Source organism: Aethalodelphis obliquidens, unplaced genomic scaffold, assembly GCF_003676395.1.
Source record: "Aethalodelphis obliquidens isolate GAN/ISIS:26980383/991018 unplaced genomic scaffold, ASM367639v1 scaffold35, whole genome shotgun sequence".
In the NCBI taxonomy this organism is placed as follows: domain Eukaryota; kingdom Metazoa; phylum Chordata; class Mammalia; order Artiodactyla; family Delphinidae; genus Aethalodelphis; species Aethalodelphis obliquidens.
The window spans coordinates 10,205,668-10,275,977 of NW_020837979.1; the positions used below are offsets into that span (position 1 = coordinate 10,205,668).

At 48.5% G+C, this 70,310-nt stretch overlaps 1 protein-coding gene, 1 non-coding gene and 1 pseudogene across 10 annotated transcripts; all 3 read left to right on the plus strand.

The window, feature by feature from the left end:
* The first annotated feature begins 2,590 nt into the window (after window positions 1-2,590).
* LOC113632098 (60S ribosomal protein L17 pseudogene) lies at window positions 2,591-3,225 on the plus strand (annotated as a pseudogene).
* Window positions 3,226-12,016: 8,791 nt separating this feature from the next.
* On the plus strand, window positions 12,017-58,222 carry BCL2L11 (BCL2 like 11). Of its 9 annotated transcripts, none has more exons than XM_027129025.1 (5): window positions 12,017-12,259; window positions 12,799-13,083; window positions 14,927-15,321; window positions 40,720-40,829; window positions 53,683-58,222. In XM_027129025.1, exons 3-5 carry the CDS (start codon window positions 14,940-14,942, stop codon window positions 53,779-53,781), a joined length of 591 nt encoding a protein of 196 aa, XP_026984826.1. In that variant the 5' UTR covers window positions 12,017-12,259; window positions 12,799-13,083; window positions 14,927-14,939; the 3' UTR covers window positions 53,782-58,222. The 9 variants fall into 9 exon arrangements, with proteins under 9 accessions (XP_026984826.1, XP_026984825.1, XP_026984828.1 ...); XM_027129021.1 differs by lacking the exons at window positions 12,017-12,259; window positions 12,799-13,083 and adding an exon at window positions 13,434-13,998 and having other exon boundaries at window positions 14,927-15,063; window positions 15,232-15,321; XM_027129024.1 differs by lacking the exon at window positions 12,799-13,083 and having other exon boundaries at window positions 12,018-12,259.
* LOC113632217 (small nucleolar RNA SNORA31) lies at window positions 53,212-53,342 on the plus strand. Its single transcript, XR_003437736.1, has one exon. It is a non-coding gene; the product is annotated as a small nucleolar RNA SNORA31 (small nucleolar RNA).
* Window positions 58,223-70,310: the final 12,088 nt, after the last annotated feature.

Genomic DNA, 70,310 nt, shown 5'->3' on the forward strand with positions numbered 1-70,310 from the left:
TCTGTCCACAGGTAGAGAATCTGTTGTTTCTTGAAGACCCTTGTATCTGAGCCTCATTGGCTTGTTTTCTGGAGAGTTGAAGGCTTGTCCTTCTTGGGAAAAGCATCAGACTGGCCCTTTCACGTCATGGTGACTGGCTCTGAAGCCAGTGTCCTCCCCACCTTCCTTCAGAGGCAACATCTGAGAGCCCTCTTGCACCACCCATTACTGTCCTAAGTCCTCTTGGGGAACCTGCGGCTGGTCAGATCCATGCTTTCCACGTTGGACACGTGTGGAGTATTGATTCTGACTTAGGGAGAATAGCACAGGTCATACGTTTGCTACAGTGGTGGAGGCATTTCCTCAGGGCAACACCCTGTACCCTCCAGAGACTGGGAACAGCGAGGCACCGGGGGAAAGATGGAGGCAGAATGGAAGCTGTGGAAGCAGAAAGCTCTGGATGAAAACCCTAGTTGTTCCAGTTATGAGGTATGTGACTTGGAGCAAAATCCTAAACTCTTTAAGCCTTGGTTTCCTCATCTGTAAAATGGGCTGGTAGCTGACAGACTTGTTATGAGGACTGAAGGAGGCAGTTAATATAAAGACCTCGTCTGTAAGCTGGCACACAGTAGATATCCAGTAAATGGCCATCTCAGGGAGCAGAGCACAGAACACCGGGGTCCCATAGCTGCACGACGTTGTTATAAAGATGCTGGAGATGCAGGCATGCTGCCACATCAAGGCAGCCGAGTGGCTCCCTCTGTACCTTTACGTGTTCAGCCACCTGGGAAGGGGTGTGGAAAGCGTGGACACCACGCGGAAGAGGTGACCCCTTGGCAAAGGCTGGGGGGTACCAATCTACGACATGTCCACTGGGGACTAGGATTGAACAACACAAGCATGGGATAGCAGCAGAGGCTAAAGGCAGGTAGAGGTGGCCAGAGGCACCTGGCAGAATCTCACTTATATGTCACAGCAGCAGTGAAGGCCATAAATGATAGGCACAAGCACATGGAAACCTCACTTCACCAATCACTTCAACTTATTCCCTCATCTCATCTTTTAGATTAAAAAATATTTGTCGATTAATTGTTTTAAGCTTCCCCTTCTTTGAAAGTTTCTGGCTCATTTTCTAGTTAATCCAAAATAAGTCAGTTGAAGAAGAAGGGGCAGAAAATTACGTGCATAGCCCCCCAATATCTAGCAATGCCTTAGAAAGTAAAGACGGGCTGCATAGAGATTCCTTTTGAAAAGTATGTGTAACTGCTATCTTATAGCAAGTGTATCTGGGGTTTGGTTTGGTAAGGTTACAGGTTTCCACTTCTGTGCTTTAACCAGCTATAGTCATTGGTACCAAGAAGGACACTCTTGCAAATCACCTTTAGGACACACACATGATGTCATTTCACACATGAGGAAACAGGTCAGGGAAGGCTATTTGCCCACGGTCACAGGACAAGGGAGTGGTGGAGCCTCATTCCACACCTTGGCTGCCTGGTGTGCTTTCGTGAGAGAATTCTCTGCAGACCCATCACCCCTGATTTCCCAGGCATCTGGGGGGTCAGATGCCCATGTAAACCTTTTCCTCTATCATCCACGCACATGCAATGCTAACCATGTAAAATCTAGCTCTGCTATTGGAGATACCTGATCTGAGTAGCATCTATGTGGTAACGGGACATATAAGGACAGGTATTATTCTTTTATTTCTAACCAGCCCAGACCTCCTGAAAGATATGCTCCAAAATATCACTCTTTAAAATCAATGTTTTTCCAAAAAAATAAAATTTTAAAGTAAAATCAATGTTTCCAATGGGTTTACTACCCTTTTGTAAGGCAGGTTGTCCTTTCCTCGAGGTCAGCGTAGGCATGGGAGGCCATTCTGTAAGTGATGGGTGGAACTTCCCCTGGTCCTGGCTGCACTCTTCCAGGCAGCCAAAGCCAGAAGGGGTCTCAGAGTGCAAGGGGCAGCTACTCGGCCATTGTTCTCCCTTGGCAAGTCGAGCAAAAGCCTGAACAGTGCCATGTCACCTGCCAAGAGCAGCTGTGTTCCTCTCCTGTGCCCTGACATTCTGTTACTGACCCAAGAGTGAGTTTTGGAAGAGATTTTATTACTAACACCCAGAAAGATATATCCTTTTGCTGCCTGACACAGTCAAAGCACTGTCAGAGGAGGCCAATTACAGCCAGAGATTTAAATAAGAACTGGAGTCTCAAAACATAATACCCCAAATGTCCAAGTTTCAGTTGAAAAACAGTCATCAGACCAAGAACAAGGAAGATCTCAAACTGAATGAAAAAGGACAATCAATATATGCCAAGAGGTGACAAAGATGTTGGAATTACTTGACGATTTTAAAGCAGCTGTCATAAAAATGCTTCGACCAGCAATGATGAATACACTTGAAACAAATAAAAAATAGAAAGTCTCAGCAAAGAAATTGAAACTGTAAAGAAGAGTGAATGGAAATTTTTGAACTGAAAAAAATTATATATATATAATAGTCATACATAGATATACAGATAAGAATTAAGCATTCAGGGAAAATAAAAGTGACAGAAAAGCAAATGGAGGGCTTTTCGGGTAAGCGGCCTGAGGTGACCTCAAAAAATGGTTCGCTATTCACTTGACCTAGAAAACCCCACAAAATCATGCAAGTCAAGAGGTTCAAATCTTCGTGTTCACTTTAAGAACACTCGTGAAACTGCCCAGACCATTAAGGGTAGGCATATCTGAAAAGCCACCAAGTATCTGAAGGACGTCACTTTAAAGAAGCAGTGTGTGCCGTTCCGTCGCTACAATGGTGGAGCTGGTAGGTGTGCCCAGGCCAGACAGTGGGGCTGCACGCAGGGTCGGTGGCCCAGAAACAGTGCTGAATTTTTACTGCACATGCTCAAAAATGCAGAGAGTAATGCTGAACTTAAGGGCTTAGATGTAGATTTTCTGGTCACATCCAGGTGAACAAAGCCCCCAAGATGCGGCACAGGAATTACAGAGCTCATGGCCAGATCAACCCATACATGTGCCGTCCCTGCTGCATTGTGATGATCTTTACTGAAAAAGAACAGATTGTTCCTAAACCAGAAGAGGAGGTTGCCCAGGAGAAAAAGATATCCTAGAAGAAACTGAAGAAACAAAAACTTATGGCCCAGGAATAAATGCCGCAAAAAATAAATGCAAATAAAAGTAAAAAAAGAAAGCAAATGGAGGGAATCAGTATCTAGCTAGTACCTACTATGTGACGAGGCCAGTAATGCTAAATGCTTTTATTATTATTTAATATAAATATATTATTACATATTTATTACTTAATCCTTACAAAACCCTAAGGGAGAGATAATATTCTCTTTCTACAGATGCAGAAACTGAGGCTTGGCGAAATGAAATGACCTGTCCAGGTTCTTTCGACTAACACAGCAACTATTTTAGGATGGCTTTACAAAGGCAGTAAATCTGTAACCAAGTACAGAAGAGACCTGGTTCAGTTGCAGTGTGGCAAGTGAGGGAGAATGGAAATGTGGTCCAGATCCCGATAGTGAAGAGTGTCGTGTGAAAGGCAAGATAAGTTTCCTTGGCCCCAAGTAGAAAGCGCAGATTGTGCTTGGATGGTGGATGAGGAAACTGGTTATGGGAACCCAAAACATCGAGTGCTGCTAAAGGACTCAAGTTCACAATCGGTCATTTTACCTTAACCTGAGAAGCAGGTGGACGTGATTCCAGGCTTTCGGGAAGCAGAATGATCAGATCAAAAAAATACTCGAGGAAGGTAACCTTGCACAGCAAGAATCTAGAGAACGTAATGAAGGTCTGAATAAAGGGGCTATGGAAAAGAGCGGAGAGGGTTCTCGAACCAGATTCCAGGATAAAAATAAATAGAGCAGAGAAACTCTGGATGACTTTTCCATGGCTGATGAAGACAGACCACAAAGATGAATTGACCTTTCTCTTGATGAGAAATGTTTGAGGTGTGCCCGAGGGATGTGCGCTGATACCTGATACCCATTTCATTTAACATTTTCAACAACTATTTGGAGAAGGTGGTTCACTGAAATGAAGAAATACATTCTGACATTGTTTCGCACACATGTGCATGCACCCATTGTTATGAAAGGTTTCAGACATCTTAAAGGGGTCGAATCATAAGATAAGGTGTCTCTGTACCTGTTCCCCAGCTCGTCACTTTTACGCTGCCCATCCTCTCCCAAGTGGAGTCCACCAACTCAGCTGTTGAAAAGCATACGTGTTGATGGATACCTTCGTCTTTAAGGAGGATGCTCTTTACAGCTGTTTTAAATGAGAAAATTTAGGCATCACAGAATAAAGAGAAATCCAGCCAGACAGAATGGCAAGTCATGCATCCACGTATCCATGCCTGATTTCACATCCTGTCAACTCAGCCCCCCGAGTTTATGTGTAAATGGATAGATTCACATTGAAACTTCCCTGGATATGAGTTTTTGGGAAGCTTTTAGAGGCCTTGGTAATGGTATTTGGGGGATAAAGAGTTGATAACTTTCTGCTTTGCTGCCTTTTGCATCTTACACTGTGGCCTTCACATAAGTACCTCATTCCATCCTGTCACCCGCACTCTAGTGTAGACAGACTCCAGGCCTTGGAGATGAACGCCTGCTGGCCATCCTTGTTTAAGGCATCTCTGCGAGTCAGGAAACACTGCAGTCCTGGTGAAGTGAGGTGATAAAGAGGCACCCGTCCATCACACAGGGTGCCTCTGGCTGGGCCTGACCAGACCCCATCTGTTTCCCATTACTAATGGCACAGGAGAACTTAAGCATTTACAAGACTTGGGATCCCTAGTTGCAAATATTTTCTGTCTTTTTTCCCCCATCCCTGACACTTTGCTTGTACTGAGGATTTACGGTGGAGGCTAGAGCCCCTCACAGAGATGCTGAAGGAGTGGAGGATGGTTATAAGGCGAGTCCTGGTGATTTGCCTTCTAAACTGCACTGGGGAAGTGGGCTGGGTGGTGGCCTGCAGTGAGAGCTCCAGCCCGCTATTCATATTCTCTCCCAGATACCCACTAACTGGACACTCATCTGGCTTTATAAGCTATTCTTTCAGGACTGACATTCTCTCTTTTCCATTAAGCCTATTGGTCAGCTACACCTGTCAACTGCTTTCATGGTACAATTACAGCACTGTCCTCAGATAACTAAGGTAAGAAGGTAGAAGTGCGGCTGAAGGTAACCCCCGTGGATGGCAATTTGAATTACAATTATTTTTGTTTCAGTTACCTATTGCTGTGTAACATACAACCCCAAAACTTAGTGTTATGAAATAACGCTTGTTTATTTCTTGCAATTCTGTGAGTAGGCAACCTGGGTTCTAGTATAGTTCTTCAGCTAGTCTTAGGTAGGGTCACTGCAGTCATCTGAGTTTAACAGGCCTGAGGGCCTCACTCATGTATCTAGCAGTGGGTCTGGCTCTTGGCCAAGGCACCTCGGTCCATCTCCACATAGCCTCTCATCCTCCAACAGACTGGGCTTCTGCACAGCAAGGGGTCTCAGGGTCCCAGGGGAGCAACAGCAGGAGTTGCAAGGCTTCCTGAGGCCTAAGCTCTGAAACTCACACAGTGTCCCTTTCTGCACATGCTATTGGTCAAGGCACAAGGCAGCCCAGATTCAAGGGGTGGAGAAAAAGACTCTTATCACGGTGCCCAGGCAAGAAAGGGGCTAATTAAGGGACATTTCAACTTGGGGTAAGGGACTTTACACAAACAGAGAACAGCATAAGGTCGTCTGGTGCTGGGAACAGAGATGTGGGGATATGGGAAGAGGCAGGAAAACCTTCTGCACAGAGTCTTAGGAATAGCTGGGGTGTTGTAAGCACACCGGGTACCTTGCGCATCTGTTGTATAATTAACACCAACATCTGGAAAAATAGAGTTTGTTTAGAGGGCTGTAAAGCTTAGTCACTGCCCATCCTAGGCCATCCTGCGCTCCCAGCTGGAAGAAGGAAAATGCAGGGAGAGTCAACAAGAGGAAGAAGAAACTAATCTACTGCAACCAGGTGGGGATGGAAAGCAAAACCGATGTTATAAATCCCTCCCCCCAAATCCACATATCCACATACTGTCCCTCCGTCTTGGGCTGTTTTCTCTTTCTTTAAAGTAGACGTTCTCCAATCCTGCTCACGGATGCCTCCAATGGATCTTATGTTCCTATTTTTAGACCAATACTTCCCTTGCTTGGGGGCTGTCCTTTTAAAAATTTTCTGCAAGAATTTGTAACTTGTTCATATTCCCTTATTTTTAAAGGGCGCTTCTCCATTGATGTTTTTTCAAAAACTGGTGAGTATTCTTTGTAAAGAGGTGGGTGGGCTCGGGGTGCTTTTTCCAGCACAGTTGGCTCACATGCTGGCAGGATGGGGTGAGGGAAGGTGGCTACAGTACGTACCATTTTTATGTTTACAGTATGGAAGTATATGTTTGGTAATAAAACTAAATTTGTATAGTACTTGGCTAAGTCCTAAAGGGCTCTCTGGTAATAAGAAAATGCTGGAATTGAGTACTAACCAATGCTACAGTAGCTACCTAAGTTTACTTGGTATGAAGATCGTATTTGTAAAAAATCCCTAAAACTGCTTGATAGCTCCACGAGGTAGGAGGCCTGTCTCTGCAGTGCGCGCCTCTAACTCCAGTGCCCAGCAAACCCCTAGCACAGGGTGGACGACAGTACATACTTTGTAAGTAGAAGAATGATCATTATTATTATCGTCCCCACAGGCAGAGGTGGGAGGCAACCTGGGATCAGAGTCAAACGCGTTATAATAGGAATGATGCCTGATCCTTCCATCTGGACACTAATCCTTCTGGGTTCATGTTGCAGTCTGTGACACACGGAGAAAGCCAGAAGGAGGGCTCTTTCACACAGGCCCAGAAATTCAGGTTTAGAAAGAATCTTAGCAATCAACAGTCTTCTCAGTCAATCCAGTATTCCCCTTTATGAATGTCTTTGGAGGGTTTGGTCCCTGAACACTTACATGCAAGGAAACACTCTTTTTCACCAGCCATTGGATTCCTTTTTCATAAAAAACCTACTTTATTCTCACTCCTAAAGGTGTAAAAATATCGAATAGAAACCTGCCTCCTGTAATTTCTACCTCTGGACCCTTATTCCGTGTTCGGCATCAGACGGACCAAACCCATATTCCCTTCCACACAGGGCTCATTCGAAAAATTGAATTTCCCCTGTTGCGGAATAGATGACAAAACTGGTTGAGTTTCATAATGCTGACGAAAGGAAAAATTGTCTTGAATAATGATATTACAATACGTGGAAAGTGTAGGGATTTGTACACCATCTCATGGTTTTGAACTGTGTGGGTAGAGACACTGAGAGTTGACAGATTAGTCAGGGATTTGTCAGGAGTATTAATTACAAACTTTGAAATCTTGGTCAGTGAAAGTTCATCATAGTACCTCTTGCAAATATGATCAAAGTCTTTTCAGTACTGATTTGATGATGCTTAACCACAGCGTGTAAAGAATGAAGGTTTTCATTAGAAATTACTGACGTAATAGAGCACGCTGTAAGGGAAGATGGATTGATGGACTATTAAAATTCATGCTCTTCCCCCACCCTACCCCACCCCTCTTTTGGGGGCCCTACTCTCATTGTCTCTGAACACCTGACATGGCGTTTTGAACTGCTGCAAAGATGTGTAGTCTTAACAGCATTAGTGCAGCTCAGCGATGGCCACCGCCATGAGGGCAAAGGTGGGGCTGGTGTTAAGCGATGTACTTAAAACCATAAACATAAACCATAAAAACCTGGGGGCTAACTGTAATTTGGTGAGCGGAAGAAATTTACGGCTGGCTGAAAACTTGAAAAATGGAGAAGTAAAGTGCATAGCTGCTAAGTGGAAAGGAAAGCAGTTCTTCTGTCTCGCCCTTGTCAAGGTTTAGGAAAACAATCTATTATTTTTGAGAGCTTTTTTTTTTCCTTTCTCCTGGCACCTAAACCATGGAAAATGAAATAAAAACACACTCAATGCAGCTCCTGCAAAATCACTGGCCTTCATTTCCCTCTCCCTTCTGCAAGGAAGACTTATCCGTGCCTTCCAAAGGTTGTCAGAACATGGAGGGTGTCAGTGGGGTTCTTTTGTGCTAATTTCCCACAGGTAGATTTCCCACAGCAGCCAGGTGGAAGGCACACAAGGGTGCCAGTGCCTGGCCTTGGTCCCCCAGGCCCGCTGTGCTGGTGTTTCAGGAACCATGGCCTGCTGCCAGCCATGGGTGGGAGGTGCTAGTCCCGAGAGAACTGGGGCAGGTCTCCTCTGGTTCACCTGTTCTGATGCTCTTCCCGTTCAGTTGCCTCTGTACGCCAGAGGGTGGCACCCCAGGCACTCCAGAGGTGGAATGGAGGAAAAGGGAAAGAACTGGAGGAGAGGTGGGGGGAAGGGGATCGGAGGGCAGCGAAGGGGTGGAGAGAGAAGGGCTGGAAAGGGGCAAGTTGATAAATTGTCTGATTTTGGTCTCCGGCTGCCAGCTAACCTGGAGCCCACCCCTACCCCTTCACGGAATAAGCGGGCTTCTGCCAGACTAAGTGTCAGAGTTAGGAATTTCTAAGATGAAAAAGGCTTGTGACGGTGACCAACAGCCTCTACCCTCCTGGGTCCCAGGAAATCGGAAGGAAAACTAGTGTCAGCGGCTGCTGGGTGTGCCGGGGCTTCGGGGGTGGGCGTCAAGCCGCTGGCATCAAACCGCTACGAGTGAGCACATCTGACCCGTCCCTTTGTGTCGTGTTTTGCAGTTGCTCTATTTGTGCAACTCACGGAAGGATGATGCCCTGAGGGTGATCTCCGCCTTTAACATTCCACGCACCAATCGCTGGAATCGCCAACCCGATGGCCTCCTGGGCCTTCTACCCAGCACCGCAGCATCCCCTGGCCCGGGAAGGAGCGCGGTCTCCGCGGCCCAAGCTGGGAGCCAACTTATAGCGGGGGTGGCGGGAAGGGTGGTGGCCCGCCGGCAGCTGTCAGAACGCTTCTCAGACGCCTGGAGCTGGGGCCCGAGGCCGGCTGGCACGTGCTGGGCCGCGGCCCTCAGGGATTTTGGTCGTGCAGTGGGGGTCCCGCTGAGCCTGGCGAGGCGCACTAAGGCTGTTGGGAAAGGGAGCCAGGTGGCAGCCCCGAGAGTGTGGCGTTTTATCCTCTCCTTGTAACCACGACTGGCCGGGCCATGCCCTCTGCCGCCTAAGTCACCAGATCCCCCTAGACAGAGTGGGCTCCCCTTACAGGGCGCTCCAGAACTGGTTGCCACCAAAGGCCTCCCGCTGTCAGTGGTGACTCAGATTCCCAGTGATTTGGGAAGACTGTTGTGTTGGGTGGAAAGAAATAAAACTATGAAAATCAAACACCCGCCGGCAAAGGCTCAGTCCAGCAAGTGATGGTTTTCCAGCCCCTTGGGGCTGGAAATACACGAGAGGGGAGAGGGAAGTGTGAGCCTGGAGTTTTGCTCTGGGCAAAGCACGAACCGGGGCTCGTCCCTCCAGGGCAGGCAGCTCCCGGAAGACAAAGCGCAGAAAACGTTTTGACCGAATGAATGTGTAATCTATTCTTGAGACGAGCAAAGAGACAGATAAAGTTGAATAAAGATATTAAGCGTTAGGAAGCCTCCCGCTGCTTGCAGAGGACGGAGAGGTGGAGCAGGGCAATACACTGCAGTTAAGCTGGTTTCGGAACTTGGAGAGACGACGCCGGCGACGCCTGTGGTTCCAGCGAGGGCCGTAGATGTCGCCCGACTTCATTCTTGCTTTCAGTCCAAGCCATCCTCCGTTCTCCGTCTCCACATCTCGTGGAGGAGGCAGGAGGGGACATCGCTCTGCTTGTGTCTGCAGAGGCGACATCCAGGACCAGAGCGGAGACCTAACGCCCACCCGCCCTTCTCTAGACTCGAACTCTGCGGGAGAGGGCGGAAAGGGCTCGTGGTCACCCGATGCCAGGCGCTTGGCCGAAGCTCCCCAGCACAGTCTGGGTTGCACGAACTGCCGCCTCCGCCTCCGAGCCGACCTCCTGCTTGTGCCCCAAATAAGAGTATTTAGACGGTTGCTTTCCCCGACTCCTTTTTTTTTTTTTTTTTTTTTTTTAGTGTTTACAGGGTCACTAGAGCAGACGACGCGGGGGCGGCGGAGCTGCACAGAAGCAGAAGACAACCATCAGGGTTTTTTCTGTGTGGTTCTTTTCCGGTCCCTGTCTGCGTCGTCCAACTCCACGGAGAGCGCGGAGCACTCGGGCGCGCGGCGGGTTTGGGGCTCCCCTCCCGCACAGCAGGTTGGTCCGTTTTCCCCGGGCGCCGCGATAGGCGGTTAAGGCGCAGAGTTTGCCTGTGGCCGCCACCTGTAACACTTACGGGAGCTCCAGATGCGGGTATTGTAGACCTCTCGCCTCTGCGTCTACTTCGCCACATCCACACCCGCGTCCTTTCCCTCCTGCAGCGAAATCCCCGGGGTGGAGCGCGTTCTCAAGCCCCTCCAGAAACCCTTGGCCTCCTCCACCTCGCTAAGGACTCTCGGGAGGATGCGCGGAGAAGACTTTGACCTGGGGCTGTGTTGCCACGCTGACGTTCCGTATCTGCTTACAAAACATAAAAATTGACCAAGGTGGCCAGACGGCGGGACAACTCCTCACTGTCTTGCTTCTCTGCACCGAGGCACCCTTCTGGGGTGCGGGTTAGGGAGGCCCCTAAATTGAGCCTGTGGTCCATCTAGCCTGGTCTCTCCCGCGGCGGGATGTTCCATCTCCCAAGCGATTTGCCCCCCACTACTCCGCTGCGGGCCTCTCAAAACCAGGGGAGCCCAGAGAAGGGCAGAAGTGGGAATGCAGGATGCGCTTTTAAATGTCAGATAGGGGTGCGGACCTAGAGGAGGACCAGGGTGTTCACGGAGTTTGGTCTTCCGGGGAAGGAGCGGGAGTGGGGCCTTCGGACACCAAGGAAAAGGGGAAGGGGACTCGCAGGGAGGAAGGGTGGGAGGTACTCTCCCTACTGCTCTGCACGGCGCCGTCCGAAGCCCTCGGCGCTGTCTTCTCCGGCCGTAACACGCCTAGGGACGGCTCCTGGACGGTTCTCTGAGAGCCCAACAAATCTCGAGTATCCCAACCAAGTGGCGGCACCATCCTCTCCCACCTGGAGGCCACGACTCTTCTCAGTCCTTTTTTCTTAAAATGATTTTTTTTTTAGTTCTTTTTTCATTTCCCTATTTCACCTGCTCAGCGCTCACTCGCTTCCCGCCTCGCACCAGGGCTGCGGAAAAAACGCCTCGGGGGATCGCTCCTGGCCCTTTTCTCAACTCTCCACCAAAGGCTATGCCTCTTACCGGGGAGGTTCGGCGCGGGAGAAAAACTAGGTGGCCCTGCGGGGTGGCTTAGAGAGGGCGCCTAAAAAGTGCCGCGTGAGGCGAGGGCGAGGAAGATGAGCAACCTGCGGATGGGGGTCCCACGCGGACCCCCGGAATCTGGAAGGGAGGAGAGCTCAGAGACCCCCTGCTCACCCTTGGACCCGCGCGTTCCCGAGGACCCACCCAGTCCTGGCGCCTGCCCCAGGGCGGCCGAGAGAACTCCCGAGGCAGAGCCTGGGCTCAGGGGCGCCTCCTGAGGCTTTCCGCTGGCGGCAGCGGCCGGGCCTGGCTCCGAGTGTGCCCGGAGCACCCCCTCTGTTCCACGCGCACGCCGTGGCCACCACTGGATTGCCGGGGGGGTGCGGGGGGGGGTTGGCGGCGGGGAAGAGAGGAGAGGGCACACTTTGGGGTGGGGGATGGGTGCGCACAGAGCAGTCCGCAGCCCAAGTCACTCCAGTAAACACGCCCGGCAGGGGCAGGGACGGCGGCGCGCGCAGCTGGGAACCCAGCAGGGACACCCCCGCCTTTACCTGTCCGTGCCTGCAAGCGCCGGCGGCCGCGGCGCCGCGGGGGCGGGGCTTGCCAGCCCGCGCGCCGGGCGGGACTTAGCGGGGGCGGGGCCCGCGGTGATTGGGCGCGAGCGCGGGGCCTCCAGCATGAGCTGGGGAGCAAAGCCGCGCAGGTTTCATTTCGCTCCGCGCAGCCTCCAGGTTTCGAGCTTGCAGGAGCGCTGCGTCCCTCGTCGCCGCCGCCGTCACCAGATTCTCTCAGCCTCCCTGAGCGCCCTGCCCTCTGAGGCCAGCATCGCTTCAGACTGTTGGATTCGCCTCGCTCCCGCCGCCGCCGCCGCCACCGCCTCGGTGCCCTTCCCCTGGCTCTAGTCCCCCCAATGTCTGACTCTGATTCTCGGACCGAGAAACGCAAGGTAAATACTTCCGAATCCCGGGAATCAGGCCGGGTACTAGTGGAAGATTGGCGCGGGAGCCAGCACGGCGCCACCTCCAGCCCGCTTCCCGCGCACGTGCAGGCAGAGGCGCGCGTCCCCGTCCGGCTTGCGGCGCGGCAGGAGGCGGTCACCAGTGAGGGTCGAGTTCCCTCCCCAGGCAGGTACTCTTTGGGGAGGGGTCGTCCTCCCCGAGGCTGCGAGCAGTTAGTCGAAGTACGGCTTGGGCGGGGATGCGGCACGCGGGGGTGGTGAAGCGTCTCCGGGCCGGTTGGGAGAGGCAGCGCGTGCTCTCCGCACTGGCCCGGGAGCTGGGGGCCGCCGCGCAGGACTGGGCTGCGCGCCCAGCCGTGAAGTCTCGCCGCCGCCCGCCCGCCCCGGCGGCGCACGAGTAGCTGCCGCGAGGTACGAGCCGGACTCGCGTCTCGGCTTTTCTCGGGCGCGGGCCCGCTGTGAAGGATTTATGGAACAGTAATGGTGATTAAACTGACGGGACTCGGTTTTTCCTCTTACTCGTTCAGGCCGACGTTTTGGGCAACTGCTGCGTTCGTCCTTTCTCTCGGACGTGTCTGGGGGTCCTGTCCGGTGTGCGGGTGCCCTGCGGACGATGCCAGACGCACGGTCCACAGACAGCAAGAGACAGAGGGCCTCCTCCGACCGCTGGGGCCACGCGATGGACCAGCCGCTGGCTGTAGAACCTGCCCGGACCGTGGGGCCAGACCGTCTTAGCGATTCGGGCGTGCCCGAGCGCAGTGCTGGCTGGCAGGGCCGTGCCCTCGGGGGCCTGTTACTCGGGGTTGGCGCAGGTGGTGGAAGGCCCGCCGGACACCGGGGATGGGGCTATGGATGTGTTCCTTGTCTGCGGTGGTCACGGGTGCGCGCGGAAATGCGCGTCGGTGGCCAGGGGTAGCCGCTCAGATTTGGTGCGTGTCCCGTGGCGCACGGGGAGAAAGAGGGAGGAAGTTGGAGGAGAATGGGGGCTACAGCTGGGGAGGGGGTGACCTTTAGGGTCCGCATCTTAGCGGGCCTGGGCGGGGGTCGGCTGCTGGGACTGGAGTCTGGGGCCGGCCGTGAGGGTCCTGTTTTGTCTCCAGGTGACTGGCTACTGGGGGCGGCGGGAGCTGCGGAGGCGCGCGCGGCGCCCGGACTGGCGGAGGGGCGGGGCGGGGTAGCCTGGGCAGCCTCCGGCCCCGAGGCCGCGGAAACCTTCGCCGCGGCTCTTGCCGCAGCGACGGCCGGAGCCGCGTTCGGAGGCGAGTTTGTCAACAATCGCCTGGCCTTTGGCGGCCTGTCGGGCAGGCGCCGCCCCCGCCGCCGCAGGCGATTGGCTGTGGCGCGGAGCGACCGCACGAGGGCCAATTGGGAGCGCGGGCACCCGGCGCCAGCGGCGCGGGGAGGTCGGCGGTGCCGGCGGCGGCGGGCGCAGTGCGCGAGGGGAGGAGCGGGAGGAGGCGGAGGATGTTCCCGGCGGCTGCGGCCGGGGTAGCGCGTACCGGAGACGCGGCGTGCGGAGCCCTCAGCTGCCCGGCGGAGCGCGGCAGCGGACGGGCGGCGAGTTGCAGGCTCTCCGCTGCCCCGGGCGCTCCGACCGCGAGTCCCGGGCTTTGTCTCCCGGGCCGCCTTCGTGTTGACGGTCAGGGGGCTCCGGGTCGGCGAAGGGCGCGGGCTGGGCGCCGCCGGGCCCCGGCCCGGACGCGACGCTCGGAAGGGAAGGGGCGGACGTGAGTTTCGGCTTGATTGACTTCGGAGGGGAGAGTCTATGGGGTACAGGAGCCGCGCGCCCCGATGCCGCCCAGCGTGCGGAGTTACTTGTAGACTTTGCAGGGGTCGCCAGGGGACGGCTTTGGGGACCCCCTCCTATTTGGAGGTGTGCACCCAACAGTGCGGGTGTACCTCGGAGAAGTTCCGGCGAGTTCGGTGTGGCGCGCTGCCCCCCCCCCCCGCCCCCGCAGCCGGAGGAGGGGCGCGCGAGCCGGGAGCGGGAGGGACCTCGGGCGGGCGGAGAGCCGGAGCCCGGCTGGGCCGAGCCGCGCTGAGTTACAAACTCTATTGTGACGCACTTACTACGACTGACGGCCCTTGCCAAACCTTCCCCAGACTTGCTGTCCTCAGCACTTTCGGCAGAACAATGGGGCCGGAGCGGGGAACGCGGCCAGCCGCCTGCAATCGCTGCATCTGCGCCCGCTCCTGGGCTCCAGCGGTGTATCTGATCCCGGGAAATGAGAGCCCGCTGGGAGTTTCTGACTTAACTCTAGTCGGGCCTGAGTAAAGAGCACATGTGAATAGATCTCAAACAAGCAGCCTCTCCTAAAACGTGTGTGTGTGTGTGTGTGTGTGTGTGGTGTTAGAGCACTAGTTCCACTAGTAATTGACATTGTTGCTGTGTTTTGTTTGGTGGTAGGGAGTTTAGTCCCTCCAACCCACCTCACCCCCCCAAACAAAGATAATGCTACCTTTGTTATGCAGGTTATTTTTACTATTATTTGGAAAAGCGTATGGAAAACTATTGCTATATAAGCAATGACAGTATTAAAGTGTTGGGCATTAATTCTAAGGATTTTTCATGAATAGGTGAAAGTCTGCCCATTTAGGTATTCATTGTAATTATCGTTTTGCTTAAGATAACCCTAGTTTTAATTTTCCTTGCAGAAAAAAAGACCAAATGGCAAAGCAACCTTCCGATGTAAGTTCTGAGTGTGACAGAGAAGGTGGACAATTGCAGCCTGCCGAAAGGCCTCCTCAGCTCAGGCCTGGGGCCCCCATCTCTCTACAGACAGAGCGGCAAGGTAATCCCGAAGGAGAAGGGGACCGCTGCCCCCAAGGCAGCCCACAGGGCCCACTGGCCCCACCGGCCAGTCCCGGCCCTTTCGCTACCAGATCCCCGCTTTTCATCTTCGTGAGAAGATCTTCCCTGCTGTCTCGATCCTCCAGTGGGTATTTCTCTTTTGACACAGACAGGAGCCCGGCACCCATGAGTTGTGACAAATCAACACAAACCCCAAGTCCTCCTTGCCAGGCCTTCAACCATTATCTCAGTGCGATGGGTAAGCAATGCCCGGGGGAGCGGCAGTGCACGTGTGGTTGCTTGAGTCTCTGTCCAGAGACTGTGTGTAGCATTTAAAGCCCCCTTTGAGAATCCTTTTACAGATATAGTCCATGTTTTGTTGGGAATGACGCATACGTCAAATAAAACATCCAGCCAACATTTAAAAAACACGTTACCAAGTTCTGTGGCAGCGATGAGTTGAGGTCCAAGCATCAGCCTATTGGCAGTATATCTCGAACCCCTGGTGCCTTCATTAAAGTATCCAACTGTGGCATGTTGTCCTAACCCCTAAGATTTCCTCATTAATGACATTCTACTTGAAAGGGACTCAATCAGTTAACGGCAGATAGAGTAATAATCTAACCAAGAGTGTGGAAGAAGGGATGAGAGAAGTGAATCGTTTTCAAAAATGACATTTTAAGGAGATGAAATAGTTCATATCAGCATTGCCACCATAGAACCATGAAAATATTTTGTTTTCTCCTCAGATTCCTGTTTGGGTTTATTTTGTTCGCTTGGAGGGTTTGGACATAGTACTAATGAGATTAGATTGTGGGTCTTTATTTCAGGGATTAAAGACAGTTTCAGAATCTGAAGGAGGAGTGGCAAACAGAAGTGCCCAGAAAAATCTGGCAATCCCCTCGGTGAGGGAACTGACCTGGTGGGGATTATGGCGGCTTGGAGAGCGTTTGCCCTTGGCCATTTTGCTCCCAGTTGGGGCTGTGAGGGCGTGTGGTCTCAAGGTGGTAGGTTTTCCTATAGGGCCAGATAGTCCGAGAATGCAGATTTCGATGCCACATCTCCTGATGCTTTGGCAACTTGTTTAGAACTTTGAAAGCACTGTGTAAGCCAAGTAAAAACATCTGCGGGCTTGATTTGACCTGTGAGCCTCCAAGGTATGGCTTTGAGTATGCAGAGTGCTTACCACCCTGATCAAGGGGGGAGTGTGTCGGTTCAAATCGCTGTTCCCCAGTAGTGGAAAAGGTTCATGTCTTGATCAGGATTTATTAGAATCTCATTTACAGTTTGTTCAGATGAGCCCTTCGGCGTTAAAGAGATACAAGTAGGTTGGCGGCATTTCCAATTAAGAAATCCAGCATAGATTCTATTAAAATGTGGGTGACACCATGCCAAAGGCTAACTAAAACAAAAGCATCAGAGTAGCCACGTAACTGCTGGAACACATGACAAATCTTACTTTTGCAAATACCGTAGACTTCAGTCTTCACAATCTTCAGTTCAGTAAACCGTGCAGGTCCGTCCCCATGTTGCAGAGTTCGCGAGACTCTCAGGACCTCGGTCATTTGTCAGAGGTTGGGCACACCTCGGAAGTGGCAGACAGATGACAAAAATACCAGCAGCTGTACACGTTGGCTGCGTGTCTCCTGCTAAATGCTTTCTTAGGACCCCTCCTTCGGGAAGGGAGCTGGAAGTGTTATTACTGCTGTTACTTTAGTTATTGCTTATTGCTACTCCTGAGCTCATTTTAGCCTTATGAGGTCTTGGTGCTGGCATATACGTTTCTGCCCTTGAAAATGCTCTTGACTATATGAGGACTTGCGAGTAAACGAGTTACTAAATGAATTAATGGGGCCTCATGGTGTGCGTGTTTAAAACCCCATGTATTTTAAGGATCCTCTGGAAGCCATTATAGTTTTTCAGTGCAGACCCCTTTATCAGGTGGCTTAGGGCATGGAAATAGTTTCTCCTTCCCTGAAATATTCCTTCCTTAACCAGGAATAGTGAGTGAGGTAGTGTTTTGTTTTCTTTCTTTTTTTTTTTTTTTTTTTAATAGGGATAGGCATGAATGCTTTTTTTTGGTGACGGGCCGTTTAGGAAGCAAATTATAAGGTAAGCACTGTTACTTGAGATGACAGATGTAGAGCTTTAGAGAGATCACAATCTAAATTATTAAGCAAAGTTATGGTTTTATCTGTGAGGTGTAAAGTAATGGATCCCGAGGTGTAATTTTATAGTATTAACTACATTCCCGTAGATTGGTGTGAGAACTTAGAGTTTAATGCATAGGATTAAATGATAAGTTCTGAGGGGTTTGTCTGAAGTGAATGCACCAAGGTAAGTTTTCAGTATTAAGTTCTTGTGAGATTTGTTTGGGTGGGGTGGGGGGAGGAGGTGGGATGGGGGGAGGGAGGAATTGCTGGTGGGAGGAGGGGATTTAGATGTGAGTGTGTTAAATTAAAGAATAAAATTTGCACCCTTTGTAGTCTGTAACTTTTTTCCCTGGCTATTCTTAAAATAGTTCAGTGCCCAGCGACCCCTGAAATACGCTGAGTTGGTAACTTTGGGTTCTCTAAACATAGCCGTGTTTAGTACTCCTTACTCAGCCATGTCCATTAAGATCTTCAGTGAAGCTTTTGATAATTTACTGCAAAATACATTTTTTTCACAAAGAAGTCATTATATTGGTTTCAACCAGTGCAGCACAAATGTGAGGTTACAGAGAGGCCCTCCTTAGGGCTTCCTTTAGCCACAGAGCAGTTTTCTGCTGAGTGACTTGGGGTGGAGAGCATGTATGTGGCAGTTTTGTTCTTGTGCTTTGTTCTACTGAGAAAGTAAACTCTTGTCTGGGATGTACAGCAGTTGGGTGTTTGCACTAGAAACGTCTTCCTCTTCTCCTCCCTGTCTTCAATTTTTCTGAAGGTATATTCAAAGAATGCTATATTCAGCTGTGAGAGAGACAGTTTTTTCACTTTCACCAAATTTTATTCTCTTTATACTCTGGGAGGATTAACTTGACAAATGCCCTCCTACTCAGTGAAGAGCTGATTATTCGAATCAGAATCACCAGCAGAGGTATTGGTTTGCCGAGTGCCTTTTCTGGTGAGTGTGCTTATTCTCTGTGTATCTTTAATATAAATGTGTACTAAATTCTGTACAAATTCGTGCTTTGAAGATGTACTCAAAGCAATTGCACATCAGAGCTGAGAAAGGTCAGGATATAGGTGAATGCTAGTTACTAACAACTCTCATACGTCATTTTGGTAAATGACTTAAACTTTCTACTTGTTCCCTGGCACATCAGAAATCACGGGTGGGAGCTAATTGCATTATTCTTCGCGTCCATCCCTCAGCATCTTGTGCCTGCTTTAGCTGGTTACCAGCCCCTCTTTTAAGCTGTGAGCTCTCGGAGTAGGGGCGGAGGGAGGGGCATGATGTCCTGCAGGTCCTGGGGAGATGTTCAGCATCGTTTGAGCTTTGCCCTTTCCATAGAGCTGACCGAGGACAAATAAGATATCCCCAAAGGGGGAGATTGGGATTGACATGTATACACTAATACGTTTAAAATAGATAACTGATAAGAACCTGCTGTATAAGATAAATAAGTAAATTTAAAAATAAATAAATTAATTAAAATGTGAAAAAAATAAAAAATAAAGATTTCCCAAAAGGTTTTGCAAGAAGACGACCCTGCCAACACCTGTCAAAAAAAAGTTTTGTTACTTGGATCCAGCTATAAGGTTTGTCAGGTAGGGGTGACAGGTACGGTCGAGCCCAGCACAGTCCCGGTGGGGAAACCACACGTGAGTATTAGCACTTGAAATGGGACTGGTCCAAACTGAGATGTGCAGTCAGTGTCAATACACACTGGAGTCTGAAAACTTAGCATATAAAAAAGAACGTAAAATATCTCAGTCATTTTTATATTAATTGTATGCTGAGATTTTTGAATATGGGGGTTAAATTATATATATATATATTTCGTGTGTGTGTGTGTGTGTGTGTGTGTGTGTGTGTGTGTGGTAAACACAAAATTTACCATCGTAACTGTTTCTAACTGTACCCTTTAGTCGTGTTGAGTATCTTCACATCTTCCGGTTCTCAGAACTTTTTCGTCCTGCAGAACTGAAGTTCAGTAACCAGTAAAGCACCTCTGCATTTTTCTCTCCCACCCAGGTCTTAGCAGCCACCATTCTGCCGTCTGTCTCTGCGATTTTGATGACTCTAACTAGGTACCTCATGACTGGAGTCGCGCAGTATTTGGCTTTTTCTGACTAGCTTATTTCACTTAGCATAATGTCCTCAAGGGTCATCTCTGCTAAAGCACGTGAAGCAGATTTCCTTCCTTTTTAAGGCTGAATAATATTCTATTGTATGTATAGACCACATTTTCTTCGTCCATTCATCTGTTGATGGGTATTTGGGTTGCTTTCATCTCTTGGCTATTGTGAGTAATGCTGCTGTGAACATGGATGTACATATGTCTCTTTGAGCTCTTGCTTTCAGTTCTTTCAGATGTGTACCCAGAAGTGGGATGACTGGATCATATGATAGAAGTATTTTTAATTTTTTGAGGAACCTCCATACTGTTTTCCACAGTGGCTGCACTAATTTACATTCCCACCAACAGTATCCCTTTTCTTCCCATCCTCAGCAGCATTTGTTATCTCTTATCTTTTTGGTACTAGCCATTTTACCAGGTGTGAGGTGATAACTCATTGTGGTTTAGGTTTGCAGCTCCCTAATCAGTCACGTGGAGCATCTTTTCCTATATATGTTGGCCATTAAGTTTGTTTTGAGATGAATTTGACTGATTTCTTTTTACTTTTTTTAAGTGTGGCTACTAGAAAATTTTCAAATTAGATTTGCCACTGGCGTTCTGTATTAGCAGAGTGGTTGGGTTGGCCTGGCAGATGGCGGAGCTGGACCGGGCTTTGTGCTTTAGCAAGCCAGACCTGATTCTTCCACTCAAAGCACATCGTGTCCGTGGAACTTATTCCTGTGGTTGCTTTTGTTGACTTAGACGTTGCTTTTGTTGAATTACCCTAATCTTGTGAGCATCTTAAACATCAAGTGAGCCTTGTAGGTCTGTCCTCCAGGCAAATATGACTGTCCGTTTCGTTTCACCTCTTTAAACTCTGTGGTATGTGCAGGCTTTGGAAAGGTGGAAGGCGGAGTGGTTTGGTTCCTCGGGCACCTCAGGGTGCCCTGGAGCCTGGTGACAGAGATGGGATCTTCTCTCCTGAAGACCTGGTTCTGGCCTTCAGACCCCCCAGGGTCACTCGTTCGGACACCAAGAGAGACAAATTCACTTTGTATGTCCTGTGTGGGGAGAGAAAGTGACGAAAGAGAGGGAAAATTTTCTTTACTGGTTCCAAACAAAATTTAGTAATTGATAGCTGTCTAGACATTAAAGTTTTACATCTTTAAAAGGACTTTATTGTGAGCTAATTATAGTTTGACATGCAGTTGTAAGAAATAACCCAGAGAGGACCTATGTGTGTGTCCTTCACCCAGTTTCTCACAATGGCAGCACCTGGTTTAAATAGTACAGTATCATAGCCAGCACATGACCTTGATAGACTCCAGCTGCCTTATGCAGATTTCACCAATTTCACATGCATTCCATTTGTGTGTGTGAGAGTGTATTTACTTCTGTGCAATTTCATCAGATGTGTAGGTTTGTGTGACCACCAGCACAGTCAAGATGCAGAACAGTTCCATCCCAAGGATTCTCTTGCTACCTTTGTATATCACAGCCAACTCCCTCCTGTCCCCTAACCCCTGACAGCCACTAATCCGTGCTGCATATCTATACTTCTGTTCTTCTGAGTATGCTATAGAGTCAAACTATATGTGACATTTTGAGCTTGGCTTTTTTCACTTAGCATATGATACCTTTGAGATCCACCCAGGACGCTGTATTAGATGTGCTACAGTTTAGCTGTTGACCTGTTGAAAGACATTTGGACCATTTGCAGCTCTGGCAGGGACCTGGCACAGCTGGCACTTGGGGGGCATTTGCCAGCCTGCATTGGACGTTACACATTGTCCTCTGGTACATCTTTGGGCAGCTGCCAGTTGAAGGCCATGGGCACAGTCTTCCTGGTGAAGCCACCCATCAGACTGGCCACCAAGGCTTCACCAGGGCAGCAGAACTGCCGCTGTGGACTGTGCTGTACGGGTTTTTCTGTGAACATGAGTCTCATTTCTCTGGGATAAATGCCCAGAAGTGCAATTGTTGGATCCTCTACGGTACTTGAGTTTTGTAAGAAGCTGTCAAACACTTTGCCAGAGGGTGGCTGTGCCGTTTATATTTCCATCAGCGATGTGTGGGAGATCCATTTTTTCCAGATCTCAGCCAGCATGTGGTGTTATCACTCTTTTGTATTTTAGCCATTCTGACCTGTGCGTAATGATATCTCATTGTAGTTTTAATGATGTCGAATATTTTTTGTGTGTTTTTTGCCTCTGTCTACCCTCCTGTGAAATGGTTGTTCATGTCTTTCACTCATTTTCCAATTGGATTTTTTTAACTCTTGAGCTTTGAGAGTTTTTATGTATTCTAGACTCAAGCAAGGCCTTTGTCAGGTATGTGATTTACAAATGTCTTCTCCCAATCTGTAGCTTGTCTTTCCATCCTCTTCGTAGAGCAAAAGTTTTTAATTTTGATGAAGTTCATTTAATCAGTTTTTCCTTCTGTGGGTAATGCTTTTGGTGTCCGGTCTAAGAACTCTTCACCAGGCTCTAAGTCCCCAAATTTTTTTCCTAGGTTTTTCTTTTTTTTCCTGGAAGTCTTATAGTGTTACATTTTACACTTAGATCTCTGATTTATGTTGAGTTAATTTGTGTGTTAGGTATGAGATTTAGGTCAGTGTTTATTCTTTTGGACTACGGTGCCCAGTTGCTCTAGCGCTGTTTGTCGAAAAGATTTTTCTTTTTCAATCTAATGGCTTTGCACCTTGGTCAAAGATCAGTTGTCAGGTTTGTGTGGGTTTGTTTCCAGTTTCTCTTTGGTGTTCCATTAATTGATGTATCTGTCCCTCTGCCAATACCACACTGCCTTATTACTGTGGTTGTGTATGAAGCCATTATAATGGGTAGAGTGATTCTTCAGACTTTATTCTACTTTTTCAAGATGATTTTAGCCTAGGCCCTGTGCCTTTTCATATAAATTTTAGAATAAGCTTGTCTGTGCCTACCAAAACCCCTGCTGGGATTTTGATAGGAATTTTGTTAAACCTGTAAGTCACTTTGGAGAAGAACTTGCCTCTTTACTATGTTAGATCTTCTAATCCATAAGCAGGAATGTCTCTTCAAGTACTGAGGTCTTCAGGTGTTGTAATTTTCAGCATAAACATCTTATGCATATTTTGTTAGATTTTATTTACCTTGGAGAAATTATTAATGGTACTTTATTTTTTATTTCAGTTTCTACATATTCATTTTAGTGTATAGAAATGCAGTTCATTTTTGTGCATTGATCTTAATATCCTATAGCCTTGTTGAACTCTAATTCAAAAATTTATTGGGAGACCTAGCTAGACAATCATAATCTGAAAATAGGCACAGTTTTATTTCTTTCTTTCTGATTTGTATTTTATTTCTTTTTCTTACCCTAATGCACTGGCTAGAACTTCCAGTGCTGTGGTGAATAGAAGTGGTGAGAGCAGACATCTTTGCCTTTTCTCCTGATCTTAACAGGAAAGCTTTCAGTCTTTAACCATTAAGTATGAAGTAGCTATTTTGTAGATGCTCTTTAAAAATATGAAGAAGTTTCTTTTTATTTCTAGATTGCTGAGAGTTTTTATCATGAATGGAATGGATGTTGGGTTTTATAAAACATTTATTCTGCATCAATTGATATGATCATGTGACTTATGTTAGCCAGTTGATATGCTGTGTTATGTTGACTTTCAGTATTAATCTACCTTGCATGCCTGGGATAAATCCTTCTTGGTCAGGGTGTAGTTCTTTTCATAATTGCTGAATTGAATTTGCTAATATTTTGTGGAGGGTGTTTGTGCCTAAGTTCATGAGAGGTATTTATCTGTTGTATTAAGACTGTCTGGTTTTGATCAAGGCCTTAATAGTGGGTTGCGTAGTGTTCCCTCCTGCTCTATTCTGGAAGAGATTCTGTAAAATTGGTAATAATTCTTCTTTAAATGTTTGGTGGGATGCTCTAATGAAACCATCTGAACCTGGAGATTTATTTTCTGGGTGTTTTTAAATTACAAATTCAATTTTTTAGTGTTTATAGGACTATTCAGGTTATCTCTTTCATCTTGGTTGAGTTTTGGTTTGTGGTTTGTGGAAACTTCGTGGTTTTCACGGAATGGGTCCATCTCTTCTAAGTTGTTGAATTTTTGAGCCTATGAAGTGTTTATAGTGTTCCCTTATTATCTTTTAAAATGGATACAGGATCTGTTGTGATAGCCCATTTTATTCCTGACATTGGTGACTTATGTTTTCTTACTTTTTAATCTTTATCAGAGTTTGTCAGTTTTGTTTTTTTAAACACTTTTTCTTTTCTTGTTTGCCTGTAGCATGTGGGACCTAACTTCCCTGACCAGGGATCGAACTGGGGCCCACAGCCGTGAAAGTATAGAGTCCTAACCACTGGACCACCAGGGAATTCCCCAGTTGTGTTTTTTTAAACCAGCCTTTTATTTTGTTGACTTTTCTCTATTATTTTCCTGTTTTCAATTCTGTTGTTTTATTATTCTTCTGTTTGCTTTGTGTCTGTTTTGTTTTTCCTAATTTCTTGAGGGTAGAAACTTAGAGTCGTGTTTTGAGACCTTTCTACTGCAAGCATTTAGTGCCATAAATTTCCCTTCTCTCCTGCTTTAACTGTATCCCACATGTTTTGGTATATTGTGTTTTCATTTCCATTGACTTCTGTGTGTTTTCTTTTTATTTCCTTTGAGACTCCCTTTCTGACCCTAGATTACTTAGACATGTGTTGTTTCACTTCCAAGTGCGTGAAGACTGTCTTGTCTTTCTGTTATTGTTTTCTTATTTGATTCCAATATGGTCAAAGAACATACTCTGTATGATTTCAGTTCTTTTGAATGCGTTGAGGTTTGTTTTACAGCTCAGGATATGGTCTGTTTTTGGTGAATGGTCTATGAGTGCTTGAAAAAAAAACACCTGTCTTCTGCTGTTGTTGGTTGGCATGTTCATTATATATTTGTCGATTTAGTCTTATTGGTTGGTTGTGTTGTTTGGTTCTTCTATATCTTTGCTGATCTTCTGTCTAGTAGTTCTGTCAACTGCTCAGTGTAGTGTTGAAGTCCCCAACTGTAATGGTGGATTTGTCTCTTTCTCCTTTCATATCTGTCAGATTTTGCTCTGTATATTTCAAGGCACTGTTTGGTGTTTGCACATTTTGAACTACATCTTCCTGTTAGGTTGATCCTTTTATCATTGCTATAAAGCATAGCCACTCCTGTTTTTTGTAAAAAATATTAGCAATGTTTACGTGGGATGTCTTTTTCCATGCTTACTCTTCCAGCCTACCTATGTTGTATTTGAAATAAGTTTTTTTGTGTACAACATATCTTTAGATGATACTGGTTTTTTTCTGCCACACCCAATCTGTCCTTTTAGTGGTGCATTTAGACTGTTTACATTTAAGGTACTTGTTGGTATGTTAGAGCTTAAGTGTGCTATTTTACTATCTTTCTGTTTCCTCTGTTTGTGTTTCTGTTTCCTATTTTCTTTTTTTCAACCTTACTGTGAGTTATCGGAACATTTTTTAGGATTCCATCTTGACTTTTTTTGTAGTGTTTTTACATATATTGCTCTGCTGTTACACTATGCAGATGTAATCTACCAGCGTCAGTGGCGTCACCATTTTATGACTTCACTTGCAGTGTGGGTACCTTACTTCTTCCATTTAGGTCCACTTACCTGCCCCGATTTTCAAATATAATTGTCTTAAATATTTCCTCCGTATACACTGAGCACCATGTCAGATGACATTATCTCTTTTGCTAAATGTAATTTAAGAAACTCCTGAGAAGTAGGCTAGTTACTTGCTCCCACTTTTTCCCATTCCAATATTCTTTCCTTTCTGAAGTCCTAAGGCTCTGTTATCATTTCCTTCCTGTTGAGAGGACTTCTTTAGTCATTCTTCAGTGACAGGCCTGCTAGCAACAATCCTTAGTTCTCCTTCATCCGCGAATATCTTTATTTCCCCTCGCTTCCGCCCCCCCCCCCCCCCCCCAAGGATATTTTCACTGGTTATAGAATTTGCGGTTGACGGTTGGTTTTATTTTCAGTGCTTGAAAAACATGCCACTTGCTCCTGCCCTTCATGGTTGCAGGTGAGAAATCCTTTGTCATTCGAATTGTTCTCCTGTAAGTAATGTGTCATTTCTGTCTGGCTGCTTCCAGGGGTTTTTCTTTGTCTTTTAGTTTCCAGAAGTTTAATGTGGCTTGGATTTCTTTGGGTTTATCCATTTCAAGGTTAACTCGAATATATATATATTTGAGTTATATATATAATATCAAATCCGTGGTTTGATATTTTCTGCCAAGTTTGGGAAGTTTTCAGCCATTGTGTCTCTGGGTATTTTTTCAGTCCCTGCCTGCCTCTTTGGGGACTTCCGTGATAAAAGAGTATTAGTATTTTTGTTGTGGTCCGACAGGTCCCCGAGACTGTTCATTTTTCATCATCTATTCTCTTTGTTCTGATTAACTAAATTCTACTGATTAGCCTCATGTCCGCTGATTCCCTCCTGTGTCACTTCCACTCTATTTTTGGTCCTTTCCAGTGATTTTTTTTTTTTTTGCTTTTCTGCTTTAAATGTATTTTTCAGTTCTAAAATTTTGCCTGCCTCTGCCGGGTGGGGTGGACGTTCAGATCCCTCCTGGGCCTTGCTGCTACTTTCCCAGCAAAAGCAGGGCACCGACCAGCACAGCTTCACGGAGCCCAGTCAGGGGTGTACGCTTAGCTCCCTGGGCCCCTGTTGACACCTGGAGGGGGAAAAGGTGGAGGGCTGACTTGCAGGCCTTGTTTCTGCAGGGCGGGGGCCAAAGCTCAGTTCCTCTCTGTTCCCTGTCTACACCAGCGTGAGGGCTGGGGGCAGGGGTGGAACACACCAGCCCTGCCTTCCACCACCTCGTTCCCCTTACTGGTGCTGGGTGTGAGTTCCCCTTTGTTCTCCTTCATGCCGGGTGGGCGTGGAGGCTCAGTGACCCACCAGGTCCCACTGAGCCTTGAGGCTGGGGTGGGGGATCAGTGGGCCACTGGCTCTGTTTTCCACCACCTCATTCAGTCTTGCTGCTGCCGGGGGCTGGGCAGGTTCAGCTTCCCGCTAGGCCTTTCCCGAGGCCTGAGGTGGGGGAAGTGAGGGCTGACTCACTCTGACTTGTTCTGTCTCATTGCTCACCAGCGTTGGGTGGAGGTGGGGGCTGGGCCCGCTGATACATGGTGTGTATGTGTGTGTGTAGTGGCGACTCACCCTGCCTGGTCCCACCTCCATGCTGCATAGTCAAGGGGGAGCGTTAGCTGTCTTTGGGGCCCTGGAGGGGGTGGGGGGAATCACAGCATCATCTGTTTCCACTGGGCAGGGCCTGGGAGGTCAGCTCCCTGCCTAACCTGCCAGTACCACCTGAGTGGTTTCAGAGCACCAACCACTCCTGCTGGGCAGGGGGATGGGCAGCGGGCAGTGTTCAGCTGCAGTAGGGTGGGTATGGCCAAAAGGCTTTCTGTTGGGGGCCCCCATTCCCCAGTCCTTTGGCTAAAGAGAACAGCTTTCCTTGGATAGTTTTCTCTCTGCCTGTTGGAGATCACGTTGCAGGCCTCCGCAGTGCCCTGGTCGGGAGGTATGGAGGGTATGAGCAAACCGGGGGACTCGCCACCCTGTCATTCCTCAAGCCCCGTGGTCCCCAGGCAGCCCACTCTCTTTCCCCTCTCAGTCCTCCGTGCTTAGTTGTAAAAAGGAGGACCTGGGGGAGTAGGGTGACCCCACCTTCATGGAGCTAAAAATCTGTATCTTCTTTGAACTATTTATGATTGCTATTGATTGGCTCTGGTTGCAAAGTACTACTCAGAATTTTAGAAATCACCTCTTTCACCCTTTATTTTTATTCTCTATACGGAATAGTAGGATTTTAATGTCAGGAAGCGATTTAACAGTAATCCTAGCCACTTTTTTCACATACTAACTGCAGTATCTATTGTTGTGATTCCCCTGGTGACGTGCCCTCAGAGGGTACACACCTCGCCACCCTCAAACGCACTGCCTGAAAATGTATGGGTGACACAAGTCTGATTGCACATGCCATAAGGGAACTTCTCATTAGGAAAATGCTAAGTCTTGTAGTTCTGTGTGATTGGACTCTAAGGCAGGAGAAAGAGCAATCATCCACTGATTTGTTTTGGTTAGTATTTAGGGCCTTTGTGGTATTAGATTTCTAGATAGACATATGCACATAATTGCCGGTTGAATGCTCGACTGTCTTGACGTCTTGCTTCCTGACCTACTTTAAAACCACTGAATCAGAGCACTTGCCCAGTGCCCGAGTCTCTGCACGCCCCTGGTCTGTGGTCACCCTGCCTGTGTTGGATGGGACTCCCCGTGGACCAGCACCCTCCCACACTGGAGTCCAGTGGTCTTCATTCCTCCTTTGTTGGGTCAGCCTCAGTCTCAGTGTATATTCCTCCTGTGACACAATTTCCATCTGCTTTCACCTTCTGGTCACTGTCCTCTGGTCTTCTGCTTGGTCAGTGGCCAGGACCCGTGCCGGGGCATGTTACCTAAGACTGCTTTCCTTCTCCGTGGAGGTCCTGTGGACCCAAAGCGAACGTCTGTCCTTTAAGACACGGCCGCCTTGGTCCTGTGCTGTGTCGGGCACTGGGCTGTGAGCACTGTGCCGCCCACCCGCCTGCCCACCCGCCGACCCTGCTCTGCAGGCACAGAACAGGGCCTGCCATTCCTTCCTCATGTAGGAAATGCTGGCAGAAGCGTATGTGCAGAGGACTCATCGTGGCGTTGTTTTATACCAACCGGAAAACTACTGGCAGTCCAAATGGTATGGGAAAACATCTACATTAGCCAGACTGTGGTGCTGTCTTCTAATGATGTTAAAAAGAATAGTCACGTGGAAAAGGCTCCCGGTGTTACGTTCAACTTAAAAAGGTTACAGAGTTCTTGGCGACATCCTAGTGTCATAGTCTATAATAAAAATACCATAGTTTGGGTGGCTTCAGTAATAAACATTTGTCTCACAGTTTTGGAAGCTGGAAGTGTGAGGCCAAGGTGCTGCCACGGTCCGGCTCTGGTGGGGTCCCTCTTCCTAGCTTGTAGGTGGCCACCTTCTCACTGTCCTCATGTGATGGAAGGACAGCAAGCTAGCTCCTTGACCTCCTCTTACAAGGGCACTAATCCCATTCACGAAGGCTCCACCATCATGACCTAACCACCTCCCAAAGGCCCCACCTACCAAGTACCATCACACTGGGGAAGAGATTTTTAGCATATGAGTTTTGGGGAGGACATGGCCATGTACTCCATAACATGTAATTTGGTATCAAGAAGTTTATCAGCATAACAAGAAGATTAGAAGGAAAATATATCAAAATGTTAATAGTGAATATTTTTGTATTCAACTTACAGGTGGTCTTACCTGTTTTTGTTGTTGTTGTTGTTATATATGGAAAATCCTCATGGCTAGCATTTATAATAGAATAAATTTAATAAATAATATATATTTAAAAATTTCTCTTAACGTTAATCTTCATTTTTGGTGTGCACAGCAGCTTGTCACTGTGGCACGCACGATTTCAGTATTAACTTGCTCATATGGTCTGGTGTTAACTGTCACGCCCCTTATGATTTCATCCAGATGAGATCAGGCTTTTGGCCCATCACCATGAGTACTTCGATGGACATTAGCCCCCTAATTTACTCTTTTGGGATCTGCCTCTTATTTTAGCAAAGTGAGTATTTTATTGTAGAACATCTTCATCTGGCAGGGTTCCCGGTTGATTCAGTGCCCGTGAGCTGCTACTGCCTTACCTGCAGGGCTGTGCGTGGGTCTGGAGCAGGGTCTGGATGGCATCCGGCTGTTCTCCAGACCCATGAGTGACCTGGGCAGATCTGTTAGTCCCTCTGAGCTTTGGTTTCCTCATCCGTCAGGTGGAGACAGAAGTGCTCACTTCCAAGGGTTGGGAGACTTTTGCATAAGCTACTGGACGGAGAGCGGCTGGTAGGGACTCGGTCACTATTTTCTTTGCTGTGCAGTGACCATCGTGGCCACGGCAGGTCAGCAAGCATGACGTAATGAAATGTTCTTTTTTCCTTTCCATGGAAAGGAGCTGTCGTTTCAGAAGTTTAGGCAACTCACAGGGAAGTGAATTATCTGGAAATGCTACTATAATTCTAACCCTACCAGGTCCCAGAACAAACAAACAAAAAAAGAAAATCTATTCTAAAAACTGGCCTGGGAGGGCAGGGGAGGTCCAACTCACCACCCCTCACCTGCCCGTGAACCCGCATATCACCCTGAGAAGGAACCTTGGTGTCTTTAGACCATGGAGAGCTATCTGGAAACCCACGCTGCGCCTGGCTCTGCTGAACCGGGCCTGTGCTGGGGACACCTGTGGGAGACGGCCTATTGGATTTGGCAGAAACTTGACTGTAGTTCAAGACGTGAGTTTGGAGCAAGAATGGTCTGGAGACATAAGACATAGGCTGAACTACTTTTTCCTGCAATCAGAAGTTATTGCACCTTTTTTCAAAATAAAAGTTATTTTGCTCATGGATTTAGCATTAGAAATATTCATTGCCTGACCAGAATCAGGAATTTTAAAACAGCTTTTTAATTTTTTTCCCTTTTCCCTGAGGAAATTCTGCTCCTTTGGCCATCGTTAAATTTTGGTTTTTGCTTCTGAGTGAGTGAATCATGAATGCTTGGGAACTTTTGCTTCACACGCTGTGGGCTGACCGATGCCAACAGTCAGTACAAACATTTCCCTGGTGCACGAGTTGAAGCCCAGTTTATAAGAGGCAGGCCTTCGTGGTTTTAAGTATTTGCTTAGGATGAGTTGATATTCCCAGTGTCCTGTGGGAAACCCAAATTCACTTTGCATTTCCTCTGTTCTCTACCCTGGACCAGATCCCCACTGCTCTTGAGTAGAGTTGTGGTTCAACCAGACGGTGATGAAGCAGACCAGCTCCTGGGAGGGGGCTGCTTGGCCACGTGTGCCCGCAGGCCAGGAGTGAGGGCTGTTCAAGGCCCCATCTCGTGCTGGAGCCAGGGCCTTGAAACCGGGCCTTCGGCACAGGTGTCTGGCTCTGCACAGGGCACGATGCTGCTTTTAGTTTGGGCTTTGCGGCCCGCCCTTAGGCATGAAAATGGTTTTGGAGCTAAAATTTCTAAAAAATGGAATCAAGCATTTCAGTCCAAGAGGGTGTATGTGTTAAAATTAAAACCGGTTCGACACAATGATTCTCGACTGTCTGAGTCGCTCTGGGAACTTTTTTTTCCCTAAATAAGTCACGTTCCTGGACTAGAGCATGCGTCCCACTCCAGTTCCTAAAACATTTTGATGTAAGTGATTTATAGATTTAGTGAGTGATTTGAGACTTCTCTAACAGAAGCTTGCTTATGTGGAAGGGACCTGTTTTTCTCTTGCAAATGTGTGTCGGTGGGGTCAGGGCGTGCATGTATGGGATGAGCCACACTTGACAACCTTAGTTTGGGTGAGTTTGCCGGGGAAGAGGCTAAAAGAAGGTTTTTTCTTTGTTTTTTCATCCCTTGAGAAATTTCTTAATGCAGAGTCGTCTAGAAGTGAAATCTGGCTCTATGCTATGTTAGTATATATTTGAATTCAGACCTCAGTTTTACTAACAGCTGAGCATAAATTCTGCTAAACTGGTCAAAACAACCCGCCAACTTAAGGAAACGATTTGGTACGTGGCAGAACCACATATATTTGTTGATTTAGAGAATTCAGTGCTATTTAAGACAGTGGATGAGTGCCCGTGATTCCCTCTTTGGTCGTGCAGATTTTATCACTGGGCTCGTGTGAAGCTTAGAACCGGGTTTTCTCTGTAAGGAAGGCCTGACACGTACCACACACCATGCTTCGTTTTCTCTCCAGTCCTTTTTTCTGATAGTTTGATAGGAATTGTTGGAGTGGAAAGTTCCAGCAGGTGACCCAGGCCAGTCTTGGTCCTTCCTCTGATGCCGTCCATTCCCCGCCCCGGGGCAAGTCCCTCCACCTGCCTGGGTGCCAGTGTCCTCCTGAATTGGGAAGGTGTTGCAGCCAGTCTGCAGCGGTCAGAGCACTGAAGGGTATCTGGTGTGGGCGGGGTGGGAGTCGCTTTGGTTTGGAGCGACCCTGTTTAGTCGGTATTGCATGGTGGTTTTCTCAGTGCGGGGGTAACCAAACTGTTGCACCCAGGATCTGAGCCCATGAGGGGGTAGAGCTTGGCCAGCAGCTGTGTCTCTGGAGGGGAAAGGGCATCGGGAGGAAGAGGAAGAACCTGAGAACCTGAGCAGATAAAAAGACCTTTGATACCACCAGACAAGACATCTTTCAGTGCAGAATTCTGCACATCTTAACACTTGTATTTGCCCTAAGGCGGCGACTCTAGCTTCCATTCTTTTCCTGTGTTGGGGGGGGACGTGGCACAGCCATGGACAGAACATTTTTGTGGTTTGCAGAGAAGGCCTAGGATCCGCAGCCCCCCACCCCCCGAATTGCCGTGTCGCGTGCGGAGGTTAGGTGGTGGCTTGAACGAGGTCGCTACAGGCTGGTCAGTGGATGAAGGAACTTGGGCTCCAACCATCTTTCTGATGGATCGCTCACGATACCGGTCAGATTCTCTGCTCACTTTTTTAGCCTTTTGGTTTTCTTATTTTTTACACAGCGTTCAGTTCTTACACTTCTTTTTGTCATTGAGTTTCCTACAAAAGGCTTTGGGGCTGTGTTCACTTGTGTCCCTTTCAGCATAAACGTGCTCTCCAGACGCACAAGCTCTGTGCGTTTTTTAGGGAGAAGTCAGACAGCCCAGCGGCAACAGACATATGTTTTGCGGCCAAATATTTAAGCCATCAAATGTCCAAACACAATGATTCCGTCCTTGTGATTATGCAAAATAGTGTCTGGAACTGAGGTGTAATGTTTTCTCTCTTGATAACGATGCGGGATAAAAAGAGGCAGCTGCGTCTTGTGAATTGGTTCGAAGTGGGGAGCTTTCATTATGCCTTCTGGTATGTTATCAGTCACCATATATCTGCGTTAACAGATGAGTGCTTCACTTCGTGCATTGCCGGTATAAATTTTAACTGCATAAATAAAATTATAGGCTTTTACACGTCTTAATTGGAAAGCTGTTTCGGATGTAGCTTTTCAGGATTCTGTGTTTTGCCCCTTGCCTTGGTCTCCACTAGCATTAGGACAGAATAACAGTGACGCTTAAGACCTTCATGTGAACTAAGGAGAAGAGATTTTTCGTCACCTGTTTCCTGCCGCCAGCGTTCAACTTTATAGAGGAAGCCACACACACTCTGTCATCAAAAATTTTTATATTTGTAGTTTAAATTCTCATTTCCTCCCCCACATCTGATTTTGGGCCAGGAACAACGGATGGTTACCGAAACCTAGTAACTTCAGAATTGTTAACACTTTATTTCTAAGGAACGGTTGTAAGTGAATTAACATGTAGAGTTGTGTGTTTACAACTTCCCTGGCTGTAACCACTTAGCCAATCCCAATCCAGAAATCACTTCTAGACTACTTTGCATTAACCTTAACCACTTAAGTCTTAACCACTGCCGGGGTTACAGTTTAACCCTGGCAGTGGTTAAGACGCCACGCTTCCACCGCAGGGGGTGAGGGTTCTATCCCTGGTTGGGGAACTAAGAGCCCACATGCTGCGTGGTGTGGCCAGAATAAAAGAAAATAAAAGGTCTCCAAAAAGCATTTCTCCTTTTGTAGTTTTGCTGGAGTGAGTGGTGAAATAAATTGTCTGCATAGGAATTTCCCTCCACTGTCAGTGGAAGGGTCATGAGGTTGTGTTTGTTCTTCTGAGTAGGACGGCACAGGCACAGTCAAGTCCTCCGTGATACTCTGGAAGGAATCTAAGACTATGGGAATAGAGAGACAGCTGTCCTGGAGACAGTGGGGCTAGCGGCAGTGTAGGGAAAGCAAGGAACAGTAGTGTCCTGTGTCCTGCTGCCCCCGGCCAGACCCACTGCAGACCACAGCCACACGCTATTCAGAGCATCATGTTTCTGGAGCGTCCCGAGGGGGACCCGAGTGGTGATGGAGGGCATTCCCAGGGCTCGTCGTAAAGGCACATGGAAGGAGCTGGTTCTGGACCAGATCTGGGGCACGAGGTGGCAGTGCATTGATTAAAAAGAGGGGTAATGATTGAGAGGGATCATAGATTGTCTTTGTAGCCCCAGGGGACAGAATCTAGATTGGGATCGGGGTTAGAAGAGAACATTCCAGTTCCCAGGAGGGAGAAGTTCGTAGCCCCTAATGCCTATCAGCGAGGACTGCAGTGCCTTAGGAAAAGGGGTGCACCAGGCCCAGGGCGGGCGACCAGGCATCATGGTGCAGGAGGCTCCTGCCAGGTCCCCCACCTGACGAAAGATGCTGGCTTCTGCTGTGACCCAGAGTTAGCCGGCTATGTCCTTGGACGTAGACGTAAAAACTCGGGATCTGGGTTTGCTCCTGGCCTTGGCTTCTTGAAAATATGTGTGTTAGAGGACAGCTCAGGGGAGATGGTCTTCTGAGGTTGAAGAAGGCATGACACATTCATCTTAATGCCTTTAGATTCATATTTTATTGTAGGATGCAGTTAAGGTCAAAGGGGGAAGATACGAACACTAGTTTCCAGACTTCCAGCTTCACAGCCTTGGTTTACCTGCAGTTTCCAAATGGTCAGACTGGAAATTGATCAAAGCAGCGTATTTTGATTTTCTTACTCACGGCCACGTAAAAGCAGTGGGCAATACACATGGAAAGAGTAAGTATGAAAACCCTGGCTACATCTCATTCGCTTTCTTAGTTTTTTTTTTTTTTTTTTTTTTGTCCTAACAGCTATTTATAAAGCACCGTCTTGAATTCATGCAACTGCTCAGGCTTGACCCATGTGTGTACCAGGGAAAAACAGGTTTAGGAACTTCATGAGTACTGATGCTGAATACTATCTCTTGATTTTATTTCGAATCCAGTTCGTTTTCATCCAGTGGTTCAGTGGAATTGATACAGTATTTATCAAAAAATAAAGTGATGGAATTGAGAAATAATAGACCCAGAAGGGGAGGGGTGTGTGTGTGTGTGTGTGTGTGTGTGTGTGTGTGTGTGTGTAATTGGGTTCTGGCTCGTTTGCTTTCTGAGAACCATCAGAGTTCAAGGTGATTTCTGATAGCATTTACTGCAGTCAGTAAATGATAGTAAATGACTGATAGTCAGTTACTGTCATGGCAGCGGCCCTCCTTCCCCTGTGGCTGGGAATTCTGGAGCTGCTGAGACAGCTCCGTCCCTCAGGTGGGTTTCCTATGGAAACCTTGGCCAGCTGTCTGGTTGCTTCCTTCTTGTAAATCTCAACTGATAAAGATATTTCTGAAGATAGCCCCTTAAGTAGGGAGACTGTTGGGTTGAATAAACATCCCAGAATTTTTACTTCTCCAAATGAGTGTCGACCTTCACAGCGGCCACCTGCGCGAGCAGTGCTTCCCCGAACATTTTTGGAGCATCTTTTTTGGAATTGTTTCAGCCCTGTTTTCAGAGCCAACAGGAAGTGGTCCTTTATGTCTTTTGGTTCAATCTAGAGTCTCCTCAGGGATAAAGATGGGCAGCCCTGAAATGCCAGGAGGAGGGGCTGGCTTTCTGCTCCACAGTCCCTGGTAAGTGCCGGGCAAAATGAGCACTTATTTGCCTAAGTATTATGTTCTGTGTTTAAAATAAAAACAATTTCTTCAAAGTCATACATTCCGCATCTCTTCAGGGACCAAGAAACCCTTTCTCAACTCTGAGTTGAATATTGATTGAGAGCTCAGTTCATGTTGATTAGTTGAAAATGTAATCTCAATTCTACCCCAGTATTTGTAGCTCAGCGAACATCTGAAAACAGTATAGAGTGAAATGTTTCCGTGGATTTTCGTTTGGTTTCTGGTTCTGCACTTGAAGCTCCAGTAGTGATGTGCTGGGAACTCAAACAGCCGCTGGCCCTGGGACGTGAGAGCATCCTGTCCCCAAGGATGATTGCAGTGATGTGAGCGCACGTGTAAGACATGGTCCCGCCGCCCCCAGGATGGTTCTCGTCATCCGCACAGCAGCCCAGCCGGGTGTGGAAAGATGGCAGTGCACGTCAGAATGTGACCGCAGCTCCTTTGAACACCTGCCGATCGGAACAGTGGGGTGGAAGCGGTTGGACGTTTAGGAAAAATCAGAAGGTTTGGCTTGACGGATGTCGAGCTCATTATGCATCGACAATCTCGTTTTTTTAAATTTTCCCACTCTCGCTGGCGGCGCTACAGAAAGCCCTTTCCGAAAGCCTCAGCCTGATTTCACTATCAGCCACTTAACCACGATATTAATTTTTTTTCAGTCTCTGAGCTTTTAAGATTTGGAATTACCCTCTAGGCTGGAAACTAGTTTTGTAGCTGAACCACAACAGTTAATGCAATACTGCACATCTTTCAGTAACTCAGAGTTCTTTGGCGTTGAAAAAATGTCCTCCTTTCTACCCACCCGGCACACTGGTATAGAAAAATAGATTAATCAGAGACCTCGTGGTTTTTTTGGTTTGGGGTTTTTTTTTCCTATAGGAAATCAGGTTACCTGAAATGCTAGATTCTGAAATGCTAGATTTCAGAAAACTCTAGCATTGTTTCCAAGAGTTTTGATGAAAATTCAGCTAACATATCGCACTTTTGACAGAATTGCCTGTGTGACACAGTTGCATTCCAAAGTTTTGATTAGTGGCTTTGGTTAGAAAATCTGGGCCCAGCAAGTTCCCCAGCTCAGAATGGTGCTTACAGGATCGGAGCCGGCCTCGTGTGGACTTCTGGTTACAGCTTTGGAGCAGTAGCTTTACGTTAAGAGCTGCTTATATTTCATTGTGCTTTTCCTCTTCCCTCCCCTCTCTCCTTTTAGCACCAGGTTTATGGCATGAAATGCTTTCTTTTTTTTTGCGGTACGCGGGCCTCTCTCTGTTGTGGCCTCTCCCGTTGCGGAGCACAGGCTTGGGACGCACAGGCTCAGCGGCCATGGCTCACGGGCCCAGCCGCTCCGCGGCATGTGGGATCTTCCCGGACCGGGGCACGAAGCCATGTCCCTTGCATCGGCAGACAGACTCTCAACCACTGCGCCACCAGGGAAGCCCGAAATGCTTTCTTAAATGCTGAAATTACATTTTCTGTGGGTGAAAATACACCTCATCACAGTTTCCCCTTTGAAGTTCTTATGTTTCTGTAAAATTGCCTTAGTTAAAAATGTGATCTAAGTAATAAGAGCTTTTGTTTCAAATAAAGACCCATTTTATTGACGAGGTATCAGTATTTGCGGCTGTTAAGCACATTGCAGAGAGCATAATAAAATGTTTATGTTTGATGCTTATCTGTCTTACAGGCTAGAGATATAAATGTAAATGATCTTCTTGATAAGTGGATTATATTAGCAAGGGAGCAGGCAGATTGAGTATCTAGAAAGGATTGTAGGAGTGAGGGTGTGTTTTTTGAGTATCCCCTGCCCTTGAACCCCACCAGCTCCAGGTTCACCTTTGGAAGACCGAGCCCTGGATCTCTTCCGCATCGTGGTGGTTCGTGCTCTGGTCACTGTGGAGCAGAATTCAGCAAACTGGTGATAAAGGGAATAAAAACCTTAATTCTGGCTCCGACCAGTGCCGCCGTGGGGCTGACAAGCAAATTCTCAGGTCAGCCAGACCCCATTCTTAGCCCTGCTAGGTTCTCACGTGACATGAGACCGCATGTGACAGACACCAGCATTAAACTAGTGATGAAGTTAAGGAAGAGCCCCCGGCCCCCCCGGCACCACCAGAAGGAGACATTTTGTTACTTGAGAAATAATCTTTGAAATTTAGGTGGCAAAAATCCACTGTATTAACTGAGATTAAGGCCACCATTTTAAAATATAGGAATAGGATGCCTTTGAAAATATTCAAAATAGAATTTTTATCTTACGATCTTACCTTAAAACCAACACTGTCTGTATTTATGGGCTAGGTTTTATTGCAGGGTGAACGTTGGTCATTAATTTTAGGTTTATTCAAGAAATAAGAACAGTATTTGCTTCTCAAAAAACTCCAGTTCTTGGGGGCTTCCCTGGTGGTGCAGTGGTTGGGAGTCCGCCTGCCGATGCAGGGGACGCGGGTTCGTGCGCCGGTCCGGGAGGATTCCACATGCCGCAGAGCAGCTGGGCCCGTGAGCCGTGGCTGCTGGGCCTGCGCGTCCGGAGCCTGTGCTCCGCGGCGGGAGAGGCCACAACAGTGAGACGCCCACGTACTGCAAAAAAAAAAACTCCAATTCTTAAAGCCAAGTGGTGATAGCTGCTGTGTTAGAGTAGTCTAGACACATCAGTCTCCTTTGCAAACGTTAATTTATAGTGTATGTTACTATTCTATAGAAACTTCAAAAAATATATATACCTAAACACAGTTGCTAGCTCTCTTACTGATCTGTTTTATCAGTTAGTGTATGCTAAGCCTGGTCTAACCAATTATCTTTGGCTAATACAACTCTCCTGACTCCTGAGTGTTCTCCAAAGACACACGTCTGGGCCCCAGAACTGACCCGTGGCTTCTTCCCCCTGCTCAGGATTTCTCAGGGCCTGGTCCGTGGACTGTCTGCACCAGGAGCTTGTAAGAGTACAGCTTCCAGGGCCTCACTGCCAGACCACGGGGATGTGTTTCTCTCTGGGCATTTATTGAAGCTAGCAGTTAGAACTCTTCTTTCTGCAGAAGAAACATCTGCTTATCTTCTTCCCCCCACAAACAGCAGGGCATTTGTCTCTAAGATGAACAAGTTGGATCTGGCCCCCAAGGTTCCACATGTGCTTCTCAGCTGCTGGCCAGGTTGACGCAGTCACTAGGTGCTCATTTTGATGTGCACCGGCTCCAATGGGGGTGCTTCTGGCCGTCAGCCCTCCCGTGAGCCAGACAGAACTTTCTAGACCACATAGGTAAGTGAGGGTGTTAAAGACAATTCAGGAGCCTTCACCTGCAGGTCGGGGGAAGTTAACCGGGGGAGTTAACTTCGTTTTGTGTTATGAGAATATCAGGTATGAGTATCCTTGTCCAGAAGAAGTTTATCATTTAGTTGAAGTTTAGCATTTAATCTGCAGGGATGTGAGCTCGGGGGAGCAGGGCTTGGGCATCTTTGGTTGCTGTACCCAGACCATCTCCTGAGCGGTGTCTGGCTCATGGGCATCCATATTCATTGGGTAAATTAGTGAGTGTCTTGATTTACTAAACCTTGGGTAACTTGCCAACAGTTTTTACCAGTCTGTCATCTTCGTAAAACATGCAGCCTAGATTTCACAGATTTTCTTTGGATAATTGGCATTTCCTGCATTTCTGACTCTAGGATTGAGGGCAGATTTACTCTCTCGAAGAGAGCCAAGTGTAGTGAGAAAGGAGTGGGGCTCTGGAGCCCAGGAGCGGTGGGTGACAGGGGTTCTGAGCGACCACGTGGCATCCTGTGCGCTGGTCTGGTCACTTGTATCTGTGGATACATGCGTCTCCCTGAGCTAACCTTGCAGGTGATGACCACAGTGTTCATTCTAAGAAAAGAGGCTTTTTCTTAGAAAAAGGGGAGTTAACTTTGTAACAACAGCTGCTAAAGTCAGGGAAAGAGCACTTGATTGGCTGATCGTATGAAAAGATAGTAATGATTTGGTACCTGTGATGGACAAAATCCTTAAAGCACTGCAAACCCAGGAGAAGGGAGTGAACTATTACAGACCACTTGGCATCACATACACCCTGAAATTCTGTTTTCTGCCGGTTTAGCTACTTAAACTTTAATTTTAATAGGCTTGTACAGAGTAACGATGGAATTTGTGACAGAGGTACCGCCAAGGCAGTTTTCTGTGTGCTTGGAGGGGTGTTCAGGGGACATGCCTGGCGTATCCCAAAAGTTTCCTGTCATCAGCCTTTGTGCGCTTCACCAGGCGTCCTTGGGGAAATCTCCCCTCTGGCTCGTTGCCAGCACAGATGATTCTGGAGAGGATGCACGTGTGTTCTTTGTTCAGTGCCCCCACACCTGTGCACACGTGCGCACACGCATGCGCGCGCACACACACACACACACACACACACACACACACACACATGATGCCCTGCCTCTCAGCCTTTGTGGGATCATCGTTCATTTCTCTTGGGTGAGGGCCGGGGGGACAGAGAAGTTGGGGCAAGAGATTGAGAAGACTTGGTAGAAACTCAAAAAAGTGTTCACTTTTAAGTGCTTTTGTAGACCTAGGAACCAACAGCACTTTTATTTGTAACGATAAATAAAACTCTTAATACAACATACAAGATTTTTTTTTTTTTACAAAAATACAAAAGAGGAAGCTATATTCATGTTATGGCAAAATCTGATTATGATAGGTGCTTAAATTTTTCGCTGTGGTTAAAACATAACACGTGTGTTTAATTGCCAGTAGAGTGCTCCTTTTAACAGGAAGTTAGCGTAAGCCGCTTGTGAATAGCAGTTGAAATCCAATAATCTCATCTCTTTTCCTGTTACCCGTGTTACCCAGCTGTTCTCTGAGTGTGGAGAACACTTTTCTTCGTGGTACTTGGAGATATCGTCTTCCTGATGCTGGTGGGATCTTTGGACAACTCACAGTTTTGTGCTCCATTTTTGGCCATCACGTGGCTTTGAAATGGGCTCATTAACCGACGGCTGAATGCACTGGGTGTAGATGGGAGTGACAGCTTAATGAAAGGGTGAACCTCCCTCTTTTTTCTCCTTTCAAAAAAATCTTTGCTCTTACACCCAAAACATTTCCTCTCTCCATGTGGTGTTTGCAGACTTGAGCCATCTTTATTGGCTGCATTAATATCGAAACAAAACATGCAATTATGCTTTCATTTGGCCCCTTGGTGGCACTTGTGCAGACTGGCTGTGTATCACTGCACCTCCTTCCATGGAAACAAGCTCATTCAGTTCTCAGGTTTTCACTGACTTTGCTTTGAATACAACCATTTCATGTTCCTCGCTGACGTGTGACATTTTCCTAGGAATTTTACCTTGCCTTAAGATCAAAATATAATAGTTACTTTACGGACAACCTAAATCTTTACACTCTCATATGTTTCGAGGCTATTTCTTGGGCAGCATCCATTGTGCCGTTGTTGTGTTAGTTTGCCTTCTCGAAATGGAAGTATGTAATTCACTGGCCAGGAGATTTTTAAATTTGGCAATTCTGAATCTCCAGTTGTTGTTGAAAATGAAATTACTCTGTATGCCTTATTCATGAACCAGAGTTACGTAGCAGAGCCTGCCACCATAATCTCGAATGCATGATTGTAGCTCTTGAAGTTAGGGAGCGTCCCAAAACATGAAAGCGTGTGTGAGATGGGCTTGCTTCTAGAAACTGACCTTTGGGACTTTCTAAATGATCTATGGAAAACAATGTGATTTTTGTTCTGTTTGTTCTGATGCAGCTTCCATGAGGCAGTCTCAGGCTGTACCTGCAGATATGCGTCCGGAGATATGGATTGCGCAAGAGTTGCGGCGTATTGGAGACGAATTTAATGCATATTACCCAAGGAGGGTAATGATGTTTTCTTTACCCCCTTTCTCCCTCACACCCTACCTCTCCCTGCCATTTAAAAAAAAAAAAAAAAAAGAAAAGAAAAGACTAGTAATAATCCTGTGCTTATTCTGGAAATGAGCGGTATTACCTATGTGTGACCTACCATTCTTCCTCCTTTCCCATTTTCCATTTGTTTTATGGCTGAATGTAAGTGGTGGCCATTAGACAAAATCCGAGGCCGACCAAGGGATGGTAGGAGCACAAACCTTAAATTCTCCATGCTTGAAAAAAAAGGGATTATGTATATGCTTTGAAATATTCCCATATAAATACTAACGTAGTCTTCAAGCCAGAGAGCGAGTTGCAGCCCTCCCCGGAGGCAGTTTGGGTCAAAAGTAAAGAAATTTTTAAATTTCCATCTTAGCCAAAGGGAACGATGCCAGCTCTTAAAGTAGAAGTCTCCCCTGTGATTTGCCAGGCAGTGAGTCAGAGCAGGGGGGCCTCTGTCATTCCAGCCCCCACTGCTGTCCTTGGTGTTCATTTATTGAAATGTATTAGGAGGCCAATAATTCATAGCCTGTAATCGGGGGTATAAAAATTTTATACCTCACATTGAGTGCCACTGGGATTTTTGAGGTGTGCTGTTGGGTTAAAAAAAAAAAATTCAGCCTTAGATCCTACTCTGCAGGCACAGAGTGTATTTTGTTTTGCCCAGGGGCCATATATGTTACCATTTGGACACCTTATTCCCATGGAAGGCATTTTAAAATGGGTAGGGTTTAACTCAGGGAGTCAGGCTCTTAGGAGCATGTGTGACTACTTCCTGCAGGGGTGCACCAGCAAATGTGTGAGAGAATGTGATTTTGGCTTTGCTAACCTTTTTTCTGGCAACCACGTATGAAGGTATTCCTGTTGATTTATCGAAAAGGAAGCACTTAACAATTATTTTCTACAAAGTAAGATTTAATATCATTCTTTCTTACTGTGTTACTTTCCATCTGACTCCTTTTCTGTCAAACATTATTGTTTCCTATAATACCTTTTAAAGATTTTTTTTTCTTTCTTTTTTCTTCTGGAGGGAGTTTGTGCTTAGGACCCCCTAATATTTCTGTCCTGCTTTCAATGTTAGTCTCTTTCGTAGCTAACTGTTGCTTAGTGAACAGATGTTACCTGTAAATTGCTTTCAGTCAGTCTTGTTTTCCTGTTATATGCAATGCCTTTTCAGCTTTTTGAAACATACATGGAGATGTTTTCCATTACAAGAGAGTCCTCCATTGCTTCAGTATGGAATCTCCAGAAGGGAGTCAGGGAGTTTCAGAAAACTCACACTGGATCCTCTTCATACCTTCTATAGGGCGTGTATGTGTGTGTGTGATGGGAAATGTGCTGTCGTGTGATTCTGTCATTAAACGGGAAATGTCACATTGATGAACGGGCTCCGGAATTTCTTGTGATACTGGGTCTAGCTGGCAGGATGCCCGGCGGCCTACACCTGACGGGGACCTGCTCACAGAACATAAATTCCCTGTCAGCCTAGATCTGAAATGGCAGTCACTTTGGCAAGGTGGGTTGTTGTGTAATTTGCCACAGAAGTTACCGTTGCGCTAGTTTCTTCTGCCTCGGTTTCGCTGGTGGGGTTTCGGGGTTACTGTTTGTGTGTGGGCTCGGCTCTCCCGCTTGACTAGGAGACAGTGGTCAGAAACAGGGCCCTGGGACATTCGGGACGTCGGTCCCTTCAAGAGGGTAGGCTGAATATATCCAGTCCTGATTCTGGAACGTGTCACGAATCCAGCAGGAAGAGGTCACTTCTGACGGCTCTGGCGGCTTCTCAGGCTGAGCCTGGGCCGTGAACTGACCGGCGTGCTGGGCCTGCCGCCTCCCCATCCCGTCTCAAAGCGGATGGTAGAGGTCCTTAGAGCTCCAGGTCTGGCTTGGCTGGGGCTCCGCAGGAGAAGTGAGGCTGCCGGCCTCCGGTGCCTTCAGAGTCCGGGGAGCTCTGGACACCGAGATGAGTCAGCACAGCTCCATCCTCCGGGGGTTGGATCAGAACCTTTGGCCAGAGAGCCAGGTGTGTTTAAGAAGGTTTTGCAAAAGTTTCTCTTTGAACTTACATGAAGTATCGATGACTCTGCGGTTGACGTGAAGTATCGGTGACTCTGCAGAGCTTTCCCCCGAGCCTACCTGGATGGGTCTGGCTGATGCATCTCTGTGGTGGCCCCGAATGCTCGGTGGTGAGACGTGGGCTAGGGAGGGGGGGCGGTGTTGGAGCACAGCCACACCCACACGTAGGCTGCCGAGGTGCGGGACCGTTCAGATCACGTGCAGAGGAGACACAGGCCATTGGGTGGTCTTCATCACCAAGCCTCTCCCGTGCAGGTGGGGGAAGAGCCTCTCAGAGTTCACACCCCGCCTCCCCACCGTGTTCCCAGCGTTATTACACGGTTTAATGTTGAAGATGCTCATATGTTTTTTCAAATGAGCTGTAACCTGTTCTCAGTGCTTTGGGTAAGATAAATAGAAGTGAGTCTCATTGCAGTATTTCTCAGTATTTGTAATCGTGAACCTTATTTGGCATCTCTTAAAAAAGAACCAGTGCAAAAATGCAGTTGCTAATCATTGAAAGGACTCTAGCTTTCTAAGAAGGCTGGAATATCGGGGGAGGAGTAGGGACACACTCTAGCTTATCACCTCATTTTTCAAAAACGAAACAAACTTATTCTCCAGGTCTTAGAAACAGCCAGTTCAAAACAGCAGACTCTGAAACTCGGGATAGTGACACAGTGACCCCAGGGCCGCAGACGCCTGTCTTAAGAGTTGTTGGATTCAAAACAGTCCATTGTCTGCAGTCACACTGATGGGCCATTGTTGAATATTGGGGGTGGAAACCTGGGGAGGAAATGGGAGGGATTTTGCTTCCAAGTTACGCACTTGTCTGTCCGGGGAGGTGTCCCTTCTTGGCAAGCAGAGTCCGTCGCCACGCTGCTGTATGGTGGATCGGAGCCTTTTAAATGTTCAGTGTCTCTACTTGCTTAATACTTTTACAGTACATTTTGTAAAGTGTTGGTCTTTTGTTGCCATAAGCCTTGTGAAGCCTGACAGGATATTTTCCCATTTTTTCAGTTAGAGCAATAGAGGAAGTTGTCGTGTAGTTGTCATGTGCTCAGTGCACTTGAGGGCAGTGGGGAAGCATATGAGACGGAGCTGTGGAGTCTGAATCCTTGAAGCAGGAGGTGAGAGAGGCACAGGTGAGCGCAAAGCCCCGGTGCATGTTCCCTTCTCCTTCTGTGACTCGGTGGGTGTCATCGCCCCAAACGAACCCTGCCAGGGCAGGGCGACCCGCCCCTCTACCTGATGGGAGTTTTACTGCTCCAAGTCTGGTGTATATTTGTAACTTTCTGTTTTGAAATAATTGCAGACTTTGACGCCAAAGTTGCAGGAATGGTACAAAGACCCCTCTTGTATCTGCCACGCGAGTCCCCTGCTTTTAACATTGTGCCATGTTTGCTTTAACGTCCTCCCTCCTTGTACCTACCTGTGTGCAAACTATTTTCTGAACTCTTCGAGAACGAACTGCCGGCACGATACTCCTTTGCTCTTAAATTCCTCAGCGTGTCCTTCCTAAGAATAAGAGTATTCTCTCGTGCAGCCACAGAGTGATTAGCAAGATTGGGAAATTAACAACGTGGCAGTACTGTCGTGTCGTCTGTGGGTCTTGTGCAGACTTTGCCAGTCGTCCCAACAGTGTGACATTGTGTCCTCCTCCGTGCATCGTATCGGGAGGCACTGGGCGTCAGTTTGTCCCATTCCTGGGACTCTGGTCAGAGGTGGTGTCCTCCACTACAAAGTCAGTACTTTTCCATTTATCATAGAAGGAAAGTGTGTATAAATGAGGAAGAACTTCCCTTTCTCCCCTGTGTTTACTTCGTTTGTCAACTTTAGTTCATGGGTCCGCGTTTAGTTCAGCAGCTTATTATGTGTTCCTCTCGATACTTAATGCTCAGATTGTCACAGATTTGGCCAGTGGCAGCCCCGTGGTGCGTCTCCACCATGTCATTAGGCATTAAAGTGCTGCAGCAGCCTAGGCACACGTAGAGCACGTAGTGGGACAAAACCCAAGGGTCCAGAGAAGTGGTGGAGCTCTGGGATCCGTTGCTGGATGACCTGCAACCATACGGTGTCCTGGCTCCATAGCTCCCCATGTCCAGCTCTGTGAGATTCCGGGGAGGGAGGGCGAGGGCTCTCGGGGAACACCGGGCAGCCAGGGACGTCAGTGGGGAAACTGCATCTCTCTCTGGGGCTTTCTGAAGAGGGCAAGCAGCTGGCTGGGAGCCGCGGTGCAGCAGCATCTGTGTGTGTTGCAGCAGCTGGCACCTTGATGCCTCCTCTTGGTGGCCAGCTTTCCTGTTGTTTTTGATAGCCTCTGCTGGCTTCTTTCGCAATTCAGAAATTGCGTGAGTGCAAGTCCAGGTCCCGTCTGCTGGAGGGAGCGTCAGCAGGTGTGGGCTCCGGTCCCCTGCAGGCGTGGGATGCCCTGTGCTCACCGCAGGTTCTTGGGGATGGTGTCCAACTGGATGGGATTCTTGGCCCTGGCTGGGGTTGCAGTCTGAGGCCATGGAGAGGGTGCTAGACCCTTGAGAACGTGAAGACACGTGCTCTTGGGGTGGTCAGCCCCGTTCTCTGACCAGCGTGCCCCGGCTCCCCCCTGCCCCCAGTACCGAGGCTAGGATCACTCGCCTTCTTGCCTTGCCATCAGCGTGTCCAGCCTAAGGCACTCTGTGCTCAGATAGGCTGCCCTTGGTTAGCGGTGGCACGGGGATGTCCTGGTGGGGGGCTGCAGTGGACAGCGGCACGCGATGCTAGGACAGGCTCTCTAGAAGGGCCAAGAAGGAGATGAAAACCCTTTCATTGTTTGATCACAAGAGACAGTGTATCTTTTGTTCACACTGCCTGCCTCCTACTTCTGTCTCGGGCGTGTGCAGGCATGAATTGACCGAACGACATAGAGGGAAGCGTAGCCCTGAACCACACAAGGTAGAGAAGAAAAGGTGGCTTGCAGGCTGGTTCTGAGGGAAACCACAGTTTAATTGGTGTCAACACATTAGCATTTTCATGTAAGTTGAGCCTGGAACATCAAAGGGGCTCTGGACGCTGACCCTCCTTGGAGTCAAAAATCCACGCACTGCCATCCCTGCCTCAAGACAAAGGAATTGATAAATGACTCACCCAAGGGCAGGAAGCTGAAACTGTTCGGATAGAATCAGGACTCAAACTCTAGTCCTTTTGATTCCACATATTGTGATCTCTAATTGAACACAAACTTTCCCCCCCACTTCGCTAATCTAAAGATCTGTAAAATGAAACAGGTACCAATACTGAAAAAAACCCGTGTGTAAGTGAACCTGCGCAGTTGAAACCCGTATTGTTCAAGGGTCAGCTGTACTGTATGTGAACTTAAAGTCTGTATGTGTCGTCTTTCCTAACAAGTGAAATTCCCCGTGCTGTTTGAGCCTCGTTTTCGGAAGGGCTGTTCTTCTATAGATGGTCTTCTGTAGCTAGTGGACGGGGAGAGGTCAAAATTATAGCTTGTTTGGTAATAGCGTAAACCGTACTTAACGTCCAGAGATGCATGTTCTCAGATGGCCCTCTTTGAGGCCTTCGTTCATCACATGTTGGAGTTTAACAAAATGAGATGCTTTCTATTACTGTCTGAGAAAAGAATAATGAAGAATCTGCCTATCAAACATTAAAACTGGGCCCATCCTATCTCATGAGATGATGCCCCACATTTGTCGCACACAGGTTGATAGAATGACAGTTTTCGTAGCACAGCCAGCTGTGGGCGGGATAAATTGATGCCTACCATTTATTTGGGATACAGTTTTCAGGTTTAATGAGTGTCTCCCTTGGAGTTGGATAAGGCAGTTGTGGTCTTAAGAGCCTTGCACACCTGTCTGACACATGCCATATCCACACCACGCGAACAATGACAAGACGAAGAGAAGGAGCCCATCATGGGGGCGCCAGAGCCTGTGAGAGAGAAGAGCCTCCCTCCTGTGACATCAGCTCTGCTGTGTTTCCCTGAGACCTTCCCCGAGAGCATGGGTCTCAGATTATCTCCATGGAGACCGTGGCTGTGGAGGGCTGAACGAGGGCTTTCCATGACTTGCGGAAGATAGAGGGTGTTCTCGTAGGAAGATGCAGCTCACAGGCAATGGCAGGGACCTTGGGGTCAGATTCCGTCTGCCCACCTTCGGAGCCCCATTTTCGGTCAGTCTCTCAGGGATGTAGTGACGATTAAGCCAAAGCATTTAGAGATGCATCTGGAAAATGCTGTCCATCATCCCGTGCTACCATCCTTCTGTTTTCTCTCACTTTGAACTGTAGTTGAGACTTTTCTCCATCGGTCTTTAAGCTTTGGATAGAGAGATATTAGTAACTTGGTTCACCTGCGTGTCTGCTAAGTACCCAGCTCGTTAAAGGAAATGTCGGGGGGGGCACCCCCGGGGGCATGGGGTGGGGACCCCGGACGTGCTGCGTCTGTCTGGGTTACACAGATGTGAGCCGAGGTTGAGGCGCTGGTGTGTGTGTGAATGGCTGGGTGGGCACCAAGCTGGATGTGGCCTGTGTGCTCGCTCACACTGTGGCAGGTGGGCACACCTGCATGGCTGCCTGGCCCTTGAGGCACCGGAGGCCATCAACACATAACCATTTGGAGATGCAGGTGCCTGGAGGGGGACTTCAGAGAGGTCGAGCTGGGGTTTTTTTTAATCTCTTGAGGAGGAAATGGAGATGCACTTTGAGGCTCGGCCCTCCTGCAGACATACAGAAATAATCAGCCTATCACGTCATCCTCCGCTAGACTTCTTCCAGCTGAGCCAAAGCAGAGGGGTTTGAGCTGCGGTTAAAGTGCTTACATCTCATTAGCATGTGTCGGAGGCTGGGGCATTTTAGAACAGCGTGTTCTTGCTCTGCATCTAATATTTTGTCTAATGGTGCCTCGTGCAGGAGTTTTAAGAGCCGTCTCTCCGGCTTCTCCGTGGTTGACACAGTGACACACCTCGAAGGTCACGGGCCGGGGGTTCTTCATTTCAGCCAGCTGGAGCCGTGGGGCCGGGGGGCCGACAATTATCTAGAGATCTGCTGCGGGGAGGGGGAGGTATTGTACTAAGAAAATCCAGCGCATGCCAGGTTAATGGGAGAAGTATTTGTCCTACCAAAAGCGGTACCTGTAATAGAGTCTTTGAAATGATGCACTGAAAATTGGAAAGCGGGATTTGTGCAGATGCCGTCTTTCTGCGACGTTTGAGGATCACATCATCACCCTAGTGGGAGAGCTCGCCTCTGGTGCTTGGGGTGGAAGGGGCACTGCATCCGGCCAAGGAGCTCCGCTAGCACCCTTTCCACAGCTGTGTTGACATCAAAGCGTGTTAGGCACTAGCTATGCAAATGCCCGTGTTGCCTTGGTGATAAATAGAAAGTGAATTTGGTCTTTGGACAGCATTGCAGCGGCATGTCTGACACCTGAGAACAGCAGTGGATGTGGAGGCTGCACTGGAATCCGAGCTGAGATGTCCTTTGACTGTGGTTCTTGGTCTTAAAGTGGAGAGAGACCAGGTCTTCTTAGCAAGTCTCCACATCGAGTCATCACACATGGACCCTGTTCCTCTCTGACCTCTGTGTCACACACTTGTCACTTAAAATAACGTTTCGATCGATGGGTTATGAAATGGGTAGAGGTGGTCTTCCATCCATCACCGGGGCCACTCTGTCCCTTGCCTCACTCTGTTACCTGTGATTATGGCAGCTCTCAGCACTGTTCTGGAAGGTGCCTTGACCGCCCCTGGGGGAGCAGACACCATCTAGACAGACAGACACTCCATCCTCTGACAAAGAGGTTCTCTCTTTGTCAGAGTCCTTCCTGGTGTCAGAGTCCAAAGTTCAGTCTCCTATAACGTGTTCCCACTTAAAAATGTATCTACCTTAAAAAAAAAAAAAAAAGTTTAGGGTGTCTCAGGCATTCAGTGTTGAAATTCTATAAGAAACAAGTTTTTGAACAAGTTTTAAAAAATTGCTCAGTCTCAGAGTTCTGCGGATATACCTTGCTTTTTGGTGTGTCTCCTAGAGTTTGGTATTGAGCTCTTTTTGATAAGACGGTGAAAAATAATGTCCTTGTTACCTTGACTGCCAGGAAACTCTTCCCTAAACTGTGGTTCTTTTGCAGCACATCTCAGCCCTAGTTCCCAGGATAAGTCTCTCTTTCTTAATATTTGTGATCTTCCTCAACCTTTGTTTTTATTGGGCTGTGCGCACCTCTGTGGTTTTGAGTCGGTAAACCCCTTGAGTAATGCTGAGTGTACCTGTGGGTTGTACGTACTGAGTCACTTGGCCCAGCAAGGTTTGACCCTGCCTTTGGAGCCCGGGTTGGTGAGTGTGTGTTCTGCACTGAGCTGGAGTTGAGCTGAGCTGTCGGGGTGACCTGGTGGTTCCTGCAAGCTCTGTCTGTGAAAGGGCAGGAGAGCCACGCTGGCTCGGGGGGTCATGAAGACAGAAAAGGCGTGTGCCAGGTTCCATTTATCGGTGACGGTGGGCGACCCTTCTCATCCCCAAGCTCAGGCTCACAGAGTCCGAAGGCCTGCTGTGTCTTGTGTACTTTGCAGAGGTTGGGCTCCTCTCCATCTGCAGGAGAGTGAAGCGGGAACAGAGCGGCCCACTGCAGGTATGTTGTGGTCAACCTGGCCGGTTGCCCGGGGCAGCCTGGGCTCCAGGCCTCTGTTGCATTCGGCACACCTGCTTCCCTGGTTTGGCTGTGATTGTTGTTTTGGCATTAAAATGTAATTTAGTTCCCCGATACTCGATTGGTGGTCTCGAGTGCAACCTGAGGCGGTCCCGGTGCTGTGTCCAGTCCCTGAGCCTCCTCTCCTGTCCCACCCCACACGGAGGCCCAGCTCCTCAACGTATGGGCTGCTCCCCGGTCATGACAAGTCAGCCTGGACCCTGCTCCCCACTCCAGGGCGGACCCTCGGTGCAGCCCACCCTGTCTGCCACCTAGGTGAGCCTGTGGCCTCTGGTGTGGACGTGCAGGGAACTGTTCGGGATTCCCTGCTGAATGCCCTTGACACTGTCTCCAAGGTCGTATTTCACATCTTCAAAGAAAACCGAAGTCTGTCCAGGGAAACTCAGAGCTCCTGAGTCCATCGCTTGCCTTTACGAGACGATTCCTGGATGGGGCAGCCCCGGAATTTGACACTGCTTTTCATTCTGGCTTACTGTGAAAAATCAAATACTATATTTTACCATAAAATACTTTTCCCAAGCCATCTGCTCCTTCTTGCGTGCAGGGCCCCGCCTCTCCTCCTGTAATTCCCTCTCCTTTCCTCCCAGCAACTCTTCTTCCTCTGACTCAGCATGGGGCTTGGCTCAGCATGGGGCTTGGCTCTGTGCCTTCCTGCCCGGCTCTCCTGGCCCCGCTGCCCGCCTCTCTGGCCGATGCTTCTTTCTCTGTCATCGTCTTTACCTCTGTATTACCCCTGTCACAAGATCGTGTTCATTCGCATGGCTCTGTCCCTCAGCAGAGCGTAAGCTCCGTAAAGGAGATGCTGTCGTGTTGCTCTTTGGACAAGAAGGACCCTCCGCATCTTGACTGTGTTTGGGTGTAGGCTTCAGGCTTCACTGGAACATGTGGATGTGTTTCCGTCTGCAAGGTGGGAACTTGCACTTGCCTGCTTCTGGCTCCCGAGACAGGGCAGCTTTCTCTCGGGCTCTTCTCATTGATGGTGGTACCGTGGGCGCCCTATACGGTGGGCTGCGCCGTGCTCTCCTGCATGCAGTGCTGGCGACTCGGGAACGCCCATGAGACTTAACTGGGTGCAGACAGGCTACGAAGTCGAGCGTTGCCTGTGATGCCGGAGCCCCCCAGCCAGAGAGGAGCATGGACTGTCAGGATGGCCAAAGAAGTCAATTACCCCAAATAATCCGCTCCTTGATCTAGACCACGGAGATGAAAATCCCAGTTGGATGGGATCCTGCATTTTGTACACGTGTGTGTGTAAGACATAAATTGTTTGTACCTAGGAGTGTATTTAGTTTTTTAGTTCTTCCCCCAAATGAATCATTGTAATATATCTTTCTAAAGTGTTTCTATGATTTAGACTAAAACAGCATTACGCAACTCTGAGCTAAGAAGTTTTGTTTTTCACTTAAAAGGTGAAGGACCAGGAAGGATGATTAAGCATGAGCGCGTGTATTAGTTTGCTAGGATGGCCAGAGCACAGGACCACGGACAGGGGGCCTTACACAGCAGAAATGTATTTCTTCACATTCCTGGAGGCCAGAAGCCTAGGATCTCATGCTGGCTGGGCTGACCACGTCTGCCCTACGTTAGCATCGTCAGGCCCAGACCGTGTGCTCGGTGACTCCGGTAAGGAAGCTGATCAGTACGGCTGCAGGTGTCAGAGGGCGGCGCGTCTGCCCTGGCCAGCTGCCCGTCCTACAGCTGTTCGTGAGGTGCGGGCCATCCACGCTGTGCCAGCAGCAGCTTCGGCGGGCCCTGCCAGCTGTCGAGGGCTTTCTGGGCTGCCAGGGCTCTTGGAATCAGTGGTAATGGCTTCCTCCATGGAATGTCGTCCAAAAGCAATCATTCGCTGGTTTAACGGCGTGTGCCGTGTTGTCACGCGTGCTGTCGAGGGGCCAGGTGTCCCCGTATCCTCGCTAACCCGGATGTTGTAGCATCTTCTCGTTTGTCAGGGATCGGGTGTTCCTTTTAACAGATCTTTCTTGCATTCCCCTGCCACCCTGGCATGTCTTTGCATACCGCCCCCATATTATTTTCATGTGATACGAAAGCAACAGTCTAAAAAACTCGGGAAGACTTCTCTCATCCTACACCTGCTGTCCTCAAGGGTGCGTGGAAGGTTTCTCCCCTCAGACGCTGCCAGTTCTGGAATATAAAATTGGCTAAGTGTCAGCAGTTGGGGGTCTGTCCCTACTGTATGACCCAGTCCCCTCGTGGCGTCATTTTGACTCCGTTCTCCGGTCCTCCTGAGGCCAGAAGCGACAACTGTTTGGCTTGAGATTTCCCACCTTGAAGTGATAGTTCAGCTCAGCTCTGCATACACTTTCTTCATTTTAGTAAGTCGTGGTTTTATTTTGAATAAGCCTCTTTCAACCTGTTAATATTAGTCTCAACTAAAATTAACCTTCCCCTAAATTATTCTCACCCAGAAGAAGCAAAGTAATTTTGAAAGTTAAATCAAAACAAAGCAATCTTGTGTGTCAGGCTGATAAAAATCGCAGACTGTGGTTACGGAGCGCCTCTACAGGAATCGCTTACATAAAGCTGATTTCCTCCAGTCTGGCTCCTGGTTCTGGAAGGAGCAAGGGAAGTGCTCCGGCCTTATCACAATTCCATCCCGTACAACGAGCCCCAGAGGGCTGTGTAAACAGTGGCGAAGAGGGAGCTCTGCTTGCAGCTGGCGTCTGTGGACAGCGATTGTGTCTGGAAAGGGGACGCCCGTCCTCGGCCTGCCCCGTGGCAGGTGGTCCCGTGGATGTGTGTTGGAAAGCACCCCCCAGCCCGCCGGAGTGAGAAGGGGGTTGGTGGAGTGCTCCAGACAGAGCAGGGAGCTGGCCTGGGGTGTGGATTTCAGACCTGAACAGGGAAACCGGTCACAGCTCCTGACATGGAGGCGGATGTGCTCTGTTACCAGCTTTGGCTGTTCTGAGTTTACACCCTGCACTTAACCCGCGAAATGGATTAGAGCTCGAAGGTGGAAGACCCAGGGACCTCTGAGACCTTGAAATACGCTGGCCGTTTCCTTTGGAACAGTTTCTCAGCTTGTCATGATCCTATGGTGATCCCCAGCAAACAGGGCTTTTCTATTTTTCATCGCTCTTTGCCCGCCACTCCGGGGTACTGGAGGGGCCAGTGGTTGACGCCGCCTGTGTCGGTGACCGTGGCCGCAGCCCTGGACCAACAGCGCTTACCCACCGGAGCTGCCCACCGACAGGCAGAGGCGCGGTGGCGCATCAGTGCTGCACTTTATTTAGCTTCTTAGGGCAAATTACCCCGAATCACTGATTTCTCAAGTAAATGACAGCCACCCGAAACTCACCCTTGAGGGAGTCTGAACCATATTTTGAATGTTGGTAACTTGGGCAGTAAGGTGGTTATCTCGCAGCCACCAAGTTCTTTCTTTCCTCTCTTCCATCTGCTTTACCTGCGCCTCTCTTCACGGGACCCCCCCCCCAACTCCAGGACTTGGGGTGGCTTTCCTCCAGCACCTGCACAGAGCCGGTGGGGATACTCATTTTCCAATGGTTGCTACGTTTCCTGATCAAGGCAGCTCCGGCCAGCGATGGCATCACCTGCGGAAAGAATATGTGGTTTTTAGAAGGAGAAACAGTGCATCTATTTGACAGACCTGGGGCAGTTACTGTCTGCTAAGATTTCCACTACAGATGCAAGAAAAAAGTGTCCTTACGCTTTCTGTCTGTCTGATTGTGGCAGCCCCGGTTGAATGGGGGAATACAGGGAAGAATTGCAGCTCATAAATAACCTTGTGAACGGTAAACGCCTCCTTTATTCCAAAGAAGAATTTACAAGAGTTTACAATTAAAAAAAAAGGGTGGGGGGAAACAGATTCAGGGATTCTCTTTGAGCTTTCCAAACATCCTTTTGGTCGCTTTAAAGCAAACCATCATTTGGTGCGCCTGCTCTTTTTGCAGCGACGTCTCAGGGAAGAAGTGGCCCTTTAAGAGGCACCTTCATAGCTGTTCAGATGGGATTGGTTGTCCCCTTAAATATGGGTTCCCCCGCCAGCCCCCGAAATAAGTCGGGGCTGGAAAGTAAGGAGCTTTCCTTTTGTTGTTTCAGGTCTTTCTGAATAATCACCAAGCGGCCGAAGGTCACCCGCAAATGGTTATCTTACGGCTGTTACGCCACATCATCCGTCTGGTGTGGAGGATGCAGTGACAGCGGGTTCCTCACGGAGCCGGGATGTGCGGACATTTTGCTCGTTCAGACCGACAAGCGCAGCACCTCGGTGTCTCGGTGCCCTTGCTCTGCAACCCGAGGTCCCTCGCTGGAGGGGGCGGGCGGGGAGCCTGCCGGCGTGTCCGAGCTGCACGTGGACCTGACCTTGTCTTTCATCATCACCACGCGGCCGAATTTCTAACAGAAGCTTGTTGTGAATGTAAATGAGGGAGGATTCTCTTTTTAAACAATGTACAAATCATGGTTCTTTGGAGCAGGATTTTATGCAAGAATGGTGTTTACATGCCGTTTTTTTTTTCCCCCCCACCTTCTTTGATAAGAACAGGTTTTTCAAAAAGGAAACGGAAACTTTTTAACCAACTCGTGAGTGATTTTTGTACTAAAATTTTAAGAACCTTTGCCTACTCTCAGAGGATTGTGTAAACTCCACAGTGGAAACTGAGCCAGCTGATTTATAAAGCTGCCTTAGTTTATTTTTAGAGGTCACCGTACAGCATTTTTAAACAGGAGAGGTATGATGTGGCCCCTCCCTTCCCTGCCATTGCTTCTTGGACCTTTTTTTTTTTAAGTCATTATTATTAATACCAAAAAAGTTCTTATGAAATGGAACTGGTAAAAGGGGCAGAGGGGTCTCTTGTCAGCCTGTATTGACGTGCCACTCCCATTTTGTAAATATCTACTTACCTCCTTAAATTCAGTTGCATCTGTGGCAAAATTTCAGACTCTCTTTGTGTTTCTCCTTACGTCCTTTGGTGATGCTCCTCCAGCCTGTTGGACACTGATGCACACATTTGGTCCAGTGTATTTTCATGGTCAAAAGTATAAGTGGGTCTGAACATGAGTTAGTATCTGCCTGTATCAGACACAGGTCTGTTTGTCTATTGGTAGCTTACTCACTGGGAGGTGCTCGATGTTGGTTTTCGTTTGGTTTTGACGGGCTTGTCGTTTAGAAGTGTTCTGAAGAGGCAATGGCAGTCGTAACACAAGGTATGCACTGTTGGCTTTTCTGGTTGCAGGCCTTCCCACATCACAGGACGGACTCTCAGCCTGAGGCCCCAGGTGGTTCCCATGCCCACGTGCAGCTGAGTTCCATCGAGGTATCCAAGCTCGAGCCCTTGTGGGAATTGGCGCAGGCTATGGGCGGGACTTGAGACAGCTGTTTCCTGGGCATCCTGGCTTTTGGTCCAACTCAGAGTTCATCTGGCTTTTGATGGCTAACACTCGGTTCCCACTCTCTGAAATACAGACTTAATTCTGCTCTCAGCAGTTCCATAAAAAACCCCGTTGGACACAAGTCTGAAATGGTCCCTTGGCCTTCTGACAGATGTCTGTATCACTTGTTCCACTTCCCTTGGGACGGCTGGATTTCGTCAGGCCCCCTTCACGCAGCCACTTCTGTTGGGGATGCCCTTCCTCCGCGCCTGCCGCGATTATGGCAGAGAATGGAAGCCCACGAGTTGGTCAGTCTTTTCAAAGGCAGTTAAACTACTGGGGAGACCCAAGAAAGATTAGGGGGCATTGAAAGAGGGGAGGTAGAGATCGTTCTGTGAACCCCATCACTCATAGTTTTAGAAACCTCAGATCGTTAAACAGCTTTTTAAAAAAAGATACGTGATTTTTCAGATGAGTCAACAGTGCCAACAACAGCTATCGTATTTGCTTTTGGCCCATCGAGAACCAGTGTTTTCACGTTATCAGTTGGAAAAATTGATTCCTTTTGTATCTTCATAATTTTATATAAGTATATATATATATATATATATTGCATATACACTTTCTTCTTAGGTAGAGATATTTGACTCCAAATATTCTTCCTTCTAAAAATTTTCTTTTCCCCAGATATCTTCTTGGGGTCTTGAATTGTTTTAAAGCTGTGTTGAGTCTCAGCTTGTGTCCTTGACATGTCTTGAACCCCTCTGCAGGGTCCTCAAGTCCACGCGGTTGTTAAGGTGGTTGGTGGAATTGCAGCCGTGGGCCTGCTGGACACACACACCAAAGACGTATTTGGTTCTGGGCCGCTCCCCTCCCAGGATCTCTATACGGGCCAGTCTCTCGGACTGGAGCACTTTATTCTGTTCCTTCAGCCCTGGTGCCCGGGGGCTGAGCGCTCGCTCGCCCACGTGCAAGTTTACCTCGGGCTCGGCGGCCTCCAGGCCCCCGGGCTGGCCGTGGAAGCAGCTGGTGAGGAAACTAGAGATTCTATGAATTGTAGAAGTATTAAGAGGATGTTGCCCCAGGACTTAAGAGAGGTGACTGGACGTCTCTGTACTGTACGTATCTGTTTATCAAGATGCCTCCCTGCAGAAAGTATACCCACTGTGGGTGTACCTTTGACTTCTTATTTTTCCTTTCTTTGACTTTTTATAGAGAAAAAAATAACTCGATCCCTTTTTGGAAACTGAATGCGGGTTTTGTGCCTTGACCACCTCGTCTCACGTGAGGTTTGTAGAAAGTGTCCTGTGACTTTTCACAGAAATGCAATAAACACACGAAATTAACTTCAAGAGTGAATCTGCAAATCACCTGGACTCCTGTTTATGAAGAATTTTTTTTTTTCCTTGGTTGTGGAGAAACCAGGTGAAAATTTCTTCCGAGTTAAAAAAACAAAAACAAAATGTACACAGTAGACGACAGCCGTCTCCTGTTTCCCCTTCTTAATATTGTATATATTTTGACTATTTATTAGATTAGGAAGTCATACTTTACTTATCAACTGAGCCAAACGTCTGTGTGCAATTATTATGTTTCCTTTACCTTTCTTGTAAGATTTTGTACAGCATAAATGAGTAAAAAAAAAAAAAAAAAAAAAAAATTCACTGTTTTTACTAAACTTTTTCAGAATTGAGGGTTGTAAATATTGTAGATTCTTTTTCTGTGTAATGTGTCCTACTGTTTCATGATGCTGTAACTTGTAGAGATGTTGTATATTTATTTCCAGCTTATTTAATGTCTTAAATTCTGAAAAGTGTTGACCTCCCTGACCCCTAGCCCCTGCTGTCCTGTTAATTGCTTTAACTCGAGGTGGCCACTGGTTACCTCACTGCAGGCCACGCGGTCTCCCCGGGGTGGCCCTCCAGCTTTGGTTCCTGGTATTTCTAGTCAAATGGGTTTAGATTCGTAGAGTTTGCTGTCCTCATGATGAAGTTTGTGTTTAGACACCAGTGAGAGACCATAAACCTAGCAGGCTGTCAAATTCTACTCTAGAACTTTCCAGTGACTTTCTCTTGTTCCCAAATGGCTAGCTTCTCATGGAAGCAAATGCTGTTAACTCCAGGCTGTATTTTAAAGCCAAAATATATACGTGTGTGTGTGTGTGTGTGTGTATGTATGTGGGGCGGGGGGGGGCAGGCAAAAAGTTCGTTCGGGTTTTTCCATTACATCTTATGGAGAAACCCGAACGAACTTCTTTTGGGCCAACCCAATATGTGTTATTGGCAGTTGGGAAGGATTTTTTCCATTGAAAATTTATCCCTGACAATACTATGTTCAGAGAAATGGAAACGTCGTCTTCTGGAGGTGCCGTCGTGAGATTGTTGAGGGCAGGGGCCGGGCAGGATGAGGCATAGTGGGACCAGTGGCCCCTGCTTCCAGAGACACATCAGGACCTCTTCACACCCCTAACCCCTCACTGGCAACTGATGAGTAGTTGAGTTCCCGCCACCCGCTCTGTGGCTTCCTGTGCTTTGAGGTGCGAACTAAACTGTGTGTCTTCAGGAACTAATTGTACAGCCCCTGCCCTGAACCATTCGGTCCCTGCATTTGATCCACCTGCTTCTTCAGGGTGACGCTTTCCTTCTGCTTCTCCAAAGCCTTCGAGAGAGGTTGGGGGCCCCACTGGACTGGCTGTTAAGAAGTGGAAGCTTGAAAGAGACTTCCTAGCGGTTCTGTGTCGATGGCTCTGTCATCCCTGCTGATTTAGCCTGGTGCCTGCGTGTGTCCACCCCGCACACGCGTGTGTGCAGGAATGTGACCACGCGTGTCGCTAAACCAGCTGGGGTAACTCCTGTCCTGCTCCCAACAGCATTGTGTGCAAGAAGCAGCCTCAAGCTCCCGGCTAAGTAACTTGACTACTTTTATTTGGGAATTTCAGACTTTAGAAGCTCTCTTAACGTTTTATGTCCAGGTTCTGTGACCACTAGTTACTGTATCAGAACTCATCAGGTACTACTCATTTATAAATAGCACTGATCTGTCTGTATACTGATTCATCACTAACTTGTCTCCTAGGACCCAGCATACTGTAGCATATGTATTGCAATTTCCCTGGCTTACTTGTGTTTTGCACTGATGAATTTTGACAGGGTAATTGCCACTTTACTTGTGCAATACTGCTGTAAATAACTGCAGATTTTTTTTTTTTAAAGAAACTCGATCTTTTATGTTCTTAATGAATTTTATATAAATAAAACTTTCAACTAGTTTTGGTGAGCTGTTTGATTTGTTTCACGAAATGGTGGAGAAACAGCTGAAATATGGATGTATACACGCCCACACTCTGCCCTTATCAGTCATAGAATGTATTACGGACACTCAGATTCGTGAATTCTCGCTTGAAGTCAATTCTGTGTAGTATACTTAAAAGCAAACCACTCTTTAAAGTTTTGAAGTGGCTGGGGAGAGCGACTGCAAAGTTTTCTGCCCACGTAGTCAGGTATGACTCAGCACCTGGATGGGGGGTGGTACTAGGTGACAGATCTGAACTGTATTGATTAGTGATTATAGCAGATTACCCTGCCATCTCACCCCATCTCACAGTTTGAAGAAAATTCAAAGGATGGAAGTCTGGTTTGACTCTAATAGAAAGCTGTTCTATAGCACCTGCTCGAAGCCACGAATCAACAGGTGCCTGGACGTGTGTGTGTGTGTGTGTGTGTGTGTGTGTGAGAGAGAGAGAGAGAGAGAGAAATCACTGCCATCTTACAAGGGTCCACGGAGTTTGGAGAGACCTGTGCTGCGTGGTAGGTGTGAACTAGTTTAGGAATGGCAGAGAGAAATAGGCTGATTTGGGGATATAGGTTATAAAATCCTAAATAAATTACGTAATTTGCCACTTTTGCTCTGAAATAAGTGCTGGGAAAGTTAAAGCCTGGGTGAGCTTTGTTTTAAGCTGGTGATGGAGTAATGCCTTTCATTTTCATTAGGCAAGCAGTACATGTGTGTATATATACATTTATTTCAAATCAAGTGGTGGTTCTGGCTCGTTGCTCATCCTGCTTCCTCAGCAAGGCAGGAGTTTGGATTTTTCCAGCCCGTTTTCTCTGCTCTGTGTGTGTGTGTGTGTGTGTGTGTGTTTACTTATTCAGCAGTCTTGCTTTTCTGTAAACGCTGTACAGTCAGTATGTGGTTCTGACTTAGCGGGAGGTCATAGGTTTTTCCGTAGTGACTCCATTCTAACCACTGCGCACAGGAATAAAAGCTCCTTGCCTGGTGTCCTGCTATGGCTTTTCTGCATCTTCGGCGCTGCCCGGTCCCTTCTTCACCAACCTGCAGGAGAGGTGCCGGCTGATGGTTCAGGGTGGTGGGATTAGCGGCTTCAACAGACTCACAGGTGCTGCCAAACGCTGTTCTGCTTCACACGACCACCCGCTGACATCTGCCAGGCGTCGCAAGATGATACCAGCCTGGAGGGGGAAGAGGGGTGCTGTTGTCTGAATTCAGATTTTCCACTTTCAAAGAGGATGATCTTTTCAGACACTGTGGGTATCTGCTTTTTTTCCCGTTGCTTCTTTTCAGTTGGGTTTTTTATTTTTCCTATTGATAATTAGCTCTTTGTATATTCTGGGTAAAAATCTCTTACATCTTGGAAATACATTTCCTCCAGTCTTGGTATCTTTTTTTTCTCAACATTTTATTGTGGAGATTTTCAGACCTACAGAAAAGTTGAAAGAATGTACAGAGAACACCCGTATACCCACCACTTAGATTCTGCCTTTCACATTTTCCTCTACTTCCTTGATTCTGTATCTCTCCATCCATTCTTGCATCTTACCTTGTGACGCATTTCAAAGGAAGTCGTAGTCATCAACAACCTTATCGCTAAATACTTCAACACGTATATCATTTAGAGTTCATTAATTTTTTATAAGTTTTTCCTGAGATAAAATTTACAGGTAATACAACAACTCTTAAGTATGCATTTGCTAAGTTTTGTTTGTTTTTTTGTTTGTTTGTTTTTTTCTTGTGGTACGCGGGCCTCTCACTGCTGTGGCCTCTCCTGTTGTGGAGCACAGGCTCCAGACGCGCAGGCTCAGCGGCCATGGCTCACGGGCCCAGCCGCTCCGCGGCATGCGGGATCCTCCCGGACCGGGGCATGAACCCGCGTCCCCTGCATCGGCAGGCGGACTCTCAACCACTGTGCCACCAGGGAAGCCCAACATTTGCTAAGTTTTGACCAAGGGTGCAGATGTCACCCAAACCCCTATCAAGATAAGGGACATGACCATCACTCCTGAAAGTTCCCTCGTGCTCCCTCTGAGGCAGTCCCTTCCCTCTTGCCTCCAGGGGTGATCTCAGTTCTGATTTGATTTTTTTCCACCATAAATTACTTTTTAGGTAGAGTTTGAATGGGATCATGCAGTATGTGGTCTTTTGTGTCAGATTTCTTTTTTGCTCAGCATAACGTTACAATCATCACTAATTTCCTTTTTCTTGCTGAGTAGTAGTCTGTTGTATGAACAGACCACACTTTCTCTGTTGTCTTATTAATGAACACCTGAGCTCTTACAGTTTGGGCTAGGATGAATAAACTTTCTACGAATATTCTTGAACACATCTTTTTGTGAACGTAGGTTTTATTCCACTGCATGTCTTTGAACTGCTGTCGTGTATTTGATGTAGTTCTCACCACTTTAGAAGTCAGATTTATTAATCTTACTTAGGTTTCTGTATTTTGTATTTTAAGAGCCCTTCCCTAGGCCAAAGTTTTAAATATATTTTGTGATATATTCTTCACGTAACGCTACAGTTTGTTTTCGTCTTTAACCCACCTGGATTTTTTTTTTTTTTTAATGCTATAATGTGAATCTAACTTTATTTTTTTCCCCCATAGACAGCCAGGACTGTCGTCTTTTCTTCACGTGAAATGGCTCTTTGACATCTACCAAATTCTCCTATTATGTGGTTCTGTTTCTCAGCTCTTCTTTTTTCCAGTGATCTTTTTGTTTTCATCTACATTATGCTAATTACTGTGGTTTCGTAATATGTTTTGAATTTCTCGTCTTTATTTTTCAAGATTGTCCTGGCCGTTCCACATTTTGTCTTTCACGTGCATTTTGGAATTAGCTTAAGCTTCTTGACAAGTTCGGTGAGTGTCTTAATTTGGGACTGCAATGACCATATTCATTTAGTGAGCGTTGCCATTTTTCCAAGACGTTTTCCAAGGCAGCCAGCTCGTATTTTCATCTATTAGGCTTCTTTTTGATGATGTTAGTGCACTTGACTCTTCTTTCCATACATCCTGCACATTTTTTTTTTTTTTTTTTTTTTTTGTGGTACGCGGGGCTGTCACTGTTGTGGCCTCTCCCTTTGTGGAGCACAGGCTCCGGACGCGCAGGCTCAGCGGCCATGGCTCACGGGCCCAGCCGCTCCGCGGCATGTGGGATCCTCCCGGACCGGGGCACGAAGCCGCGTCCCCTGCATCGGCAGGCGGACTCTCAACCACTGCGCCACCTGGGAAGACCCCTGCACGTTTCTTGTGAGCTTTTCTCTAGGGGGAGGGATGGGGGTCAGCCAGCATCCAGCCCACCCACTCCCCCCATTCTTATTGCCACCACAGTTGCTCTTTGTGTGCCTCCCCCCCACCGTTGCCTTCCACCTTTGAAACTTTCCTTGCCCCCAGGACAGCCGACGGCAGCCGTGGCCTAAGCCGGGCCAATCCAGCACTCTTCCCCAGCACTTTGAACCTGGAGCAAGCGAGGCAAGAAGGGGCTGACGGGAGTGCAGCATCCTTGCAGCTGGGTAGGCAGGGAGGCACACGCGCATTCCCTGGCCGTGGTGCCTGCCGGGCGTGCCTGTGCCTGGTCTCCACGCTTCCTGTTTGTTCCTTGAGCGCAGGGCCCCTCCCATGAGTTCTCTCTGTGCTAAGTCAGATGCTGTTGCCGGCAGCCTGAAGCGCTGACTCATTCCTACCTGTCAGGAAAGACTGAGTCAAGGGTTGTTAGGAGTCCCCCTATGAACAGTACGAATTCAGAAGGTGTGAGGTGATAGGTTGAGATAGGCTGGGCGAGACCAGAATGGGGCTGTGAGAAGAAGGGAAATGACAAGGGAAAAGGATGCTCTCTCATTGTCTCACTTCTACCACCGGGCCTCCTTTGCCTGAAACCTCTCTTTCCTGAGGCAAGCCCTAAGTCCTTAGGAGAATTTAGTACCAGGAAGAAGACACAGTAGAAGGCCCTTGTTTCTGGCCTGTTATCCCGTTTATGACATGCATTTCCAAAAGGGATTCGGGAAGGTGAAACTATACTAGCCGCTCAGCTGTCTCCTTACGGCAGATTTTGGGAGACTTGGCTCTATAGTAACCCCTCAATCTACTGACTAAACAAGATCAAACTTGGGGAGCCATTCTCACAATACACCCTAAAGGGCGTGGGCTTCCTGGCCCGGGAGGACATCAGAGAGCTTATACCACCTGGTTACATTTTTAGCCCTCTAGGTGGTCATTTGTCTAAACAATTTATTCAATCCAAGTATGTGTATTAAGATCCTACCATCTCCCAGGTGCAGATAAAAATATAAACGTGCTTGGGCTTCCCTGGTGGCGCAGTGGTTGAGGGCCCGCCTGCCGATGCAGCGGATGCGGGTTCGTGCCCCGGTCCGGGAAGATCCCACGTGCCGCGGAGCGGCTGGGCCCGTGAGCCATGGCCGCTGGGCCTGCGCGTCCGGAGCCTGTGCTCCGCGGCGGGAGAGGCCACAACAGTGAGAGGCCCGCATACCGCAAAAAAAAAAAAAAAAAAAAAAAAAAAAAATATAAACGTGCTTAAAACTCAGACATGCTACTATTGCTCAGGGTCTCCAGGCCAGTAAGCGGAAAGACCACAGTAGAATTCTGTACTGGAATTGCAGAGGGAGCTGTTTCCGGAGCTTGGAGAGTGAGAGACCCGCAGCTCCCCTGGGTGTCTCGCCCAACCCCCATCCGGCTCCCAGAGCCCCGCACCCTAACCCCCATCACCTGTTGTGACAACGAACCATTGGGCACCTGGTATGTGTGAGGTCCTGTTCACAGCACCCCATCATCTCAGAACAAACAAACAGCCCTTTAAAGAAACTGCCGTTACGACCCCAGGTGCCGACATAGGGAAACTGAGTCACGGGGCATTTAATCTGCTTGCCGAGGGTCACCGAGCTCGTGGGTGGCAGAGCTGGGGTGTGAAGCTGGGCAGTGTGGCTCTGTCACCGCACCTAGGTCTACCTGTTCCTCCGTCCCCCTCTCAGGTCCCAGCGGAGCAGGTGTGGGAGGCTGAGACCAGGCAGGGTCTGCCTTGGAGGGGATGCCCGTGAGGCTGCCGGCCTCAGAAGAGTTCCGGGCATTCTGGGGACTCACGTCATTGTGGCCTGGTCCAAATCCACCTCGTGGGGGAGGGAGGGGGTGGGCACTCCAGACCCCAGGCTTTGCCTGCATCCCTGGCCACCAGGGCATTTCAGCTTTACCAATGGCTCGCCTCCCTCTGGAGGCCCAGGTCCTGCATTTCTTGCCTCAGACCTCCTGCAACTCTTGGTGACCTTGCCTGAGGGCCTGCTGTTGACGTGTGGGTTGTCCCAGGAGTGCTGGGTATGGCCCGAGCCTGCTGCCTGCTGCCAGTTGCCCTGTAAGGCGTGGCCTCGGTCTGGGGGGAGCTGTGCCCCCCTCATTCTTTGCCCGCTGTCCCACTCATGGCCACCACCAGGGTGGAGCAGCTCCCAGACATTTGTTCACACGTAAGGCCATGTTAGTGGCAGCATCCTGGTGCCAGGGTGATGGAGCACAGGGGTCACAGAACCCCCAAGGGTGGTCTCTTCACTAGAACGTAGAGTGAGTGAGGTAGGTCCGGGACAGCCTGGCGTGTACCCGTTGGGAACAGGATCCACTCTCCCCCATTCGCCCTGGAACCTTCGCCCCCAGACCTGGAGCAGGAAGGTGTTCCCCAGAGCTTCCCCGGCCCGCAGCAGCCTACCATGCGATGCCTCTGCTCCGGCTCTGCAGTGCCAAAGCCCCTGCACGGTCAGCTCTCCTCTACCTCTTACATCTCACTGGCCTGCTCACTGTTTCATTTGTTTTTCTGCCCATTGTTTTTTTTCCTAAGACTTTTTTTCAATGTGGACCATTTTTTAAGTCTTTATTGAATTTATTACAATATCGCTTCTGTTTTACGTTTTGATTTTTTGGCTGCGAGGCATGTGGGATCTTAGCTCCCCAACCAGGGACCGAACCCACACCCACTGCATTGGAAGGCGAAGTCCTAAGCACTGGACCGCCAGGGAAGTCCCCTCTTCTCTCTTTTCAAAAAAAAAACGTATGGAGGTACAAATACGTACAGTCAAGTGCACAGTTTTCTCGACAAACTTTGACTCATGTCTATAGCTGAGGATTCATCTCCCCAGTGAGGATGCAGAATCCGACCAATTTAAAGGGACAGCAGTTCAGTCCTGCTGCCCAAGGCCCAGGCTCACTCCTACCCTGTCCTCTTGCTTCGGGGGCCCTGGGCTGGGAGCCATCTCTGCAGAGGCATGAGGAGAGGCTGGGGTTCTGGCTGGGGTCTCCCAAGGGCATCCAGCGGCCTCTTAAGGCCCCTCTAACAGGAAAGAACTTGTGGCTCTGTCAGTAACTCTTCCCCCCGTTATTCAACCGTGACCTTCTTGTCAATATGTGTCATTATTTGTGCTGAGAAGCCTGACACAGAAAGCCCTGGATGTGGAAGATCTGGCTTTTTTTTTTTTTTTTCTATACATTTATTTATTTTGGACTGTGTTGGGTCTTCCTTGCTGTGCCCAGGCTTCCTCTAGTTGGGGATAGCCGGGGGGCTACTCTTCGCGGTGCGTGGCCTCTAGGCACGCGGGCTCAGTAGTTGTGGCGCACGGGCTTAGTTGCTGTGCGGCATGTGGGATCTTCAAACCCGTGTCCCCTGCATTGACAGGAGGATTCTTAACCACTGTGCCACCAGGGAAGTCCCCTGGCTCATTTTCTTAAAAAGTAGATCCTTTCTGTTACCTTGACATCCGGACCATTGGAAGAGGAGAGCCAGGCGCCAACGCTTTTTCAGTCGTTGGATAGCATTCTGAAAAGCTATCTGGGGAACAAACATTTTTCCTTCTTCTGTCAGCATCTAGGAAATCTCTATCCCATTTAAGTGTAGGTGAAAGGATTTTATTGTCTTTAACTCAGATAGTCTGGAAAAATGTTGCCTTCATTCCTTCACGTATTCATTTGACCAACAAGTGTTTATTGAACGTCTGTTATGTACCAGACACGATTGATTCCAAGTGCTCAGGACTCAGCAGGAACCAGGCTGCTGAGACCCCTGCCCTCCTGGGGCTTACATTCAGTGGGGCTGAGGGGCGTAAGACAAACAGGTGAACAAAAGGTGCAGGAAATAAACGAGGCCAAGTGTAGGGGAGCAGGTCTGGTGACGCAGCGGGTCTCGTGGTGCAGAGGGTCTGGTGGTACAGCTAAAGCAAAGAAGGCCTTTTCTCTGAGCCCTCAGGATGAGCCAGGAGCAGCCAGCCAAGAGCTGGGAGAAGAGCCCAGACAGAGGGACCAGAGCCGCGGAAAGGAGGCCGGGAACAAGCACGGTAGGGAACGGCTGGGGGCTGGGCTGCAGGGCCAAGTGGACCACATCCTAGAGACGGGCTCCCTTGAAATTCACAGGGCAGTGGAGGCCTTTCGTTACAGAGCCAACATAATCCAATCTGAATTCTTTGAGAAAGATTCCTCTGAATTCCAGACGAAGGGAGATGGAAGGGACATGATGGCTGACTGTGATGTGTGATCAGGGGTTTTCCTCTTGTCATAAAGGACACGATTGGGACAAATGGTAAAACCTGGATCAAATATGTAGGTTAGATAACAGTATTGTATCAAGGTTCCTGTCCTGATTTTGACCCTTGAACCACAGTCGTTTAAGAGAATGTGCTTACTCTTAGGAGACACACACGGAAGCTTATTCAAGAGTGAGGGGCGTTGCCTGTCTGCAGTTGAGCCTTAAACATTCAGAGAAACATATCACAGGCGTACATGTGGGTTATATCTAAGGGGCGTGGGACAAGGATGAAGCAAATGTGGCAAAATGTCAACATTTGGGGAATGTGGGTGGGACTGTAAGGAAATTGTTTACACCATCTTGCAACTTTTTTGTAAGTCAAAATACATTTTTATTTTATGTCAGAATAAAAAATGAAAAATTTAAGACCCCTCTGGCTGCACCTGGATGGTGGTAGTGAACAGAAGTGTAGGCGCAGGGGACGGTCAGGGGTCCTCCCAGGAGGCCTGGGACCTGGTCCTGGACCCGAATGGAGGGAGAGATGCTCAAGGCGAGAGGAGACAGACAGGTCCTCCCAATGAGGAGAGAGAGAGGACAGGATCCTAACTGCGGACTTTGGCCAGAGCGATTGGTGAGAAGAGAAACTGGGTGGAGGGAGGGGTAGGCTGGGGAGGGCTCGTGGAGGGTTCTCTTCTTCTGAGCTGCCAACTCAGCTCAGGGCTGATCCAGAAACAGTGTTATCAGCTCGTTTTAAAGGGCAAATGTTGCGTTTTGGGAAAGAAATCCCAGGCAGTTGGACGGTAAACCATTGGCTGCTTGAAGAAAGGCTACAGCGTAAATACGTAGGTATTTACTTTAATGAAACACTTTTTGCAAAACACAAAGGGAGGAAGTGGGGTCTTTAATCATGAGAGATGGAGGGCGATCCCTGCCACCCTTATGACCCATGTGGAGTATCTACTGAATATGGGCCAGATGCTGCATGGGAAGGGGGGTGGGGAGTCCTCAGCCTTGGAGGACGGTAGACTCCCCCAGGGGGTTTTTACAAACTCCAGTGGGATTCCAGTGCAGTATTTTTTTTTAAGCTCCCTATCCGTGATCCAGCGTGGCAGGGTTTGGGAGCTTTCTCAGGACTCCCAGGGGTGACTTCAGAAACCCTGGGGCCGGCAGCGTCACCCGGGGAGAATGCTCTGAAGGACGCCGCTCCGTAAGGTGCTTTCTGTTCGCTTCAGTTTCTCTTGTAGTTGCAAAATGTTCGATCCTCATTTCTGTCTCCCTCTGTCAGTTTGCCCTGGCACAGACATCCACGTGTCCTGCCAAATTCAGGGTGAGCGGGAGGACAGAGTGGGCTGGAGGGCCCAGGGCCAAGGCCACGGCCTGTTGTAGGTGAGGCCGCCCTAGTCTGTGTGCCTGGGGAGAGCCCCGTCCATCATCAGGTAGGACAGAGCCTCCTAATGACAGCGCCAAAGGGCTCGGCCAGGTCAGAGACGTGGGAAGGGGCCGCCGACCGGGCTCCGCGGGGGCAGAGGTGGGATGGCATCGGCGTGCAGAGCAGGTAATGAACGAAGGTGTGAATGGCAGTGAGCTTGACCCCAGCTCTCTGCAGCTCGGTGGGCGTGGCATTGAGGGCATCTTGGAATCGTCTGGAAGTATCATGGTCCCATGAGAAGCAAAGGCAGGAGGACACACAGCATGCCCTGAGAGCATGTGCTTAGGTCTGAGGTCTGAGTACTTAGAGAGGAAACATGGCCACCTGTGCTGGGGAAGACATCACAGCCCACGTTGCCCCCAGTTGGAATAGGGGCTCTTCAAAGAGATGTCAGCTTGGATTTGCTCAGTGCTGTGCGAGGATGCTGTGTCAGCTGTCCCAGAAACCGCCCTGGGCGAGGCTGCACGGGCTCAGCCTTGGCCCTTCCAAGTCCCTCCCTGGGCTCCACTCCTATCCCCAGGGGCTTCAGGCCTGACTCAGGCTCCCAGTCACCGAGCTCTGGGGCCGGCCTTCTGTTGGCCTGCAGGTAAATGCCCTCGTCCCCGCCAGGGGATTTTAATAACTACATTGCAATTGTGTCTCTCTGGCCTTTGAACCGTAAGGGTCAAGGCAGACCCCTGGTCCAGCATGGTCCCTGGCACCCGGCGCGCACTCAACCCACGACCGTGGGATGGGCAGGTGGCAATTAAATGTCTGATTAGGATTCGTGGCAAATCCTCGAGTTTGTTCTTGGCCGCAGAGCACAATTTACACTTTTTGCCCCTTAAAAAACGAGTAGTGAGGGCTTCCCTGGTGGCGCAGTGGTTGAGAGTCTGCCTGCCGATGCAGGGGACGCGGGTTCGTGCCCCGGTCCGGCAAGATCCCACATGCCGCGGAGCGGCTGGGCCCGTGAGCCATGGCCGCTGAGCCTGCGCGTCCGGAGCCTGTGTTCCGCAACGGGAGGGGCCACAAGGGGATGGAGGACAAATGACTGATACTGGCTTGATGAAGGTAGCCTCTTACAACTCTGGTGACACGTGCATTTTGGAAAATTAAGTTGCTGTCTAAACTCAGTGGCTATAGTATGAAACAGAAGTCTTCATTGGTCCTAAGAAAATGACATTTTGATTGAACTAAATCCCAACAGCCTGGGCTGTTTCCTGGACTCCCCCAGGCTCACTCCTGCATCACAGGCTTGCTGTCCCCTCTTTCTAAAGTGCTCAGATATGCACAGGGTTGGCTTTTTTAGGTTTCTGCTCAAATGCCACCTGCCTGGCCTTGCCTGCCACCCCATTCAATCCCACCTTCAGTTTCATCCTCTGGGCAGTAAGGCTTTGCACACACTCTCGGAGCCCCAGCGTGAGTGTGTGTTAGAACTCGGGGCACTGGAGTTTGGAGGGGCCGTGGGACAAGAGGGAGGGATCTGGGTCCTCATCTCCGGGGGTCTGGTGATTGGCAAGGCTGTCTGCTCTGTGAGAACTAGGGTTGTGGGGACCCCATCCCTTGCTTCCCCAGCCTCACACACGGTAGGTGTGGAACGACGTAGTTCTCACTTTAGCCGAAGAGTGTGGCAACCTGAGCACCCTGACCAGTTAAGAGAGCACTCAACTGGGTGGAAAGAGGAGAGGCTCCCCATCTCCCTCCAGACCCCTGATAGCCTCCCTTTGTGGGACCCAGTCATGTGTGGTCTTTTATTATGCATAGATGGGGAACATCAAGGCAGAAGTTTCTTAAAACTTCCTTCCAGAAGAAATTGGGCTTAAAATACTTGCCCAGCAGATGGCCAGGGCCGCCCTGGGACACTGCATCTCTTATCTGACAGCTGTCCGTGAAAAGGCCGCTGGGAGCTGTTCTCAGAGCATCAGAGGGACTGGGCTTTGGGCCATCATCACGGGTCACGGCCCTGTTGCCTCCATCTGGGTCCAAGCCATGGACTGACCTGCCTGGTGGAGCTCTGAATGTCTAGACAGACAGACAGGCTGAGATGAGAGGGGACACACTTGCCCCCATGGCTGAAACCTGGTATGAGGTCAGCATGGTCGAGTACACATGGGTCAGGGGAAGGGGATGGGAGGGCTGGGCCCACAGGTCAGGTCTACACGGGGATCTGAAACAGTGGGAAGGAGCCCTGTTTGGATTAACACACACATTCCTGGGTGGCAAATCCCCTTTTCTAAAAGCGTAAACACCTGGGAAGGCAGACATAAAGGACTTTGGCCTCAGTGAGTTGTATATGTCAACTTGTATCAGTAATACCACACCGACTTAAAAATAATCGCAAGGCAAGAACAAAAACACTTTCACTGTTATAAAACTGGACTAATATCACATTTTTTCCCGTGAAATTACTTTTCAGAGTTCATAAGTATACCTACCTTAGGAGGAGGAAGGAAGGAGCATTCATAGGACAGAGTACAACATGTTTTTGGATTATTTATGCTTTTGGGGGGGGTCTGATTCTAAACCCTTTGAAGAAGTGAAAGACTTATAGAAAGTAAGTTGGATGGTTTCTTTCCAAGAAACATCAACTGAAACTCCAATGTCAGAGAGACAGAATTCTTCACCAGTGTTCTCAAATGCCAAGAACCTTCTTTTTCTTGTTTTCTGTGACTGAACGTCATTTGCCTTAAGCCTGCCATGGTTTTCAGTTGAAAATATCTGCAGAGGAAGCAAACCTGGCCAGTGAGTGTCAGAGGCTGCATTCCCGGTGACTGAAAAGGATCAAATGCTGATCCAGAGGAGAGCTGTGAGTACTGTGCTCAGCACTGAGTCAAGTTCTCAGGGGTCCAGCTTTGAAACTGACAAGATATTGACCTGCGCTGATCAGTCAGACAGCCTGGAGCCCCCACCTTCCTCTTCCAGGCTGCCCTTTCCCCACCCTAGGCCCTGCTCTGTGAGTTAGTTCTCATTGAAGCTATAGCAGATGACTCACAGCTCCACAGAGGGCCAGCCTCTCTCCCCGCACGGCTGTGCCCCAAGTCTTTCAGAACCCGTGCAGGTCCAGACCCAGCCTGTGGCCAGTCGAGAAAGGGAAACCTCCCCAGTCGCGTCATCCTCTCAGTGAACCACATGAAGACCCACCACCCTCT

Bases quoted from the DNA above. Each gene is read 5' to 3' on its own strand.
- BCL2L11 (XM_027129020.1), top strand. From the start codon at position 13,736: ATGTTCCCGGCGGCTGCGGCCGGGGTAGCGCGTACCGGAGACGCGGCG. The intron at 13,999-14,926 runs GTGAGTTTCGGC...TTTTCCTTGCAG, and splicing joins TCGGAAGGGAAGGGGCGGAC to AAAAAAAGACCAAATGGCAA. The intron at 15,322-40,719 runs GTAAGCAATGCC...GTTCTGATGCAG, and splicing joins CCATTATCTCAGTGCGATGG to CTTCCATGAGGCAGTCTCAG.